Source organism: Peromyscus leucopus, chromosome 10 (assembly GCF_004664715.2).
Source record: "Peromyscus leucopus breed LL Stock chromosome 10, UCI_PerLeu_2.1, whole genome shotgun sequence".
Taxonomy (NCBI): Eukaryota; Metazoa; Chordata; class Mammalia; order Rodentia; family Cricetidae; genus Peromyscus; species Peromyscus leucopus.
The window spans coordinates 54,586,109-54,658,197 of NC_051071.1; the positions used below are offsets into that span (position 1 = coordinate 54,586,109).

The 72,089-nt window shown below is 41.3% G+C and overlaps 1 protein-coding gene across 1 annotated transcript; it reads left to right on the forward strand.

The window, feature by feature from the left end:
- The first annotated feature begins 1,690 nt into the window (after nt 1-1,690).
- Slc30a9 (solute carrier family 30 member 9) lies at nt 1,691-57,543 on the forward strand. The gene is made up of 18 exons (XM_028882273.2): nt 1,691-1,953; nt 10,920-11,084; nt 21,955-22,014; nt 24,339-24,438; nt 25,285-25,377; nt 25,710-25,792; nt 27,355-27,413; nt 34,666-34,733; nt 36,354-36,456; nt 38,475-38,530; nt 41,119-41,254; nt 43,639-43,678; nt 44,897-44,968; nt 45,396-45,503; nt 47,791-47,956; nt 51,807-51,936; nt 54,454-54,567; nt 56,266-57,543. Exons 1-18 carry the CDS (start codon nt 1,848-1,850, stop codon nt 56,308-56,310), a joined length of 1,704 nt encoding a protein of 567 aa, XP_028738106.1. The 5' UTR covers nt 1,691-1,847; the 3' UTR covers nt 56,311-57,543.
- Nucleotides 57,544-72,089: the final 14,546 nt, after the last annotated feature.

Consider the following 72,089-nt stretch of genomic DNA (forward strand, 5'->3'; position numbering starts at 1 on the left):
AAGTTGTCCTCTGACCACCCCATGTGTGAAATGGCACATGCTTCCCCCATAATGAACACACACATGCAAACACGCACAATAATAAAATTTAAAAATACATCAGAGGGGCTGACAAGATGGTTCAGCAGATAAAGGCACTTGTCACCACACCTGATGAATGAAATGACCTGAGTTCAATCCCTGGGACCCACATGGTGGAAAGAGAACTGACATACCACGTGCTCACCATGCAGTGCACCCACAAATAAATTTGATTTTAAGGAAAGGTAGAGCTAGAGGAAGACACCTGGTACCAATGTCTAGCCTCTGCATACAGTACACACATGCATATAACACACACAGAACAACACACCTTTTGCATTTCCTCTTACATCATGGTTTTCAGCACACATATTTGGAGTGAGAGAGGGCCTGAGTGATTTCATGTTGTACCACATTCATGCTGAATGGAGGCAAATGTCTCAACATCTCTGAAAAATGGAGGTGGGAATTAACTACATGGTTTGAAACAATATGAACAGTTTTGCATATGCACTACATGCAAAAAGTGTCTACAGATCCACTTTCTCTCTGGTTGTGTAGTGGAAACGAATAACCCCAGTTGTGGTCTGATGGTCCCTTTATGTGTAAACCTCTAAAAAAAAATGTTCAGGTGGGTAAGCTCCTTCCCCACCAATCCTGAAGAGGAAAAGGAAACATTCAAGCAGATCTGTACTCAAAATTAAATGTGTATTCTTAGCCTCAGCATGGAACCATTCCCATTATTTTGTAATGAATCATCTAAGTCCATTTTCCAGATAGCCAGCCAGGGTTGTCTCATGACGAGAATCATCATTGTTCCAGAACTAAACAGGATGAAACCAAGGACAGCCAGCAGGATCTTAGAGTGTCTGATAAATGCTGGAACTTCAATGGAAAAACCTCGCAGAAATTATGGTGTATGGGAATCATGAAATGCCGCCTCATCATTTTCCACTTCTTTTTTTAATTAGTCAGCACCAGCCCGGTCTACAAAGTGAGTTCCAGGACAAGCCAGGGCTGTTACACAGAGAAACCCTGGCTCCGAACTTAGATCTGCCTGCCTCTGCCTCCCGGGTGCTGGAATTAAAAGGCGTGACCACCACGCCCGGCTTCAGTAGTGTTATTTTGAAGAAAAGCATACGGGACAACGACGTAGAGAATAATAACCACGTTAATTATAGTTTACGATGGTCAAAGAAGGTCTCTCAGGCTTAAGCCAAGACCCAAATGAACCTGACATGGGAACAGTTGAAACATGCGAAGGGTGTTCTAGTTTCTCTCCGGGACTAGGCGGTTTCAAAACTGTTCCATCTTCGTGTACACATAGTATCACCAACATGTAAAAACCTTTCACTTCACGGACGCCTCTAGCTTTGTTATGCCACCACCGAGAATCTGAGGTTGAGAAACGGGAGCAAGGCGACCGCGGTGCCGAGGGTTCAAAGCCCTCCCTCGTCCCACCCCGCGGAGTCGGGCCGCGCTTCGGCAGACGGTTTATCCCTCAAACAACGCGACACGGACTTCCAAATGCCAACCACAGCTGGGATCGCACACGGTGGAAACCCAGTCCCCACCGCGGGCCGCCCCTCGCCCCGCCCCGCCCCCTCTCCGGGACGCCCCGCCCCCGCCCCGCCCCGTCCCCCAGCTCGGCGTTTCCCGTCACTTCCGCCGCCGCGCCACAGCGCCACGACTTCCGGGTCGCCGAGGCCGCCGCCGGCGGCGCGCTGAGTCGTGTCCGCTGGGGTCCAGTCTATGGAGTCCGTTGGCGCGGCCGGCGGCTCGGAGGCAGGAGGCGGTGTCCGAGTGGGGGCCTCTGCCCCGCCAGCATGTTTCCGGGCTTGGCCGCCGCCGTCGCGGCGCACCGGTGCAGCTGGGCGACGCTGTGCAGGCTCGGTGGCGGCCGGGCAGTGGCCGGCGGCGGCCGCAGCCGGGGTGAGTGACCGGCCGAGGCCGCTCCTGGCCTCGGCAGTTGACCAGCTTGCCCTTCCCCAGTCTAGAGCCTGCCGGTCTCGCTCGGTCCCCACAGGTGTCCCCGCGAGCCGAGTCGCCGCGGGGGCCAGCGGGCCTGGGGACATCCCCGAGGCGGCGGGCCCCCAGACCAGACCCGAGGGCTCGGCGCGGATCGCAGTGACCCACGGCGACCCAAACCGGCCGTGGGAAATGGCGGATCCCACCAGCTTGGAGGGTCCCTTGAGTTTTGAGTTTTACCTGCCGCTTAGGTTGAGTTGAGATCACTCCTGCGCTGTTGTTTTTCCTTACAGTGCCAGCCCCTTCTTCTTAAATGTCCCCAGATCAAAGTGGATGTCCCGTGTGGATCTTAAGGTGTGAGCTTCTCACAGTTGTCTGAATGAGCCTAGTTTGGGGACCGGGCACCCAAAGAACTGTGCAGTTTCGTTGGTGAAAATGTCTCCTGAAGCTGTATATAAGCCATCCCCCCCGCCTCGGGTGGCGGGCAGGGGGGGGATTGAGTTTTGATCTTCAGCATTTCTTTCGCAGTCAAACTTAAGTTGTTCGAGAATTTCTAAAATAGCCTTAAACCTGTAAGTTCTTTTCCTGCTCACCTCCCTTGTTGCCACAGCTTGACATGTCGCAGCTTGATATAGCGGGCTCATAGCAGAGCCCAGGACCAAATCCTCTGCCCACCGGATCCTCCAGATCTTTGGGAGTTGCAAAGAGTGTTTACAGAAACGTTTCTCAAACATTCAGGCTTCAAACACTGAGTGGAAGTCGAAAGCTGTTGCTGTTCATGCTCTTGAGTGGTAAAAGCGCTAACAGATTCCTGTGCTGTGCAAATAAGGCAGAATACATTCATATCTTATTTGTAATAAATCTAAAAGCTGGCTCCTAAGACTGCAGATTAATTTATTACATTAACACTGGCTTTTAGAGTTTTTTTTTTTTTTGACAGAAAACTGTAGCTATGGAGTTTTCCCCTATTGGCAATATGCCTGATCGTCTTAAGGACAGAATGAATCGTCTGTATATCCTCTATTCTAAAACTCCAAATAAACTTTGGTATATTACACTGAAATTCATATAGTGACTGCTACTTTCAGTGTTAGTGAAATGAGTTGAGATAGTGTAATTTGTCGTTCTTACTCCGTGGCTGTCACCAGGCCTCATCTGTGCAACACAGATAAGAATTGCCTATCTCATCCATTTGAGGGTGACTTGGCATAGTTCATTAGGATGTTTACTACTACAAAATATTTGCATGCTTTTACACTTAAAACCCTTTTAGATTAAAATGTCACCTTTGTGGAAGTTTTGTTACAGTTTTTTTGGTTTTTCGAGACAGAGTTTCTCTGTGTAGCTTTGCGCCTTTCCTGGATCTTGCTCTGTAGACCAGGCTGGCCTGGAACTCATAAAGATCCGCCTGCCTCTGCCTCCCGAGTGCTGGGATTAAAGGCGTGCGCCACCACCGCCCGGCCTTTGTTACAGTATTTGAGAGAACAAGCATAACTGTGGTTAAATTTAAATATCATGTGGAGAAAGTGCTGTTTAAGTTGGATGCGTGCTACAAGAAAAACTATTTGAAGCTCAAGCTTTTGTTTGGTTTTAGGAGGGGGGAGCCGGTATCCAAAACCAGATGATTTCCTTTCAGAAGAAATAAATTTTAGTTTCTGCTTCTAGAGTGCTTACCTGTCTAGTTAAGGCTTCTAAAGGATAAACAGAGGACAGACCAGGCATGGTGGTACATGCCTTTAGTCCCGGCAGAGGCAGGCAGATCTCTGAGTTTAAGGCCAGCCTGGTCTACAGAGTGAGTTTCAGGATAGCCAAGGGTACACAGAGAACCCCTGTCTTTAAAAACAGCACAACAAAAAAAGAACAGAGGAGGAAACCACTGACTGATGAAGTTGAGAAACCTCTGTGAAGGCAAAGAAGACAGGCAGTATTCAAGAGTTGAGCCACATGACGTATTTTTGCATGTTTGCTAGCCATATTTTTAAAAATAAATTTATTTTATGTGCATTAATATTTTGCCTATATGTATGTGTGTGTGAGGGTGCCAGATCCCCAGGAACTGGAATTACAGACAGGTGTGAGCTGCCATGTGGGTGCTGGGAATTGAACCTAGATCCTCTGGAAGAGCAGTCAGTGCTCTTAATCCCTGAGCCATCCCTTCAGCCCCTGGTAGCCATATTATAAAAAATAAAATGAGATTAATATACTAGCATATTAAAATATTCTGACATATAATTAAAAAAAACCTTGAGCTGTTTTCTAGTTTGTGTTGTCTTCAGAATCCAGTGTGTATTCCACACTTACAGCCCATCAGTTTGGACTAACCACACTCAGTGTGTCTATTGGACGGTATAGTTAGTATCTCTAATTTATAAAGAATTTTTACAGACTACTATACAAAACAATATAAAAATGGTCAAAGGGAATGAATGAAACATATAGAATATACATATAGAAGTGCAGATATGTTCTACAGACATAAAAATTATAGGTATGTATGTTTAAAGGATTTTACTGATCACTGCCTATCCTGCATTGGCTAAAATTTTTTTTTTCTTTTTTCTTTTTAAAGGCCTATGAGAACCAGTCATACAAGCAGAGGGCATTTCTTTCTTTTTTTAAGGATTTATTTTATTTATCATATACACAGGCCAGAAGAGGGTGCCAGATCTCACTACAGATGGTTGTGAGCCACCATGTGGTTGCTGGGAATTAAACTCAGGCCCTCTCAAAGAACAACAGCCAGTGCTCTTAACCACTGAGCCATCTCTCCAGCCCCACATTAGCTAAATTTTCTCTTTTTCTGTCTAAAGATTTTAGTGTGTGTGTGTGTGTGTGTGTGTGAGTATATGTGTGGGTATGTGTACTTGAGTTCACATGGAAGGCAACAGAGGGCGTTGAATCACTTGGAGCTTGAATTACTGGCATTTACAGTACTTAGCTGCTGAGCCATTTTTTCAGCCCCTTCAGATTTTCTTACTGATGATATGATATCCTTTATGGGAGATGCAGGAACTCTCTTGTACTAATTGGCAGCGGAAGTGAACATTGTTCAATAAATACATATTGAAATTCATATTCAGTTCATTACTGTATTAATAAATTAGAAATTTATTTGTAGTTACAGTATTTATATTATATTAGATGTTTTTATTGATTTTACTCCCTACCCCATCTTTTTGAGACAGGGTCTCAACGTTTAGCCTAGGCTGACTTGGAACTTACGATCTTCCTGTCTCTGTCCCCACATCTTGAGATTGCAGGCAGTTTCTACTTTTTCTTAACAAATGTAGAAGTAATTAAGCAAGACAGTAGAGATATAATCCAAGATGTAGTGCAGGGAGTTGTCAGTAGGTGCTCTTACTGCCTTGAGAAAACAAAAGGGTGGGGGAGGGGTGGCTTTTTTCATCCTGAGTGTTCACATTGTATCAGTCATATTCTCCTGGGCTGGGCTACTCTGTCTTGCTCACACCTTTGCTAGATGAGTAGGCAGGGTTTTCCTGCCGTGTTGGCTACCAGAAAGGATGTGAGTCAACAGGCTACTGAGTGTTGCTGTTACACAGACTGTCACATATCGTGACAGTGCTGTCAATAAGGTCTTTTTAAAAATAAATTGACTTAAAATGTTTATGTGTGTGAGTGTTTGGCCTACATGTTTGTCTGTGTATCACATGTGTGCAGTGCTCATGGAAGCCAGAAGAGGGTATTGGATCCCCTGGAATTGGAATTGTGGAAGATTATTAGCTGCCATGTGAATACTGGGAATTGAACCTGGGTACTCTGGAAGTGCTCTTAGTCACTGCGTCTTCTATCTAGATCTTAATGAAGCTCCAGATAGCTTATTGATACTTATACTTTTAATTTCTCTTTATTGTACACTGGTTTTTGTTTGCTTGCTTGAGATAGGGACTCTGTATGGCTCTGGCTGTCCTGGAACTTACTATGTAGACCAAGCTAGAACTCACAGAGACCCTACTGCCTCTACCTTTACAAGTGCTGGGATTAAAGGTGTATACCACCACGCCTGGCTATCAAGTACATTTTTAATGATTGAAACCATGTTGAGTTAGTCTCCCTTTTCACACACATTGTAAGATGGGATTTTTTTATTATTAAGAATTTCTAATGAGCTGGGCATGGTGGCGTATGCCTTTATTTCCAGCACTCAGGAGGCAGAAGTAGGTGGATCTCTGTGAGTTCCAGGCCAGCCTGGTCTACAAAGAAAGTACCAGGATAGCTAGGGCTTTTACACAGAGAAACTCTGTCTCAGAAAAAAACAAAAACAAAAAACAAAAAACCCTCATGAGTTTGGTAGTGTGTGTGTATTCACACTTGCATGCACTTGGATGAACACGTACAGGTGTGGAGGCCAGAGGACAACCTTGGTTATCATTCTTCAGTTACCATCCACCTTGGTTTTGTTGTTGTTGTTTGTTTGTTTTAGAAAGGATCTCCTGGAGTGGAGCTCCCCCCCCCCCATGTGAGTAGACTGGCAGACAGTCCTGGGGATCCTCGTATATCTGCCTCTCCAGCGGGTGTCCCACTTTTATGTGTGTACTGGTGATTGAATTCAGGTCCTCATGCTTGTAAGCAAACGCTTTATTGATTAAACTGTCAGCCAGCCCAACTGCTTCTTGTTTAAAAAGTTATTATTTTATGTGTGTGCATGTGTGTATGTCTGTGTACTACCTCATCCCTGAGGATGCCAGAGAAAGATGTTGGATCCTCTGGGTCTGGAGTTACAGTTGGTTGTGAGCTACCATGTAGGTACTAGGAATTGAACCTAGATCCTTTGGGAGAACAGCTAGTGTTCTTAACCATTGAGCCATCTCTCCAGCCATGCTACTAATTAGTTTTTGATGTCAGTGCTTTAGAATTTGGAAGGAAGAAACTACCGAAATAGTCTCTTAGGTAAGGAGACTGACTGAAGCCCTAAAATTAGCTAGGAACAAATCCAAACTACAAGACGTCCTTTTGTTGGTTTTTATTGCAGATGTGACATACATAACTGAATTGTCAGTTTGTGGGGAAGAAAATAGGTTGGTTATTATTATTATTATTATTCTCAAAGTGAAAGCCAAGAAAATCAGTAGGTGACAAACTAGATGGAGACGAGCAAGCAGTGGACACTAGCAGTGGCTATCAGGAGCCACAGAGGCACTAACAGTAAAATAAAAGCCGAGACTTGTCACTAGGTCCAGTTGTTGTGACTAAACCAGTTAGATCCCAGGAGTTCTACAACTTAGATGAAAACAGCCCTTAGGTATGCAGCAATGAGAAAACCTGGAGCACGAATCTTAAAAAGCCTTATTAATAAAATCAAACCTGAAGCTGGTATTTGGGTGAACGCTGGAAGATCAGAGAAACAGATCCAGCCACAGCTTCCTCACCTCACCAATTCCTCAGCTGATCCTGTTTCCTCAGACTAGAAGCCTCTGAGTCCTCATCGAAATGGATCTCAGCTGAACTGCTGCTCAAAAGCCTAAAAGCTTAACCAGGCTCTAGTTCCTGGTCCTCACACCTTATATACCTTTCTGCTTTCTGCCATCACTTCCTGGGATTAAAGGCGTGTGTCACCATGCCTGGCTGTTTCCAGTGTGGCTTTGAACTCACAGAGAGGATCCAGATGGATCTCTGTCTCCAGAATGCTAGGATTAAAGGTGTGAGTGTCACCATTTTCTGGCCTCTATGTCTGTCTAGTGGCTGTTCTGTCCTCTGACCCCAGATAAGTTTATTATGGTGCACACTATATTGGGGAATACAATATCACCTGTTCAAGTAGAGCAGTAAGTGTCAGACTAAAGACTGATGTTCCATATGTAACTAATCTTAGATATCACCTTGAAGAAAGGTGTTAAGATTGGAAATATGTTTTACTAGAATTCTGCCAGCAGGAATTAATATGTTCAGCACTTCGTCCCACAGTGATTGATTACATTTTCTGCTGCTGTGTTAGGTGTTACATTGGTTTTATTGAGTCAGATGTGGACCTGTGTAGTTTTGCCCTGTAAGCAGTTTTCAGTTGTGTATCAGTGTCAAAGATATACCGGAAGCTGTTAATGCCTGGCATTCTATTGAAATTAAAACTTAAGGTTGTTTCCAAACAGCTAGCAGGGGAGCTAAGATAACTGTATTTTAGAAGGACTTGAGGAGACCTCTACTGGCCAAAATAAGACCATCTGAGCATTACTTAAGACAGTGACTGAGATGAATCAAAATATACAGCAAATCCTGTTGAAATCTGGAATTATAATGAAATGTGCAAGCTAAAACTATGCCACCTCTGCAGCATGCTAGGCAATGCACTTACTGTTCTGAGAATTGGTTCATAAAAGGGAAGAATTAAACACTGAGCCAGACTTAAGCTGTACTACTGAATAACCACAGAGTGGGAATTTTCTGTGTAAAGGTATTCTGACTGAGTGGAGAAGTAATAAAATTGTAATACTACAATTTTAAAGCTGCCTAATGAATAAATGGATCTAGCATTGAATAGCAGTAGACATTGTCTTAAATAAAGGGACAACTAGATATTAAGTGAGTTTTTCCTTTTACTGTGCTGGTCAAGGTCCAGCGCTCTGCCACTGAGGAACAGTTCTCAGCCCACAACAGCCAGGCTGCAAAGAGGTTTCATCACCACTTACTTCCAAGGTGTTCTGCACATACAGCTGAATTCAGAAAAGGCCATCTCACACACCCTGACTTGTGGGACATAAGATAGGTTAAATACCACCATGGGAGTTCAGTCAGTAAAGCCCAGACTGGAAAACTGCCAGGCAGAAATTCAGACAAACAACTTAGTTTATTCAGTATTTAAAGAATGCAAATTGAAAAAAAAAAGGCATTGTATAGCTTTAAAATGCTTAAAAGAGATCTCAGGCACAGTATGGATCTGATCACATAGAAATGAAAAATCATGTTTATGACAACTGGTCATAGACTTTTTTTAAAGAGAATTATTTATTGTTGTGTGGCTGTGTCTGATGTGCATTTGGAGGTATAAGAGCACACATGTTGGGGCTGGAGAGATGGCTCAGAAGTTAAGGGCACTGACTGCTCTTCCAGAGGTCCTGAGTTCAATTCCCGCCAACCACATGATGGCTCCCAACCATCTGTAATGAGATCTGGTGCCCTGTTCTGGCCTGAAGGCATACATGCAGGCAGAACACTGTATACATGATAATAAATTAAAAACAGAAGAGCACACATGTCATGGCACACTTGTGGAGGTCAGAAGACAACACTCTGGGGTTGGTTCTCAGTGCTTTGCTCCACTGAGCCCTCTCATCTACTTGGACCCTCCCCGCCACCCCTACCCTCCCAGATTTGCTGTTTTAGGGATAAGAAGTATGCTAAAATTTAATAAGCTTAGGCAGTTTGTTTTAACATATTTGAGATGTTTTTTAGGAAAACACAGATTATCACTATAGGCAATTTTGACTTTACCGGTTGTGCTGAAATTTATTTTTGGATTCTCAGTCAGCAGGAAAGGCAAACTAGATCCCAGGGTACAGGATTTCTCCCCACTCCCCCCCTTTCTCATTATCCCTTAACCATGCAGCCTTGGCTGGCCTGGAATTTGGTATGTAGACCAGGCTGGCCTCTGCCTCCCCAAGTGTTGGGATAGGTGGCATGCTCTCTCTCATATGTCCTTCATTCCCCTTCCTATTTCCTTAGTCTTCTTACTCTGCCGTAAGAATACCCACCAGGGGCCACAGTGAAGATGTGTTTGGTAGGTTATGTGTCTCAATGTGCAGGAATCCTCTACTGTTATTTTCTCGGCTTTTAGAAGTAGATGCTTATAACCAAAACCATGTTGGACTCTTAGTGATTCACCAGATAGACAAAGGAATAAATTGGCATCAGGGTTTTTCCCCCAAAATCATTGTTTTGGAAGTTCAGTTTTCAGCAATTAGATATCGTACCCCTCCAGCACCATGGTGCTGAGGATGGAAGGTAAGGTCCTGTCTCTGAGCTATGTCCTCCACCCAAGTGTTGGCTCTTCAGTGCCCACTCAGTGCTCACCACCTGTGTGAAAACTGGCTTTTCTCTGATGACACGCTTGGTTTCATATAAAACCTTAGAAATGATAAATTTTATCGAAATGTTCTTGAGTTCTTTGGAAAGCTGGCCTTGTGAGTTAGAGGAGATAGAGGTTCATTTTTCTGTCCTTCAGTGCAGTGGGGAGTCTCTTTAAAGCCACTGTCAACCAGGATGCAGCAGCTCACAGGCTTTGTGCCTCCTGTTCTTCTCTCAGAGTTCTCATGTGCTGGGCATTCACCAAACGGTGATCGAATTGTCTGATGAAAAATCAGATAACAGGGCTCTCTACTAATAGGATTCATTTATTGATCATGACACGAGAGGACTACATTCCAGCTCACAGAAAGAAGACATGGAATAATTCTGAGCAGGAAGCCCTTATGACCACCCCTTACCCAGAGTCTGCCATCTATACATTATGCCAGCATACAAAATAAGAGAGTAGCTGTGGCCGGGCGCCTGTGGTGCACACCTTTGATCCCATCACTCAAGAGGCAGAGCCAGGTGGATCTCTGTGAGTTTGAGGCCAGCCTGGTCTACAGAGCAAGATCCAGGACAGGCACCAAAACCACACAGAGAAACCCTGTCTCAAAACCAAAAAGAAAAGAGAGAGAGAGTATCTACTGTATACAATGTACCACCTTTTGGAATAATTGAATGAGCGGTGTGTGTGTGTGTGTGTGTGTGTGTGTGTGTGTGTGTGTGTATACACACACATTTGGAAACTATATGTATATGCATATAGTTTCCATATCAATATAAATTAGGTAAATGTTGAAATATTTGATTCTTATATCACTAAGGAAATGTCTCAAGTCAAGCATTTGGTTTGTTAACTGTATATTTGAGAGTTATTTTGAAATTAAAGTGCTTTTTTTTTTTCCTCTTAGGAAAAAATTTAATGACATTTGGAAGCTTTACATACATGGTTCCCAACAGTCACCCACATGTCTGTACTCTAAATAGAGTCAAGTTGTACTCTACAGATGTCCTCAAAGGAGGGCAGGGATCACAGACTCCAAGAGCTGAGAAAGTCCCAACACTCAAGGAAACAGGTATGTGTAAACAGAACACTTCTTAAAATTTCCTGTGTAGTGGAAGAGTATAAAATTATTTGCTTCTTGAATAATAGAACTTGCTTCTAAAACTGTCTGGACTGGTGTGTGTGTGTGTGTGTGTGTGTGTGTGTGTGTGTGTGTGTGTGTGTGTGTACGTACGCATGCACGTGCACATGCATGTGTGTGCACATGTGGAGCGAGGAGGACAACTTTGTGAGGTTGTACTTCTTCCCTCTTTCTATGGGTGTGAAGGAGCAAACGTGGCTCACCCGATGCGTAAAAAGTGCTGTTATTCACTGAGTGTTTCATAAACCCATCAGCTCTTTTTTAAAATACACTTTATTTTGAGACAAGATTACGTTTCCCAGGCTGGCCTTGAGCTCACAGCAAGAGTCTGCAGCCAGGCTCTCTGCTTCCCAGACAGGAGGAAGAGCTGGGTGGGGAACAAGATGTGGCACCTGTTTGATGTAAACTCATTTGCCAGGTGAGATGTCATGCCACTGGCAAATGCTCAGGGTGGGGGTGAGGGTCTCACAGAGCTTGTCCCAGTAGGGTGTCTGTTAGTATCTATGAGGAGGCCTGAGCAGAGGCTGGATTTGTTTTTAAAATTTTGGAGGCTGGCTTGTTGCAAAATGGCAAACAGGTTGCAAAGGAGGGAACCTGAAAGCAGTAATGCCAGTAAGTATTTAGCTATGTGAATGACAGGGCTTTTTTCTGTTTGTTATTTTATGAGCATTGGTTGGTGTTTTGCCTGCATGTATGTCTGTGTGAGGGTGTCAGATCCCTGCGAACTTGAGTTACAGACAGGTAAGCTGTCATGTGGGTGCTAGGAGTTGTACCTGGGTCTTTTGGAAGAGAGCCAATGCTCTTGACCACTGAGCCATCTCTCCAGCCCCATTGTTTGTTTTTAATCCAGGGCCGTGCACATCATAGGCAGTTGCTAATATCTGAGCTACGTCTTCTAGTATCAACAACACTTTTTTTTTTTTTGTGATTTATATTTTTTATTTTACAATATCATTCAGTTCTACATATCAGCCATGGGTTCCCCTATTCTCCCCCCTCCCACGCCCTCCTCTTACCCCCAGCCTACCCTCCATTCCCACCTCCTCCAGGACAAGTCCTCCCCCGAGGACTGTGATCAACTTGGTAGACTCAGTCCACGGAGGTCCAGTCCCTTCCTCCCAGACTAAGCCAAGTGTCCCTGCATAAGTTCCAGGTTTCAGACAGCCAACTCATGCAATGAGCACAGGACTCAACAACACTTTTTAAAAGGAGTACGTGAACTAATTAGAGCTTGGTAATCGAGTTAATAAAGGAGAGGGTCATATACAGAACAATGCCAATTGTGTAAATGATTTCATTGATTTCTAAAATTGCAAATATCAGGCCAGCAAGATGGCTCAGTAGGTAAAGATACTTGCTCCATGAACCTGAGTTCAGTCCCCATAATCCAGGCAGAGTTAGAAGGAAAGATCCAAGTACAAAGTCGTTCTTTGACTTCTACACATGTGCTGTGGCATGTGCCCCTCCTGTCTCTCATACATACATGCAAACACAAATAATAAAATGAAGTTTTAGAAATTCCAAAGTGAGAGGATATATAAGATTATTTGGTTTTGGACATCTGACCCTTAGGTAGCCATTGGATATCTTAACAGACACAGTGACTAGTTAAGTGGTTGACTATGCCATGAATCTGCAAGCCCACTGGTTCGTAACTGCTAGTCTGCTTTGAGACATCCTCTTTCCTTAGCTGGATTATGGCAGCAGTTGTCTCCCTGGGAGCCCTGGGTCTTAGTTACTGTTCTCTTGCTATGAAGAGACCATGACCAAGGTAACTCATAAAAGAAAGCATTTAATTGGGAGCTTACTTACAGTTTCAGAGGGTGGAGAGTGTGGTGGCAGGCAGGCATGGTGCTAGAGAAGTTGCTGAGAGCTGCATTCTGATGAGTAGGGGGAGAGAGAGAGACAGAGAGACAGAGACACTGACTGGGCCTTTGAAACCTCAAAGCCAACCCTTCCAACCTTCTCCAAAAAGGCCATACCTAATCCTTCCTAAACAGTTCATCAGTTGGAAAGGGGGGGCAAGCATTCAAATATGTAAGCCTGTGGGGGGTATTTTTATTCAAACCACAACAACCTGCTTCTACTCTTTGCTTCTGTACCTGTTTTCCAGATAGCCAAAATGGTCTTTAAAAACCAGATTATAGGGCTGGAGAGATGGCTCAGAGATTAAGAGCACTGACTGCTCTTCCAGAGGTCCTGAGTTCAATTCCCAGCACCCACATGGTGACTCACAACCATCTGTAATGAGATCTGGCACCCTCTCCTGTGTACATAATAAATAAATAAATCTAAAAAAAAAAAAAAAGAATTTAAAAAAAAAAAACAGATTATATCACTTCCTTTTAGAGCTTCCCCTTGACTTCCATTTATCCACAGAACAAAATTTACTCAAATAAAAAATTCAGTATCTTCCCTCTCAAAGTCTGCCATTGTGATGTCTATTCTTGGTTGTCAACTTGATTACATTTGGAATTAACTAAAACCCAAATGACTGGGCATACCTGTGAGGGACTTTTTCATAATTAGATCATTTGCAGTGGGAAGACCCACTTCTAATTAGGATCTTTGAGGTGGGAAGATACATCTTTATTCATGCATGTATATATGTGTGTATGTGTTGTTGTTGTTGTTGTTTTTTTTTTTTTTTTTTTTTTTTTTTGAGACAAGGTTTTACTCTGTAGACCAGGCTGGCCTGGAACTTGGATATCTGCCTGCCTCTGCCTCCCAAGTGCTGGGATTAAAGGCCTGTGCCACCACTGCCTGACATTGGAAGATAAACCTTTACTCCAAATCTTTTGAGGTGGGAAGATCCACCTTTAATCTGGGCCACACCTTCTGCTGGCAGCCTATATAAAGGACATGGAAGAGGGAAGCAAGTCCATCCCTTCACAGGCATTAGAGCCTACTTCTTCGGGATTCCAGTGTTTACTGAAGACTAGCTGAGCCTGGTCTTCCAGCTGCATGGACCAAACACTATGGATTCTTGAACCTTCTGGTGGACAGACAGCCAATGTTAGACTAGATGGAACACAGCCTGTAAGCCATTCTAGTAAATCCTCTGACCTCCACACACGTCATAGCACACATGTGTACATTCACATATATACACACAAAATTAATTGGTTGATTGAAAATTTTAAGGAATTGGATATTAATAGTTGAAGGAATAAAAAGTGTAATGAGTCTCTTAAGTTCCAGAATTCAGCATGCTTATTATTAAAACACAGTAAAGGAAGAAACAGTTGATAAGATGACATAATTAAGGGCAAAATATATTGTATAGTGGTTTTCTTAGGTAAACATAAACTCAGACAAAAATATTGAATGTTGGTTCCACTATACAATATCTTTAAAATTGACATCGGTGAGTTTGTTTCCTTTTTCTCTGAGGACTGTAATAAAACTTTGAGTTTAATTATCTTATAATAGAAATACATTGTTTATTGACAGTTTTATTTTGGGCTCTTTTTCAAGATTTGCCTAGGCCAAATTAGACCTTGTTAGCTATCAGATAGACACCAAGTAATTGCTTGATTGAAAGATAATTTATATACTTAAGAATTTGAGATTGACTTTTGAATAATTCAAATCACATGGTGAAGCCAGGAGCAGCTCATTAAGGAGCAGAGGCTTGCTAAGACGTCCTTAAATTTTTAAGGAGCATTCAGATGGTTTGAATTTTAGTAAAATTAGTTTTAATTTTACTAATGACAGCAGATGTGTGGCAAACAGCCAGGATTTGAGCTTAAAACAAATGTCTAGAGATATTCATGGATGGAATATCTGATTATTTGTGGAAATTATGAAGATTCTATACTAGCAAGTAGTGTGAGTTTATTAAGATGGTTGTGGTTTGTAAAATAAGTATTCATGCATGTGTGTGAGCCATTTACTAACCTCCTTGTTTGTGCTTCATACCATTATATATATAGTAACATCTAGACAGTTCATAATGAGAATATTCACAAGTGTTCATCTGAGAGCAACTTCTTTTATGTGCTTTGGTTAAATGATTGTTGTGGGAGTAGAGTGGTGTTTCTGAAGCTTTTGACAAATTTTTGTTTAGACAGAATTGCTGTAGTCTGAGACCAGCCTGTATTGTACCAGATCAGAAGCTGTCTCAAACAAAACAGATTGAAGCTCTAGCTTATATTCCATAGGCATTCAAGAGAGAGAAGACAGAAAAATAATAGGTAATTCATAGAGAGAATGGAGGGCTGAGGAAATTGATCAGAGGATACAGTTTCCCATCAAGTGTTAGGACTGGAGTACAGATCCCCAGAATCCCATAAAGATAGATGCAGTAGAGCACCTTTGATCCCAGCATGCCTGCAGCACAATGGGAGGAAGAGATGGGTGAATCCAGAAGCTCATGGGCAGCTTGCAGTAGCAAACAGCAAGAGGGTAGAAGTTGTCCTCTGACCTTCACATGATGCATGTCTATTCTTGTCCTACAGTAACATTGAAATGTGCATATACACCACACAGAGACATCCCACACCTACAATTTTTTTTGAGAGAAAATGGCCTTCAGAATTTGAGAAAAACAAGATTCCTTAATTAGAAGTATACTTTGTATCAGTTGGGAATGTTGGCATATGTGTTACATGGATATAATATTACCCAAGTAAGCAGGAAGTGCAGAGCAAGGAATTTCCAAAACTACAGAAATGACAGAGACAGGTGGCTGCCTGGGTAGTCCCACAAGGTTCCTCTGCAACATTGGGACATCCATCTTTGACCTATGGGCCTAGAATACCTGACAGACTTTTCTTTGAAGCAGGAATTTTGAAAGATTGTCCTACCCTGTCTTGACAAAGTTCAGCAGTCACCTTCTTTTGTGTCCTGTTTGTCCAATTTGGACAGCATGCTGTCAGGAGTTAAGGCAAGCATAGTTTCTTGCCTAGTGACTAACTGCCACAATGAAGGTAAACTCCATATGGAGTTTCTTCAGTGTCCATCATCTTCTTTGAAGTAGATTGGTGCTGCCAGGAGTAGACATATTTCACTATCATAAAAAGCCTTATGTTATTAAAATATCTTAAATGTCATATTCTGTAAGTATCTAAAGTATGTCTGTTTGACTTTGAAAACATACCTAACATGACTACAAGTTTGATTGTTATAGATGACTAACTACTAACCTGCATTTAATTGTCCTAAATAGTTTGTAATAATAGCTTTCAAAGACTAGAACTTTACATTTTTTATCAGTATACAAAAATCCATACCAATGTAAATGAGACTAGTAGTTGCTTTTTAATTTAGATTCTACCCTTTTTATCCTATCATTCCTAAATCCCCCGTTTTTTCTTTTCAGAAAGAGATCCTTGACTCTAACCTCCTTTGCTTATTTTTTTCCCTGACCATGACCAATAACAACTTTCAACCAACCTCACCCCAAGCAATGATAAACATCCATAACCCACCAGATGACCAAAACCACCCACCCTACCTCTCGAGATGTGGACGTCATGTTCTTAAAATTACTTCCTGTTGTTTGGGAGCAACAGCATCTTTAGGGACCCTCTGAGAAAACTGGGATAATGGTCAAGTCCTGAGAGAGCTATTTGTAGGTTTTTTGTTGTTGTTGTTGTTGTTCAGTCTTTGTGCAATGGTAAAGTGCAGAGCTTATCTGAAGTCCTGCCTGGAGTAGTCTGTGAGGTAGGACCATCAGACTAGCCACTTTGAAGTTGTTCAGGATGCAGATTTTTGAAGAAACTGCAACAGAGGCATTCTGAGAGGCTGGATGGATCACCTGGGCTGCTTGTCTTCATTGGTGTCTGGCTTTTTGTTTTTTGTTTTTCCTGGAAACACATAAACTTCTTTGTATAAAGGTAACATACATATCTGTATTAACACAAGTCTGGAATGTGCAGTATGCACAAATTAGCTAAAGATGATTTTCTGTTTTCTGTTTGAGCAGGTAAAAGACACCTGTCAACTTGGATTGTATACCCAAACTGTAATATAAATCTTCATTGATGCCATATGAAAGGATGGCATGTAATAATAAGTCATGAGGACTCTGTAGCCAACAAAATTTATCGTATCTCATTCAATTCAGAGCTGTTCCCATAGTAGAGGGGTAAACTTAAGTGTCACCTGTCTTGGAGTTTTTCTTAGTTTCTTCCTTCATGTCTGCAGCCACGATTTTCAGGTGGTCTCCTCCAGTCAAATTTGATCTTTTTTAATTTTGAAGAAATCCATAGCCTTTCATTTCCTGTGGAAAAAGGACACAACCTCTACCCCAACACAACACATTTCCTGACTTCCACTCTGAAGTTAAGACATCCTTAAAAATATATAGGCTGGTTTAATTTAGCAGTTTTTTTCTACAATCCAGTGTCTTTCAGCAGTGTTTGTCCTTTGCTCATCAGCATTCAAAAAATTCAAAGTCAACAAAGCACCATACAGGATCCAGACACCCAGTGTATTTCCCATCCTTACATGGCTTATTTTTATATCACTTTACTCATTTCTTTAAAGACTTTACTGTATTATTTTTAAACTTTTTTTATTTCTGTGACTGTCTATACCTATTTTCTTTTCTTCAGCGTCTAAGCACATTTTAAGCCTATATTGTACCTGTCTTTTCCATCTGGACCTAACTCTTTGCATGCTTGCAGCGTTTCTCTGCGAGTCAAGCCATCCATGGCTGGCTCTACCCTCCTCAGGTTGGTCCAGCAAACTACCTGACTGGTTCTGGGCTGCAGCTACTGTTTGCCCTTCCATGAGAGCCAAGCCTCACAGCCACAGGCATTGGCTGAGCCACGTTTACCAGCCCCAGCTCCCATACTGCAGCAGACTTTCTACCTAGTGCCAAGCAGCTTGCCAGCAACTGCACAGCAGGGCCTCTTAAAGGAGCCACTCCTGCCTCTACACCACAAGCACTGTGACTGCCTAGAGACTGCATTTACCAGGAAGCCACGTCTAGCTCTGTGTTGGGGACTTTTTTTCCCCGGCTTTCTCAGGCCCTATGTGGATATACATGGTCTCCACATTGGGCACCAAGTGATGTTTGTCAGTTAGCAGCTGTACTTGGGTCTACTTAATTACTATCTGCTGTCCCACAGCCCTGCAGTCAGGGACCCACTTGTCACTCGGGCCACAGCCTGGAGGGACTTCTGGTCCCACAACCCTTGCTCTGCCATGGCTATGATGGGTAGATTTTAATAAATCTCTATTCTATTTATCAACAAAGACTTGGGAGTCAGATCTTGGGATGAAAACCTGCTAGATCAGAGAGGCCAAGAAGCAATCAGCTGACCTTCCTTTTTGGCCAGAGACCCAGCAAGAGACAAGTCTCTCTGCTCTTCTGAAACTAAAAAGAAGTTCTGAACTCCAAGTCCCACCCTTTAATCCTGTGCATCTCTCCATATTCCTGGCTCCTCCAGACTTTCTGTAGCTATTTCTGGCTTCACCCCCTGAACCAAGGTTGATATATTTAATTAACACAAATGCAAACTTGGGGTTTACAGTGTGATCGAATATCCCACAACAAGTACATTTGAACTATTGAGCAGGATAAGAAAGAGAATCCATCTAGACATCTAGAGAAACCAGAGTGGAAAACCAGACCAAGCAACAGTTCTACTTAAAAGCTGCCCGACAGAGAAACCAGAATGCTGTGAGTCTAGTTGTTGCTCATTTGAAATAAACATTTTATATCAGCAGTATGCAGAAAACCATGGGAATGCTCCTTGGGAATGATAGCTTTGAAATCATGAGAGGAAAACTGAACATTACTCTGTAATTTCATGCTGATTTAAAGGTGAAAATAAGCGTGTTATTATGCATAAAAGTGGATGTTACAAACCAGCCCACTCAGACTTAAGAACATTGTTAAATTAGACATTTCCTTAAGTTGCAAAATAAACTCAGGGGAATCAGAATATGATAGATAAGATAGTGAAGAACAAGAAATGGATAAATCATGTTGATAAAATTAAGTATTAATAATAGAAATAATAAATGTTCTTTTGGTATTTAATATTAAAACTTTAATCTAGAGTGGTATGCAAGATTTTTCTTGTTATAGAGTAGAGTGGAGATACTGACTATTCTTTGCAGAGGCTGAAAGATTTACAGGAAATATTCTATGTATATTAAATTAAAGAATATAAATAAAAGTTTATAAATTCCAAACCAGCAGTTGGAGGGTGGGATGGGAGGAACATATGGAAAATCGATGGTCTCTAAGAACAGGTGGCAGGAAATGTGAAATACAAATAAAAGCAAAGAAAAAGGACAGTAACCTGGGAACAAACACCACAATCAAATGGTTGCATTTAATGCTGTGCGCGCATGTTGCAAAGAGGTGGAAACACAGACTTCTTTGTGTTCTGGTCCTCTCCTTGTCAGCTGCCCCAAGACTTGTTCTTGTGCTTTATCTTCTAACTGTACCATGGTTTTCCCTTCCTTGAAATACAGTCAGCCCTTCCTTGATTCTGTTCTCTCTCAGCTTCTGCTGAGAACCGATGGTATTCTTTCTCTGTGCTTGCCTCTTCCATTGCCCCCTCCTCATTTTTCCACAGAAAGGATTCATCAGGAGGTTCCCATGGCTTTCATGTTGCTAATTACTCAGTATTTGCTGTGAGCTCCTTCGTTTTGCCTCACTGTAAAATACACAGCTGCCTATTTATGAATCAGATATCATTGTAAAAATGAAGGCAGTACAGGAAACGATTAACAGAGCACATCGGACCAATAGAAATGTCTTAGGTTTCCATCCTGACTGTTTCCAGGTCTAAGATATCAGCTGTGCAGTTATAGGACCTCTTTACCTGTTTGCTCATAAAAAGGAAATATAGTTTCTCTCTGCTTCAGTTTCTGTGTAATAATCCCTATGCCAAAGTGATTTTGTGGGAACTAAATATAGTAGGCCACTTAAGTACGTTGGATAATGCACAGCACCAATTAAATGCTGAGTAGATATTGTCTACGATCAAGCTATGATTAAAATATGGAATCCTCTTACTGAATGAAGTCATAGTAAAGAAAATGTTTTAAGGGTGAATGAAGTTTTTATTGCAAAATATATTTTATATTTATGCATTTATATTTATATATTTTATGTATCTTTAATAATTTAAATTATTAACTTTAAATACATATATTAATATATGTGTTATATATTTATACATTGTAATATTATTTTAAAGTTAAAAGTAAAATTAGAATCTTGGAATTCACTAACTGGCCAAAGAACTTTTTGATAGCATCCGTCTCTGATTAGCGTTTACCATGTGTATCCAAGTCATTATCTTGGAGTTTGCTGCTTTAGTGTCATGGTTTAAAAACACAAACGAGGGGTTGGGGATTTAGCTTAGTGGTAGAGCGCTTGCCTAGCAAGTGCAAGGCCCTGGGTTCGGCCCTCAGCTCCAGGGTGGGAGGGGGGAGAAAAAATAAAAACACAAACAAGCTAGCTGAGGTATCAGGTGGCTTCACAGCCTTACCTCCAGTTCCGGGGGATCTGATGCCCTCTACTGGCTTCCACAGGCTCCTGCATGCGTGTGGTGTTTATGAACTCAGGTAGGCATACACATCACATAACTAACAAATACATCTTGCAAAAGGGAGGTGAAGGGAATAGCTTAGCATATTTGTGTATTCTAAATTGCTTAGTCTGTTTTTTGAACTTTGTTGCGATAGCTTTACGTGTATTCTTTGAGATTTTGTTTGTTTGTATTTTCATTAAGGTTTTTTGCTAGATTTATCCTGACTATTGGTGTATTGGTGTGGTTGGTATTTTCAAAGAGATAATTATAGCAATACTGTGAGGGATGTTTGTTGCATGAATTAAAGAAGTTGACACAACAGTAGTATTTGGCTCACAGTGAGCGCTTAAAGAAAGATAGCCGTTACTATGTTTCTCACCACTGTGTATAAGATGACCAGTGAATGTAACATTCATAGTCTGTCCTTTTGCTGCTGGGCATTTTGTTGTTTGCAGTTTTTGAAGCAGCAGAGTATTGCCGGGAATACCACACTCCTCTCTTCTGCTGCTCTTGTGCAAGGATTTTTTAGCTCTGCTGATCTGGAAGAATGACTGGGTCATAATTTTGATAGTTGCTGGTGCCTGTTGCCACCAGCAGCCATATCCCCATCCTTCCACACCTTTACCTAAATTGGGTGTTGTGGTTTTTCGTTTTCCCTCGTGTAATGGTTGTAAATTGGAATTCTTTGGTTTCATTTGAATTCAGTTAATGAAAAAATCACCTTTTCATACATCTAATGGTAATGCATAATTGTTTTTCTATGCGTGTTTGTTCTAAAGCTTATTTTAATGAATTTTTTTTCTCTTTTTGGTTTTTCGAGACAGGGTTTCTCTGTGTAGTTTTGGTGCCTGTCCTGGATCTCGCTCTGTAGACCAAGCTGGCCTCGAACTCATAGAGATCCGCCTGCCTCTGCCTCCCAAGTGCTGGGATTAAAGGTGTGTGCTACCACCTCCCAGCCCTTGTTTTCCTATTTTAAATGCACCTACACTATCAGTATTAGATGGAACACATTAATGCTTGTTAAAACAAGTCCTTGACAGTTTTCTGAAAGGCTTTGGCATGTGTGCGGATGCTGAGTTTACTGAATGCTTTGTGTCTAGTTCTTGACATGATTCCATGCCTTTTCTCCTGTAGTTCATTAATGAGGGGATAAATAGCTTATATGAAGTTTTATACCTTTATATTTTATAGAGTGAATTCAAATAGTTTGTGATAATATGATTATTGTTACACATTGTAGTAAGTTACAGTTTTATTGGAAAACTTCAATGTAAACTTGTTTTTAATAAACTTTGCAGCAGAAAATATAGGCGCAGAACTCAAAGCTCCACTTAAACAAGATCCTCTCCAAGTAAGAGGTAAATATATTTTATTTGATGTTTTAGTGTGTGGGTATATATAAACATACAGAATTTATGTGGAGGTCTTTAATGTTATTCTAAGAACATAGAATAGTTTGCTTTTATTTAAATAGATTGGCCATAAATTTTTATCCTATTTGTATGCTACTTTACGCTGAAGTTTATTTTTCATTTTGATGACAAATATTTTAAAAGTGTAAGGAACCAAAATCTTCAGTTTGTTTTACTATTTTTAGAAAAGTAATGTCGTTAAAGAACAAGAGGCCAATACCTTCAGCTGTAGTGTGTTTAAATTCTGGTGGAGTCTGGCTGTTAGTTCATGAAGTCAGGAGGTCTGTGCAGTCTGCCGCACTGGTGTCAGACAAAACAGGCTCCATTTCGGCTCTCACACTTACCAACTGTCTAATCCAAGGCAACTTATTTAACCCTCTGACATTTCGCTTACTTCTCCATAAGATGGTAAAAAATAAAACTTACTCATCAGGGGGTCTTTGAAGATTACACGTGCAAATAGTTAAGTAATCAAGAGTCATCAGCATTTGGACTGTGTGCGTGTGATTTGCCTGTGATTGCAGCCTGTCAGAGGCTAGGGCAGGGTCCCAAGTTACATGGTGAAACCTTCTTTCCATTAAAAAAAATAGCGCTGGGATAGCAGTGGCCACTGCCACCATCATCCATAATCTGAACTGGGATAGGCCAGCAGGAATTACTAGCTGTCTTGAAGGATTTTTTTTTTTTAAAGAATGAATCCTTTTAAGGAAAGATATAATTTTCTTTTTAGTACTAGGATAGCTCATAGCCAGCTTTTTGGTTTTAGAATGATGGAAATAAAGTTCCTTAGAGATTTGAAATTCAGGCAGAAAGTAACCTGAATGCCTTCATATATTTCTTCAAATAAAGTTTTGGCTTTTGTATTAAACTTCATTCTTGAATTGTTCTTAGTAAGATGTATTGTGCATTTAATTTTAGTGCTGATGTATTATTGTTTTCAGAGGGTATTTATTTATTTATTTATTTATTTATTTATTTCTTACGGACACAGTGTTCAGTCTGCACATATCCCTGTAGGCCAGAAGAGGGCACCAGATCTCATTCTAGATGGTTGTGAGGCACCATGTGGTTGCTGGGAATTGAACTCAGGACCTTTGGAAGAGCAAGCAGTGCTCTTAACTTCTGAGCCATCTCTCCAGCCCCCCCCCCCCTTTTTAACCCACAGAAATGAGTCATTTTAGATTTAATTTTGCTCTTTCAATTCGGAAGTAAATAGAAAACTAGGATTGAGAGGTAGCATCTGATATGGAGAGAATAGGTGACAATTTAATGCAGAACACAAGCTTCTGTTGTCTTAATCTTGTTCAGATGTTTGTATAGTTAGTTATATACGTCATGTAACAGAAAGTCTTACTCTGTATGCTTTATTTTTTTGTTGTGGTTGTTTTTGGAATTTTTGTTTGTTTGTTTGTTTGTTTTGAGATGAGGTTTCTCTGGGTAACAGTCCTGGCTGTCCTGGAATTTGCTTTGTAGACCAGACTGGCCTCAGATCCATCTGCCTCTGCCTCCCAAGTGCTGGGATTAAAGGCATGTGCCACCCTGCTTACATGCTTTATTGATATAGAGAGGTAGTATATAATTTTATAACTCACAAACTATAATCTGTATCATATTTTTGTGTCTGGCAGTTTGATACCCAACAGTTAGACAGTAGTTTAGTAGAAGGTAATATTTTCCTATAATTTGTAAACTTTCTGCCATTTTTGATTGATAGAAATATTTCTTAGTTCTCTTCAGTCTTCTTGTGTGAAATTATCCATTGGCCTTAAGTTTTTTTTTAACAAGAAATGTTACTTAATGACCTAGAAAACATATAGATTATTATATATAAGGGAATCAAAACATTTTATTAAAGTTCCTATTCTCTATTCAGTATCCTTTATTACTTTCTGTCTTGACTGTCATTGAATGCTGGTTCCACTCCACAGTTGATAAAACACTGAACTATTCTGTAATTTTTATTGAAATCTCATTTGTACACAGACCCAAAGCAACTTAAATTGTTTTAATGCATTAGACAGAATGGTGCTGATACAAGGTGTCTACTAGATAAAGGTTGGTGTTTTAGCATCAATTAGAGATGAACTGTAGATATAAAAGCTAGATTTATGATTCATCCTAGTTTTCTATACTGGAGGAGACATTTCTTTTTTCTCAATACCATCTTATACATCAAGAAAAAATAACAACTGTGAAATTCAACAAGTATTCACTTTCCAGTAAGACTTTCAGTGTGCATACTTATGTATTTCTTTATGTTTCTGGTTTAGTCAAAGCGGTCCTTAAGAAAAGTGAGTATGGATCAAAATACACTAAGAATAATTTCATCACTGGAGTAAGAGCAATAAATGAGTTCTGTCTTAAATCCAGGTACAGTAATTTCTTTCAATGTAGTACTCTGTGCAAATAATGTGGCCCTTTGTCTTTTTATTTAATTTTCAAAATTAGCATGAAAATAATTGTTTATTGCTGTCACAAAATTTCTATAAGACAACCAGTGACTAAATACAAAATAATGATCTAATATGTTTAGTGATCTAAATATAAAATAACTCTAATAGTGACTTGATGAATATAGAAACCTTACAGAATTTAAGAGAAAGAAAAGTGATTACAAATGTGACTTAGACATTTCTAACTTGTGGAAATTTAATTAATTGTGCTTGTGTGTGCATGTGGGTGCATGCAATGGTGCATGTGTGGAGGTCAGAGGAAAACTTGTGGGTCTGAGGGACCCAACTCAGGCCATTAGGTTTGCCAGCAAAGACCTTTACCTGCTGAGCCATCCTGCTGACACTTAGTTTAGATTCTTAAATAGAAAAGCGGTACTCGTGTATATTCTAATTTTTACGTCTCTTAGAAGTGCCAGTCATTATGCCCACAGTACAAGTCTCAGTGTGGGCACTGCAGCTGCCAGCCAAGCAGTGATGAGGCCTGACTGTGAGGTTTCTGATGAGATCCCATGCGCTCAGGGTCACAGGTGTGGGAGTGGAGTCGATGTGGTATTCTTCTATGTAATCTATAGTGTTCTTCATCAGCGAGTATCTTTTTTACTGTGTCCGGACTATTTTTATATTAAAAATGCCATCTTTAGACTGATGTTTAGAACTGTACAGGTCCTTTCTTTCAAGATGAGGGCCACTGTAATTGTTTACTGTCTTTAACCTATAAGCTATAGGCATTATCTGAATCGTTTCAACACGTTTCTTTCTCCAGTGATTTAGAACAACTTCGAAAAATCAGACGACGAAGTCCCCACAATGATACCGAGTCCTTTACCGTGTTCTTGAGGTCAGACGTGGAAGCAAAGTAAGAGCGCAATTCCTTCCCGGCTCAGTGCGTGCTGCGTTTGGGGCTATAATAGCGTTCTCAACAGTCTTCCAGATGACGTGTTTCTAAAATGATGTTTGCTTTTTATCTGCACCTTGTTCTTCTGTATGTACTAGCTAAGGAAATATGTCCTCGTTTGGAAGAACATTGCATATGAGTTTATTTGAATTGCTTAGCTTTGACTCAGAAGTTTAAGTGCTTTTTTAAAATAAGCTTCTTATATAGTTACAATTCATTTATATTTAAATACAATTATAATAAAGTACTTTCAAATGCTTCTTGGTGTTAACCATGCGTGTTTGTATACACAGAGCTTTGGAAGTTTGGGGAAGCCCTGAAGCTCTTGCCAGAGAGAAAAAATTGCGTAAAGAAGCAGAAATAGAATACAGAGAACGTAAGTAGTTTCAATTTAAGGCTGGGTTTGTAACATCGAGGAAAGAACTGTGCCCCGTAGCCGGGTAGTCTCTAGTGCTTGCTTGCGCATCAGGGTTTGACTCGATCGCTCCAGCAAGTGCCAGTTTTCACTGTGGGAATTATTTTAAAACACGGACTCAGTTTGGTTTTTCTTGATAACTTTCTAAGCTGATAAGAGGAAGTGAAAAAACACTTTTTGTAGTTTCTGCTGAACAGTACTGGAAACACTTTGGATCTGATTTAAAGATTACCATTATGAAAGTGATAGTTACTACTTTGTTATAGAAAGTATTGATTCAACCACCACATTCATTCATTCATTCAGCAAGTATTTATCAAAGTCAGGCATGAATAAGAAACTATCTTTCAACTACAGACACAGTGAGGCTCTCAGAGAGCTGAGTTTAGTGGTTTGGAGTTTAGGTTTAGGGCACTGGAAGATTTATTTTTTTACATGGTTTCAATTATATAAATGTATTTATTGATGCCAAAAGTATATGTATTTATGACTCAAAAAGAATGCAGTTTGATTTCCCAATACTCCCAAACAAACACAGAAATATAGAGTGCTTTCTTTCTTTTTCTGTAATACTTTTATATTCCTTCCTAGAGATAACAGTTATTGATAGATATTCCTTTCAGAATATTCCCAATACATTTTAAAATTTACATATATACTTTTTTTTTTTTTTTTTTTTTTTTTTTTTGGTTTTTCGAGACAGGGTTTCTCTGTGTAGCTTTGCGCCTTTCCTGGAACTTGCTTTGGAGACCAGACTGGCCTCGAACTCACAGAGATCCGCCTGGCTCTGCCTCCGAGTGCTGGGATTAAAGGCGTGCGCCACCACCGCCCGGCATACATATATACTCTTTAAAAGATTATTTTATGTATTTGTATGTGTGCATGTCTTTGTTAGTATATGCATATGTGTGTGCAGGTGCCCCCAGAGTCCTGAAGAAGGCATCCAGTCCCTTGGTGTTGGAATTATAGGCATTTGTGAGCTCCCCGACATGGGTGATAGTGCTGGGATCCAAACTCTGGTTCTCATCATTGAGCAGCAAGCTCTTTTAACTGCTGGGCCATCTCCCCAGCAGCCGGTACACACACGTTTTAACATAATATAAATGGGAAGGTACCGTGCGTATACATATACTTGTACATCTTGTTCTTCCTACATACCAGTGTAATCCTGCTTTTCTATGTCTGTGGAAAGAAACCTCCTGAATACATTCCTTCAGATGAGGGGTGGGGTGGGGTGGTCAGGGTCTCACATAACTCAAGTCAGCCTCAAATTTGCTATGTAGCCAAGGTTAATTTAGAATTTCTGATTCTCCTGTTTACACCCCTGAATGCTAGGATTACAGGAGTGTGCTACACCTGGCGTACATGGTTCTGGGTAATGAACTCTGTACATGGTAACCAAGCACTCTAGTTACTGAGCTACACCCTTAACCATTTAACACAGTTTTAAAAAAATAGTTATATTAATATAAACTGATTAGTAAGAATATATATGACCTAAACTTATCTTCTGATTCCTATAGGGCTGTTTAGAAACCAAAGAATATTAAGAGAATATGGTGATTTCTTGGGAAACACAAAGGTGAGGATATCATTTTAATTATGCGTACATGTTATTTGACAAACTGAATACAATGTTAAATGTCTATGATCATAATCCAAGAAATTATAGCAAGTCTTTGATCATAGGCCAACATTTTTCTTGAGCACACTGTAATTAACTAAATTAATGTCTATTCATTTCTGTTTAGAGTTCTTGAAATTAAAATTGTGACATTGCTTTCCTAGGATTCTTAAGCATATATAGATAAAGGAGATTGTTTGCTTACTTTTTAGAAGGGTTTTCTGTCTTTCATATCTTATATCTCTCATGCATATGCATATACATCCATACATACACAGACTTATGGATGAATATAAAAGCTCCTTCATTGCCTTTGTCTGCATCTTCTACTCCAGTTCTGAGTCCACACTGAGGCTGCCAGCTCTGCTTTTGTACATGAAGGCATCTCTTGAAAGAGAATCACACAGCCAGTTTGATTGTTCTTTATTCTTTGGCTGTATGTACATCGTCAGTGAACATTCCATGTGACTTCCTTAGTATATTCTCTCGCTGTGAAATAGCTTAGTGTATGCCTTTCCCTCCAGTCCCAAACTTCCTGCAGCCTTACCTTTTGCCTCTCAGCTACCAACTCTGCTTCATACTTCACGGAAAAACAAAACAGATGTACAAGTGGCTCCTGACATAAAGTGGTTCACTTTGTAATTTATTGACTTGATGGTGTGGAATCAAAAGCATATGGCTATTTTGTTTTTAATTTCTATGTAGTATTCAGTTAGTTATAGTCAATATTTCATTCAAATAGGCTTTGTACTAGATGATTTTACTCAGTCCTTGGCAGATGTAAGACTTTTGAACACATTTGAGGCAGGCTAGGTATGCTATGATCAGGTTAGATGGATTAGATGCATTTTCAGTGTTCGGTATTTTAAATTTGCGATGGTTTATAGAGAACTAGTCCTGTAAGTCAAAGACCATTTTTAATTTGTTGAAAGTACCTCATTCTTTCTTTTCTTTTTTTTAACTTTTATTTTTCTCTCATATGCTACATCCCAATTGCAGTTTCCCCTTCCTTCACTCCTCTCAGTCCCTCCCCCTACCTCTCCTTCCCCCCAGATCCACTCCTCCTCTGTTTCCCTTCAGAAAAAGAGCAGGTCCGTGTCGTCATCCCCCACTCCCCCCCCCACCCCCCGGGATATCTCCCAAACATGGTGTAACAAGATACAGTAAGACTGGGCGTAAGCCCTCATAGTAAAGCTGGACAAGGCAACCCAGTAGGAGGAAAAGGGTCCCATGTGCAGGTAAAAGAGTCAGAGACATCCTCTCTCCACCCCCACCCCCGACTCCCATTGTTGGGAGTCCCACAAGAACACTAAACTACACAACTGTAAGGTACCAGCAGAGGGCCTCGCTCATACCATACAGGCTCCCTGTTTGCCACTTCAGTCTCTATGAGCTTTTATGAGCCTCCGTTGATTCTGTGGGCCATGTTCTCATGGCGTCCTCAAACCCTCTGTCTCCTATAGTCCTTCCTCACCATCTTCTCCTAGTGTTTGGCTGTGGATCTCTGCATCTGCTCCCATCAGTTGCCGGATGATGCCCCTCTGATGACAGTTTGGCTAGGCAGCAATCTGTGAGCATAACAATATCATTAGGAATCCTTTCATTGACTTTCTTTTCTTTTGGCCAGTCGTGTTTGGTTCTAGCCTGGGTTTCTGGGCTGTCTTGCCTCTGGTTCCTAGCTACCCAGGCAGTGTCAGACTTGGGGCTCGTGGTGTAGGCCTTAAGTTGGACCAGTCATTGAGTACCTCTTTTTCCATCATCAGATAATAGACTTTTCTCTACACATGCTCCTAAATGCTTTCCTTTCCACAAGAAAGAATTAGTATTAGGAGAAATAAAGAAAGTTTTCATTGAGTATCTCACCTCCTCTTGTCTTTTAAATTCAGTCCAATTGGGTTTTCAACTCATGATTCTTTCCAAAGTCACAAACAACATTCAAGATACAAAGCCATCCATGTCCAGGTAGACTTTCCATTTCTACTTGACTGGGAGGGATCTCCCATCAAGAACTTAATAGCGGGTATCTCTGATGGTTTGTGGCATATAATTCCAGTACTCAGGAGGCAGAAGGATCTCCTTATGTTCCAGGACAGCCAGGGCTACATAGTGAGGTCACGCTCAAAGGAAACACACACACACTCTCTCTCACAAGAAGAGAAAAAAGGAGTTAAATACTGTAGCTGGGTATCATAACTCATGCTTGTGATACCAGCACTTGGAAGGCTAAGGCAGGAAGATTGCCACAAATTAGAGCTAGCAGCAACTAAAGAGTGAGACTTTTTCAAAAACCAAACCAAGTTAATGCATAACTGGGCCAAAGGCTGCCTGTGCAAATTGTTGTTTCTCTGGGTAACATTTGAGACTTGACCCCCTTCCATACAGCTCAGAACTGGACACAGCTGACCCCTGTAGTTGGCTCTTACCTCTCTCCATTCATTTGGATTCTGGTTTCTCTCTGAGCCCTTTCTGGACGCAGCACTGAAGATGTGCTGTGAAGGTCGTAGTCTTCTCATGTCTTGGGAGCTAGAATTTCTCCTGTTACAAGGTGACTTCCTTATAGTGTAGAATAACTTAGGCCAGTGACATCTGCCCCTTGTGTCTGTTCATATGGACAGTCCTGCTTGCTAGAATTACATGCCATCTATATTTTTTACTTTGGATGCAGACTCTTTTCCTGTTACACTTCTTTGGTCTCACGGGAACTCTTAACAGCAAGAGAAAAAGTCACAGTGTCCTTGCTTTACCAAAAGCATTCTCTCATCAGCAGTAGCTCACCCTCTGATAATCTAATTTTGCAATGTCCCTTTAAGTCATTTCCCCTTTAATTGGTTCTCCTTTCTTATGCCTTTCCTTAGGATCTTGACTTTGAATTTCTTAGGCTAGTCCTTCACAACCTTGCAAGTACCCTTGTCTCCTGAGTAAGTTTAGCTCCACAGCTACAGTATTGCTTTGAGTAGTGTATGCAGCTTGCCCCAGAGTCCTCGCTCACATCTGAGGTGTCTTTAAACATAGGCTATGGTGCTTCTGTGGAGGTCAGGACAGTTTACAGAGTCTGTTCTTCCTTCTACTGTCTGGGGAACTCAGGTCATCAGACGTGGTGGCAATACTTTGTAACAACATAAAACAAACTTAATTGTGAAAATTCCAAATATATAAAAAATTGATACAGAGATCCAGCTTCAGTAATTATCATTGTTTTGTCATTCTGATCTTTAAAAAGATGGGATTCTCTAGCTTTTGTTTTTTTTTTTAAGGTGGATTTTTATTGTGGAATTTATAAACAGTTTCTTCTAAGCTGTTTGCCAAAAGGGCTGCGGATCCTAGCTCTCTGTGGTTTCGTATTCTCCAGATTTTTATTCTCCTGGTAGATCCTTTGGGGCCTTGTCATTATTTCTGATCTGGTTAATGCTGACATGTTTTCCTTTTTCCTCTCCATCCTTTAGCAGTGTGGTTTGAGTTTGGTGAATAGTTTTCCTTAGAACATTCTGTCTGGTTTTAAAGGTCTTATTTCTCTCCCTTTATCTCAACCTTCCCATTAAAAAAATCTTTGTTTTCTACTTTAAGCAATATTTTTTCACTATTTGTATTTTTTTTATTGTTTCCATCTCTTCACAAAGAACTTGACATGTTTCCAGTACAATAAAAATATACACACTCCAGTTTTCAGTGAACAAGAGGTAGTGGAAATCTAGACCCATGTTGGAGTTTCTGTCGTATAAGTCGGAGTGAAGTTGAAGCCACGTGCACAAGATTTACCCTGCGCAGTTCCTTCACTTGCCCCAAAGGCAGTTCAGCACAAAACCAGGGGCAGCTGGCTTTGGGGTGTGTTTTAAGGCCTGACCTTTAAGGTGGACGCTCCTGTTTTTGCTGTTACCCATGTGGCACTTACGTGTTCTTTACATTCTAGGCTCCAGAGCTAGCTCACGACAAAGCAGAGCACAGCAGCAGGCACGTACAAACGCAGAACTGCAGAGACAACACAATTGCAGTTTGCCTTCCTACCGCTAAAACAGAAGTCTCACTCCTTGCCCAATTGCATGTATAAAATCCACGTTTGAGTTACAGTTGTTGTCCTGGAAATTATTGTACTTATAGTAAGGAACATCCTGGCACTTCACGACCTGCTGTAGCCAGCAAGAGGGACCGAGTTGCCATCAGCTATGTGATTTACCAAGAATGAAGTCCCAGGAAAACCTCCAACTGTACTACAGATTGTTCTCACCTATGGCTCAAGAGTCTAAACCCTGTGTTATTAGGTTCCAGGACTTGGGAGGTGGAGACAGAGGGATGGCACGTTCAAGGCCAGCCTGAGCCACATAGCAAGATCCAATCTCAACTCCTGTCACATCCCTGCCCCACGTCCTTATTGTTGTAGCCAACTCTAGGAGACATACCAGGCATCCTCCCTAGATTTTGTTTAGCTCCATTACTAAGTCAACCTCCAGGGAGCAGTAGAGAGAGGGAAGGATGTGTACAGAGGCCAGCAGTCGGGAGAAGGAGGGAATCCTCCTCTGGCAGCCTGAGATGGGAGGGAGGGTTGAAGCCACCAGCAGCAGCTTCCTTGCTCACTAGGATCCCCAAACCATCTTTGCTCTTCATTAATTTCTCTTGCTCAGTCCTCTTTGCAGAGGGCTCCACTTAGTTTTCTGATCTTCAAACATTAGAGACTAGTTTGGGAGTGAAGAGGTGGCATGTACATGTGTGTACTCATGGAGAGGCCAGAGACTGACATCAAGTCTGTCTCTATTGCTCTCCCACCATAGTTTTTGAGACAGGGTCTTCCACTGAACTCAGAGCTCACTGATTAGGCCAGACTAATTTGTCAGCAAGTTCTCAGGATCCCCTTGTATCTCTGCTTCCCAATGTTTGTATCACAGATGCACATTGTATGAACATGGATTATTAGAGGTCCAAATTGAGGTCTTCATGCTGCATAGTGTCTTAGTCAGTGTTAAACAGTGACAGAACACCATAACCAACAAGCAAGTTGGGGAGGAAAAGGTTTATTTGGCTTACACTTCCATACCATAGTCCATTACTGAAGGCAGCCAGAGCAGAAACAGGGCAGGAACCTGGAGGCAGGATCTGATGCAGAGGCCATGGAGGGGTGCTGCTTACTGGCTTGCTCCTCATGGCTTGCTCAGCCTGCTTTTATTTCCTTTTTTGTTTTTTGAGACATGGTTTCTCTGTGTATCCCTGGCTGTCTTGACTTGGATCTCACTCTGTAGACCAGGCTGGCCTATTTTTCAGAGATCTACCTGCCTCTGCCTCCCAAGTGCTGGGATCAAAGGCATGTACCACCACTATCCGGCAGCCTGCTTTTTTTATAGAAGCCAGGACCACCAGCCTAGGGATGGTACTTCCTACAATGAGCTTCTCTCCACCCATCAGTCACTAATTAAGAAGATGCCCTACAGTCTTGCCTGCAGCCCAATCTTATGGAGACATTTTCTTAATTGAGTTTCCCTCATCTCTGATAGTTGTAGCAGACATAAAACTAGCCAGCATACATAGTGAGACTTTTAACAATGAGCCATCTTCTCAGCTCCCATTAGATTCTTTACAAGCCCTTTTATACTTTAAATTCATTAGTATGGCCCACTGTCATCTGCTCCAAAATAGATTCCTAATATGGCTGCCTATTCCCTTGTCCCTATTGAAAACTTAGCCTAACCTAAATTCTTAGCATCTCCTACATGGTTACCCTTCTAGTTAGTTTCTCCACCTACTGCCTTTTCTCTACATCATAAACTGTATCTTCTGAAAGCATAAATTAGACTGTGTTATCTCTACTTAGAATTGTCCAATGGTTTCTTTTTGCCAGTAGCATCAAATTCAAAATGTATTCTCCCGAGTTTTGTGGTGTATGGCCCTATGTGCGCTCTCTTACTGCCCCCTCCCTTTCTGCCTCCTCCCTTTCCTTCTTCCTCTATTCCTGCCATTTCTCTTGCTTCCTGGGCTTCAGCACAGTGGCCCTACGTGCCTTACTTTGTCCTTGATTTCAGCTAAGCTCATTTCTATTCCAGTGTCTTTGGACTTGCTACAAACTTCCTCACACGTGCGTCTAGATTTTTCATGATTGCTTCCTTGTCATCCAGCCTCTTTTCCTGACTATTGTAGATAAATAAATAACACTCCCCCACTAGCACTCTGTTTTCTTTTCTCTGTGATCTCCTCACTCTCTGATGTTAGGTATTTCTTTGCAGACTGACCTCATCTACTAGAGTAAAGGATCCTAGCACCTAGAACTGTGCCAGATATACAGCAGCTACACAATAAGCATCGTGAATAAATGACATTTAGATAACTCTCTATAAGTTTAATAGAGATGTAAAGTACAATAATGAATTTATAGTAGCTTGACTCTGGGTGGTCAAGAAAGCTTTGTGTAGAAAAGGTGATGCTTGGCCAGGTATGGAAAAGAACGGGCTAGACTGAGATTGCATTAGACAGTGGTAGCATTCCTGGGGAGAAGAAACGAGAAGGAAGTATATATTTCAGTAACAACAAGAACTATTTCTCCTCAATGCTTCTCCACTTGTCGGTCTCTTAGGCAATTAAACAATTTTCACTGGAGGTCTTTGGTGTTGGAAGGACACTCAGTTAAGCCAGAGCAGCAGACCTGTTACCCTTTGCTGTTCCTTTAAAGTGAAGGAGCTGTTCAAGAAATGGAAAATTTTAGAGTGTGTGAATTTCAGGTCAAAACATTTGATCACTTCAGTGCTAGTTTCTCTGTAGCCATTTCAGGTCTTTCTTAGAAGCGGGCAGGCTGGGAACTCTAGGAACAGAATAAGCATCTGAGAGTTTGCAAAAGTACCCAAATGCTACATACTCTTAACTATATCTTCTTTAATTGCACGTATGTGTATGTCAGGTGTGTGTGTGGTGGGGGCGACTGTCAGGTATGTACATGTGATGCGGTGCCCTCAGAGGACAGAAGTTGTCAAATCATCTGGAGCTAGAGTTACAGGCTGTTGTGATCCATCCACATGGGTGCTGGGAACCAAACTTGCTTTCTCTGCAAGGAGAGTGCATGCTCTCTAACACCCATCTCTCAAAGCCCAGACTGTACACTCCTTTTAAAGACAATTCGGATGAACAGAATTGGAAAGATGCCTCGTTCAGAGGTGGGAGAGGGGACTAAGTGTTGTGCCCGTCAGAGCCCTTCCTGCTGTGCGTCTCTGAGAGACTGTGTGCTCCTGCCCTACAGCCTCGCTCCAGGACCATGTCAGTGTTCTTCAAGGGACCCGGAAAAGTGGTGATGGTTGCCATCTGCATGTGAGTTTTGGAAAACACGGCTTTTGAAGTAGAAATATATGCCTTTTAATATGTGTGTCCTTGAATATATAGATGTCCTACCTGGTGGCCAGCAGCGCAGAGCCTTTGTTATTCTAGGAGGAAGTGGAGCTATGTCATGGCCAGTGAAGTGATAGGGAAGTGTATGGACATTTGTACTGGGGTTTTCATATTTTTTGATGTAGATCTGAGTTTCTCCCTGAAAATACTAAATGGAGTTTGTCAGAGTCATTTTTTAAGTTACATTGGCCAATGTTGCCCCAGGCCAGGTCAGGTCACAGCTAAAGAGTATATCTGTGTTTGGATTTTCTCCCACTTAACTTGGAAGAAACAATGTTCTTATTAAATGTTTTTATAAATTCCTTCTTTCCTCTGGCTTTTTGATTCTTGTTTTGTTGACCTTTTATCCATTGTGCTAGTTAATTTTAGGCTATATACTGGCTGGTTTTGTGTGTCAACTTGTACAAACTGGAGTCGTCAGAGAGGAAGGACCCTCCATTGAGGAAAAGTCTCCATGAGATCAGCTGAAAGGCATTTTCTCAATTAGTGATCAATGGGGGAGGGCCCAGCCCATGGTGGGTGGTACCATCCATGGGCTGGTGGTCCTGGGTTCTATAAGAAAGCAGGCTGAGCAAGCCAGGGGAAACAAGCCAGTAAGCTGCACCCTCCATGGCCTCTGTATCAGCTCCTGCCTCCAGGTTCCTGCCCTGTTGGAGTTCCTGTCCTGACTTCCTTTGATGATAACAATGATGTGGAAGTGTTTCTCCCCAACGGGCTCTTTGGCCATGGTGTTTCATTGCAGCAATTGAACCCCTAACTAAGACAACCTATAAAAAAGGCCTATAAAAGCATTAATTTTGTAAATCAGTAGTCTTTTTTTTAACATCTTAAAAATACAGTTTGGAAATTATGAGGGGATTGGAAATGTATTATATATGATCCTTGGAGGATTGGAGGGCCCTAGACTGGAGGAAAGAATTTCCACTAAGGACTAAGGATGATGATATCTAATTAGAATACTTAGAATTGTTGTCAGGAATGATGTCTAGGTTTCTGCTTGGACAATGGGTAAATATTGCTCTACCAGTAAGTACATCAGAATCAGGGGAAGGACAGGAGGAAAAAATGATTTTTGGCTTTTAGTCTGAGGTGTCTGTAAGGGTGTCTATGAGGCGAGTTAGCAGGATCAGTTTTCTGTCAGTAGAGTAGGGATAATAATCATAGCCTTCCTTGTGAGGAATGTATGTAACATATAAACTAATTAGCATAGTACCCAATCCTTAATATGTACTTGATAAGATTATTGCTACTGTATAATATTGGTCTCAAGCTTGGGGAAGATCTAGGCTAGAGATTTAGAGTTGTGAATTGTTAGTCTACAGATGATACTTAAAATCCTAGCAGTACTTAAGATGACCTGGGGAATAATGTATACAGTATTAGGAAGACAAAGTCCTCCACATATGGCATTGCCTCTTACATACTTCCTGGTTTCATATTCCATACCTTTATATCTATACCTGAACTGTGGGGAGTTCTTTTTAACTTTTAATAGAATCTAGTATAAATAAACATTTGCTGAATTATTTTCTTTCTCTCTAGTAATGGCTTAAACTGCTTCTTTAAATTCCTTGCCTGGATTTATACGGGTTCAGCAAGTATGTTCTCAGAAGCTATACATTCATTATCTGATACTTGTAACCAGGTAAGGAGGAAATGCTTCATTAACTGATTTCCTTCTAGGCTTTAGTCAGAAAGTGATTTGTTAGAAAATACTCGGGGGGCAGTTGGTGTTGGGGGAAATGCAGCTTTTTTCATTTGAGTATTTAAGAACAGTGGCTTTGTATATGTGGGTTCTGCATCTGTGCTTCCATAGCCTCACAACCAGCTGTGGATTAAAAACACGAAAAAGGAATGGGCATACAATAGGGAGTCGGGGGGGGGGGAGCTCTATACTGTACAGACTTTGGTCCTTATCACTATTCTTTTTTTTTCTTTCTATTTTTAAAATTTGCTCATTTTATGTGTATGGATGTTGTGTCTGCATGTATGTCTGTGCACCCTATGGATGTCTAATGCCACAAGAGGGCATCAGATCCCTTGGGCCTAGAGTTACAGAGCCACCGTGTTCCTGCTGGGAATGGAAGCTGGAGCCTCTGCAAGAGCATGGCCGAACCATTTCTCCAGCCCACCCCCACCCCTGTTCCTATTCTTAACAACAGACTTTAACGTTAATGTCTATACTATTTATATTGTATTAGGCATGAGAAGTAATAGAGATGTGGTTTCAAATATAAGAGGATACTTGTAGGTTATTTGAAAATACTGTCTATTTTATATGAGAAACGTGAGGATTGTGGTGCTTGCCCCTTTATTCCCAGCACTCAGGAAGCAGAAGCAGGCAAACTCTGTGAGTTTGAGGCCAGCCTGGTCTACAGAGTGAGTTCCAGGACAGCCAGGGCTACATAGTGAGACCCTGTCTCAAAAAAAGAAAAAAAGAAAGAAAGAAAATTTAGGTTTCCCTAAGTGGTTCTGAAACTAATTTTTGAATAATAATGAAGGATAGCAGTATACAGAAATAGGCTGGCTGTGGAGTACATGCCTGTTACTCCAGCAGGTGGAGGTGGATGGATCAGGAACTATACCATAATCTTTAAAATGTGATACAGGTCACTATGAATATATAAGTAAATTTTTTTTGCAGTAAGTTTTTATGCTTTAAGAACTACCAACAATGAGATAGGAAGTGTAAATTTATCATTTACTACATGTTTGATTATAGTCTTTTATAGAAGAGATTCTTTTTATTTGTTTATTTTAGATTTATTTTTATTATTTTATGTTTATGAGTGTCCTGCCTCCATGTACATCTGTGTTCCACATGTGTATATATTAGTATCACAAAACATTAAGAATAAATCTAGCAAAAGATGCACAAAACTTGGACACTGAAAACTGTAAACTATTGCTGAGAGTTTTAGAAAGATCTACAGGAGGGCCGGGACACAGCTCAGTTGTGAGTGCTTCCTTGGACTATGTAAGGCCGAGGTTTGATCCCCAGGACCACAAAGGAGAGAGGAGTGGACTGGGGGAGACTTCGCTGCAGATGAGAGAGCAATCTATAGATTGAATGCAACTCTAACCATAATGCCAGTGGAGTTCTTCCTGTTCTGTCTGTGACAGAGCCTTGAAACATAGTAGCTCAGACTGGCCCACAGTCAAGACCCTTCACCGAACAGGACGTCTGGGAGCTTTTCCCATGTCAGTACAGAAACCTAGCTTGCTATTTTAAACTGCTATAGAAGTCATTTATTATGGTGGATCATTTGCACTGCATTTCCCTACTGATGGAATGTTAGGTTCCTTTGTGGTTATTGTCTTGATGTAGTTTGGTATGGTTTCGTTTTTTGAGATGGGTCTCAGTTTGCAGCCCAAGATAGACTCAAAATTGATTCTCCTGCTTCACGTACTAGGAGTTTAAGCATATGCCTCCATGCCCAGCTATCTTTCAAATTTTTCATCCTTATAAACAATGTTGTTTTGAATCCCCTTGGGTTTGTCTTTACTTTTCTATACTAGGATTTATTTTTCATACTATGATTGCTTAGCCATTGATGTGCATATATGATTTCTTTATTGTTATTCTTTACGTCTTCCATATTGGCTTAATCATTGTATTCTCCACCTTGGTAATCACTGCTTACTGTTTGTTCTTTTCCATAGGGTTTGCTAGCACTGGGCATCAGCAAGTCTGTCCAAACACCTGACCCTTCTCACCCGTAAGGACATTACCTCTGATTTGCATTTGCTATAAGTCATTGAGATAAGAACCAAGGAATTTGAGAAGTCCGAACTTTATATAGCATCAGATTGAAATTGGGTCATTTCCTTTGTGTTGTCTAAAGTGTGAAGGTCAAAATAAAGTCAAGGCATAATTTGAAAATGGAGTTGAAATCGTTTTTTATGCTTTCTAATCCAGCCTGGAGATCTTCTCCATACTTGATAATAACAAAACTTAGAGTTCTATTTTATTTTGTTTCAAGGAAGTATATTTCATTTTGAACTTAATTGGCTATGTAATCTAAAGTTTTGATATTAACCTTTTAAAAATGCACACTTCATACTTTTATTTTAATGCTTTTATTATGATTGAGAAATATTTTGATGACATTTCAAAATTAGATATTTGTGAAGTGAGTGTTTTTTTTTAAAATATATTACTTTGAGTATGGCAGTGACTTGATGTGGATATTTATTTTTGTTACATATATTAACAGCCACCCCCCAAATGTTTGAGCTCCATATTCATTGTTATTTAAACTACCTTCATTAATACAGTTTAATCAATGTTAAGAAAGTGCACCTTTATCTGTGAAGGTGTCCATCGTAGTGCTTTGTAAATACCTATCCTTACTTGAAAGCAGGGCACTACTGTTTTAATAATAACAATACATTTTTAATATTCTGGAATTATGAGTTTTCTAGTGTAGAGAGCAAATGTTAATTGCACATCTACTGTGTTTTACTATCTCTTGAAAAAATGCTTTCCTTACTGATTTTCCACACCAAGAAAATTTAACTAAGAGGGTAAACGTTTTAAAGTTTATGTTCTGAAGATTGCGTCTTAAGTTATTTCTAATAGCTCATTTTAACAGTGCCCAGCACTGTAACTAAATTTTGGATAGTATTTAGTTTAAGGACATTTATACATGACCAGCCACACAGGACTAGTGACGTACTGTAGTAGACAGTGCAGATCTGCATAGCACAATTTGAGCCTGCGGCGCAAGCCAGGAGTGGGGGCCCAGGGCTTTAATCCAGCACTCGGGAGGCAGAGCCAGGCGGATCTCTGTGAGTTCGAGGCCAGCCTGGTCTATAGAGTGAGATCCAGGACAGCCAGGGCTGTTACACAGAAACCCTGTCTCAAAAACAAAACAAAGGAGGGGAAAAAAAAAAAAGTAAAACCAGAATCTACAGTGCTTTGACAATACATGGAATTAAAGCAGTGTAACTTAATCATTGGTTTAAACTGGCGTATAGTTGGTGTTACTTTGGAGAAAACTTTAGATAAAAATTAAGTTTTCTAAGTCAAATTTGTAAAACATTGTCACATCAATAAACTAGGATTCTCTGTGGCTAGACTACATCTTTGCACAAAGAGAATTCCACTAACTCTTTCAAGTTAAGATTCGTTGTTTAAAAGTGTATCTACCAGAGAGTGCAGTACTGTTTAAGCTTAAGAGTACATTTCTCAGGAAACATTTTTATGAATGAGTCTACTTCTCATAGTATGTCATAGTTTCCAAGTGTCCTAATAGTGCTGTATTGGTACTTAAAATAGTACAAATTAATGGTTCATTTTGACCGAAGATGATTAGAAGAATAATTAGTATCTTCAAAAATTACCCATGAAAACATGCAGAAAACTGAAGTTATTGGTTCAGCTGTTTATTAAACTGTTCAGAACCAGCAGTGAGTTTCATGTTAAATTGTTCATTATTAAGCAGTGAAATTACAGGTAACACACATCATAGACTAACCACAGGACCACAATATTCAATTAGAAGCTGCAATCCAAGGAAATTGAAGTATTGCCCTATTTGTTAAATATCTTAATGTATTTTTTAAAACATTAATTTTGGTGCTGGAGAGATGGCTCGATGGTTGGGAGCACTGACTATTCTTCCAGAGGACTTGGGTTCAATTCCCAGCACTCACATGGCAACTCACAACTGTCTATACCTCCTATTCCAGGGAATCTGACACCCCTACAGATATACATGCAGGCAAAACACGAATATAATTAAAATACACATAATGAAGTATAAGAAAAGATTAATTATAAAGTAGTTCTGGTAAATCAAAGTAGACTATATGAAATAGAGATGAGAAAATGCCTGAACTAAGTAATATTACTTTATTTTTATAAAAATTTTATATTTTCAAAGATCTTGCATTCCCCCCCCACACACACTTTGTATACTGTGGGTTTTTTTTGTTTGTTTGTTTTATGAAATTTGAACTCTGTGCTTACAGTGTTTATTATACAAAACTACACCATTTTAATAGTCTAAGAATGTTTTTTCAGGCTGGAGAGATGGCTCAGTGGTTAGGAGCACTGACTCCTCTTCCAAAGGTCCTGAGTTCAATTCCCAGCAACCACATGGTGGCTCACAACCACTGTAGTGAGATCTGGTGCCCTCTTCTGGCCTGCAGGGACACATGCAGGCAGAATACTGTATACATGATAAAGAAATACATCTTTATTTTTAAAAAAAGAATGGTTTTTCATTCTCATTGACTTATTAAACACATTTTGAAAGTTAGTGTACAGTTTTCCACACTATATGTTCTTTTTATCTTCCAGGTACGGCTTTTCAAATATGCGCTATATTTCTTCATTGATTAGTGGTGTTGGTATTTTCATGATGGGCGCAGGACTCTCTTGGTACCATGGAATCATGGGATTGCTTCATCCTCAACCAATGGAATCCCTTCTTTGGGTAATCCTCTTTCCCCCCACTTTCATATATGAAGTACTATGACTTTCTTGTGTTATATTAGAGAATAGGAATAATGTGCCTCTTGGCGGTGTCACACAGGTTATTTATATATGGTTCTGTTTTACACGTACGTATTTATGACTTCTGAATCCATGGGTTGGGTGATTTTAAACAATTTTTACTAATTTTATGTGTTTGCCTACGTGTATGACTGTGCAGCACATGTATGTCTGATGCAGGCAAAGGCCAAAAGAGGATTCTGGCTCTTGGGACTGGAGTTAAAAAGCTGTGAGCTGCCTTGGGGTGCTGGGAATCCAACCGGGTCCAGTGTTCTTAACTGCTGAGCTATTTCTCTAGCCCCTAATTCGGTGATGTTAAACAGTAGAATCTCTAGAGGTATAATTAGTAAGCATGTCCTCTTTGATTAAAATCTTGAGCAATTCTACAAATTTTTTAAAGATGCTATTGAAGAACAAAAAGAACTCTATTCACCTTTAGCGCCAGGAATAGCCTCGTATCAGTAATTACAATTTGCAGTCACTTGTCAAAAGATGGAACTGCATTTAATGTTCAAGCAAAATGAAAAAGAGCTTTGTTTGTTTGTTTTGTGTTTCCCCTGAGGCCTCCATCAGGCTGGGGGTGGGGTGGGGCAGGGGTGGCTGCCCTGAGGAACTCGGAAAGGAAGATGGTCGCTGTCAGTTTTGTTACACCAAAGCTCTCTGCTCAGTAGGCGGCGCCCAACACTGGGTAGGTAACAGGAAGTACTAACACTGGTCTGCTCTGGCCTTTCTGGTCTTTAAACTACCTTCCTTTCATGGGCATGTCTTAGAGAATAGGCTGCTTTGATGCTCTGACTCCTTGGATAGACATACTGGTTGTCTACTGCCCCTCTCAGCTTCCGATAGACACAGACTGGTCCTGTACTCCCTCTCGGCTTCCGATAGACACAGACTGGTCCTGTACTCCCTCTCGGCTTCCGATAGACACAGAGTACTCATATACTCAGCTTCCAGGCATTTGGCAAAAATGCCTTTTAGATATTTCTAAGACTCCAGCTCGGCCCCTTGGCTAAGACTGTACACGAGACATGTTACTCTCTGTGGGGCTCTGTGGTTTGTTTGTTTTTCCCTCTCCTTCCGGCCCCCATCAGTAGCCTTGCCTGCAGATTATTGTTCCTGGGTGCATCAGACACAGTTGGCTCTAATCTCCAAACTCCCTGGGGCAGGCACTTAGGAAGCCTGTTGAGCAATCTCAGCAGCTCAGCACATTCATCACAGAAATGTTCACCTTTGGTCTCCTTACTCTCCAGCTTGTCTTCAGCAGTGCTAGGTGTAACACCAAGGTGTGGTCTGGTGGTTAGAAAGAGGCCTCTGAAGATTATAGAGTTCATTCTGGTGTTAGAATATTCTGGAGTGTGAGTGAACTTATAACAGTTTGTTGTTGTTGTTTTGGTCCTAGAATAGCACATAATTAGTCTTATTTTAACTTTCTGTTATCCCATACATATCTATATAACAACAAGCCAGTTAAACTCGGCTTATTTTTATTTTTGTTGTTTGGTTATTAAGACATAGTGTTTTGCTTTGACACTCAGACTGGCCTTGAACTTTAGAACTCAGGCCTCATTCTTTTCCTCCACTCCCTGTCCTGGGATTGCAGGCAAATGCCACCATGTCTAGCCCTCTGATTACGTTTTTTGAGGCTAGTCTCTTACTTTGTTTTTAACCGTAGTACATTTTGTGTAGTTGAGTGGACCAACCTTGCCTCCCCCACTCTGACCGTGTTTAGCCACACCTCGCAGTCCTAGTGTCATCTAGTGTGAATAGCATCACTTGACGGGGGTGAAGCAGTCTCTCAAGCTAGAAAGTGATGGGGGTGTGTTTTTAATTGTGTTTAAATCTTCACGTTTCTAACACATCTTGTCTTTGAGTAACTGAGTAGGATTCCGTTGGAATGGGGCACTTTATAAATAATGGATTCAATAGACTAAAACTTGCTTTAATAGACATTACTTCAGAATCCTTGACTTTGGGTATTTTAAGTTAAAACATTTTTCAGGAGTGGAGGGAGCATTGAAACAGGGTTTCTCTTTGTCCCTGGCTTTCCTAGAACTCACTCTGTAGACCAGACTGGCTTCACACTTAGAGATCTGCCTGCCTCTGCCTCCTGAGTGCTGGGATTAAAAGCGTACATGACTCTACCTGGCTTCTGTCCATATTTTATTCTCCTCCTCTGAGTTGTTTCCCAACAAGATCCTTGGTATCTAGCTTGAATTAGAACTTATATTTCAGGGTTATTGAAGATGACAAATTTTACATATGAGCAGCTGTAATTCTTTAGTGGAATACTTGGTTCATTTTTTTGTCTTAATTCTTATTTTCCAGGCATATTGTATTTTAGCAGGATCTTTGGTGTCCGAAGGAGGTATGTACTGTCAAAAGTGTTTTATTTTCAGTTTAGTATGTTTGATGACCCATTCATTAGAGTTTGCCAAGTTGTATTAGTACCGTGGAGTTAGGAACCTGAGCTTTGTCTGCCTTTCAAGGTAGAAAGGAACTGTAACGTTCTGTAGTTGTTGCTGTGTGGGTGAGGGCAATGGGAGTAGGCTGTGTTCATGAGACCATTGGAAATATAAAAACATAATGGTACTGACTTTTTAAATTGGTTTTTAGCAGTGTTAATCAGAAAAAAGCTGTCTCTTTAAAAATAAGAATAGTTTCTGAAATGCAGCTTCAAAATATTGTAACATAGTTTCTAATATCAACATAAACTACCTAATTTATTTATCTCTGAAAGATTATTATTTTCTGTACTGGGCATTCCCTTCATCCATCTTTTTAAAAGATCTATTTATTCATATGTAGGTATATGTGCATGTGTATGTGTGTGGGTGCCCATGTCTATGAGCATGCAAAGGCCAGAATAGGGCACCAGATCCCTCAGAGCTGGAGTTACAGGTGTTTGCCAGATGCCTGATATGAGGACTGAGATCCGAACTCCAGTCTTAAGATTATAGTGGTCTTGGGCTGGAGAGATGGCTCAGAGGTTAAGAGCACTGACTGCTCCTCCAAAGGTCCTGAGTTCAATTCCCAGCAACCACATGGTGGCTCACAACCACCTGTAATGAGATCTGGTGCCCTCTTCTGGCCTGCAGTCATACATTCTGGATACATAAATAAGTAAATCTTAAAAAAAAAAAAAAAAATATTTAAAAAAAAAAAAAAAAGATTACAGTGGTCTTACCCCCAAACCATCTCCTTAGTTCTTCATCCATTTTTAAAATTAATATGATTTCTGATTGGCAGATTATAACTGAACATGTATAGGGTTTTCCTTAAATGATAGACCTCCAAAGGTTGGAAGGATCAGAAGTGATGATCCTTAGTGAGTGCCATCCAACAGTGGCTCCTCAGTTGGCAAAGGCTATTGCTGTAGTAATTCTGGTTAGCTAGTATGGTTTGAAATAGATTCATTGTCTGAGAATGGGTAATTAGAGTCTTGATGGTGACTGTTAACAGAGCCTTTCTTATTGCCAACTCTGGTGTTCACATGCTGTGCTTATTTATTTACCTTTTGAAATGTCATCTTTAAAGTTTGGAGACATGAAGTTTCTTCCTTGCTGATAGGATGTTTCTCTTTCAGCAACACTTCTTGTTGCCATAAATGAACTTCGCAGGAGCGCTCAGGCCAAAGGAACATCATTTTATAAGTATGGTATGTAGTTTAGAACCAGGTATTTATTTTTTTCTTTTTATCCTGCTTAACATATTCAGTACTGTTACTCGGTCGCTAACAAGTGATATAAAAACTGTCTCACTGTCTTCTGTATGTGGCTCTCAGAAGACAAATCAGCTCTGTTAAAAAGAATTTCTGAGCATGGGGATATTTTCTATCTGGACTTGATTTAGGTGAGCTGTTACATTTCTGCATATACCTGTACAATTTGGAAAGGTAATTTTACTATCTAAGTTATTCTTAACATTTAAGATAATAAATAGGGTTTTTAAAACTACAGTCTCTCATACATTCTTGTGTTAATTAACAGATTGATTTTAAATGAGTACTTATTGAAATGGCTTCTGATAGTGTCAAATAAGATTTCAGAAGTTTTCTTTTCTTGTCTGTTTCCGCAATGATTAAGTCATGGAAAGTCGGGATCCCAGTACAAATGTTATACTATTGGAGGACACGGCAGCTGTCTTAGGAGTGATAATAGCAGCCACCTGCATGGGCCTTACCTCTATAACAGGTAAACTACTCGTGATTTTTTTCTACTAATTAATTCTCGAATATATGGGGAGTTGGTTGTATCATTGAACAATTTTAAGCCAATAGATTATTATCTATTAATTCCATACTAAATTTTTTATTTGTGTTTTTATATGGACCTGGCTATCATGTTTAGTGAAATAAGCCCAGTTCAGACAAATGCTGCACATTTTCTCTCATCCACAGAATCTAGGCACTTGTGTGTGTGTGTGTGTGTGTGTGTGTGTGTGTGTGTGTGTGTGTGTATTGTTGTTGTTGTTGTTGAAAGCAGAAAGAAAGCCATTAGCTGAGAGGAAGAGCTATTTAGGAAGGAGGAAGAGGAGAGCAAGAAGGTAATCGAACTCCTGTGACATGAGAGCAAAGGGAACTTTGCTCAGCAGGAAGGAGGGACCAGCAGGCAGGCTGGGTGGGTTAATAAAGAATAATGGAATAACATGGATATGAAAATCCCACAGTGAAACGCATCACTTTGTCTTTAAAGTGATATGATAAAAGTCACTTTAAAGTCTAATGATAAAATAATTTGGTCAGGAAAGTGTGCAGATTTCTCTGAGTTAGATTTCTTATCTCCAGATGTGAAATAAAGGCATTAATAGTAGATTATTAGAAGCCTTAGTAGCGGGGAGTCAAAGTTGTGGTCCCTCTGAACTCTAACCCCCTCCCCTGTGACAGTGCTGCTGGCATGTAGTAATGTCATGGGTCATTAAGATAGTGCAGAGACTTCAGTAGGGACGTATGCACAGGAGCTCTTGTTCACATGTCTCCTTGCTCCTAGTTCAGGAATGACCTCTTGCTGCATTCATAGGCCTAATTTTCTTCAGGTTCTTCCCTGCTCATTTTGGTAGCTGGCTAAGTCTTGACTGCTAAAAGGTAAATTGGAACAGAAAGTTTGTTTTGTTTTCTAAAACAAGAACCGTTCGAGTGTTCGCTCAGCTTGTGAGGTCAGATTCTCTTGGGGTTAACTTCTTCCATGCTTTCTCGTTTATTGAAAATCACGTCAGATGGTGAGCTGCTGCTGCATTCTCTGGTGTGAACTGCCACCTGAAGTGTTCAGAAAGTATCAGCTGATGATCGACTGGCCTCCACCCTGCTTTTGGTCATAAGTCATTAATGAACACCCCCTCCAGAGGGGTGCACTGTGTGACCTAACTGACCTGGCCATGTAGACCAGGCTGGCCTTGAACTCAGAAGAGATCTGTCTGCCTCTCCCTCCTAAGTGCTGGAATCAAAGGCTATGCTAATGATCAGTTCTTTTAACTTTGTATTTCTAAAGAGCACTATTTAATTTTGAATTCCAAAATTGGAACTCTTATAATGGATTGTGCTTTACAAGTAGATCAATTAGGAGAGATATATTTGCTTTTTGTGTTATATATCCGACTACATGTTAATAAAACGAGTACATAACTGATATTTTTAATAAAATAAAAGTTTATTAAAAATTTTAAAAGGGGGCTGGAGAGATGGCTCAGAGGTTAAGAGCACCGACTGCTCTTCCAGAGGTCCTGAGTTCAATTCCCAGCAACCACATGGTGGCTCACAACCATCTGTAATGAGATCTGGTGCCCTCTTCTGTATACATAATAAATAAATAAATCTAAAAAAAAATTATAAGAAAAAAATTTTAAAGTTAAATAAGGGCCATTGAGATAGCTCAGCAGATAAAGGCACTCAGGGCCTGAGTTCATTTTCTGGGACCTACATAGTGGAAGAAAAGAACCAGGTCCTCCCTGACAGTTTCCTGACCTCCAGACACATGCCGCAACAACACTAAAGTGTTTGTTTGTTTGTTTTGTTTTTGAGACAGGTTCTCACTATGTATCCCTTCCTGGCCTAAAATACTCTATATCAGCAGTTCTCAACCTATGGGTCACGACTCCTCAGGGTTACATATCAGATATTCTACATAACAGATATTTACATAACAGTTCATAACAGTAGCAAAATTACAGTTATGAAGTAACAATGAAATAATTTTATGGCTGGGGGTCATCAAAACAAGAGGAACTATATTAAAGGATCACAGCATTAGGAAGGTTGAGAACCACTGCTCTATGTAGACCCAGCTGGCCTCAAACTCACTCTCCTAAGTGCAGAGGTTAAAGGCATACACCACCCTGCCCCAGCTAATAGTAAGACTATTAGTAGCCATTAAAGGAAGTGGTAAATAATGGACCAGGAGTGAATTTCAGGTATCTTGGATGTCTGCTCTCTCAAGCTCACTGGAATGATAGAAAATGTGGTGGTTTCTTCTGTGACTCTTTCAGGCAATCCGTTGTATGACAGCCTTGGTTCCTTGGGTGTGGGCACCTTACTAGGTGTGGTCTCAGCATTCCTCATCTACACTAACACAGAAGCACTCCTAGGACGATCCATCCAACCAGAGCAAGTACAGCGGCTTACTGAACTCCTGGAGAACGACCCCTCTGTAAGGTCAGCCTTGTCTAGTGATGCTCTTTGAATGTCTCACACAAGCACAAATACTTCTTACCTTGGTGGTGGTGGTGGTGGTGGTGGTGGTGGTGGTGGTGGTGGTGGTGAACCCAGGACTTTACACGTGAGAGGCAAGGGCTGCACTGATGGGCTGTACCCCCAGACCTCTTTTTGTTTGTTGGTTTTCGAGACAGGGTTTCTCCATGCAATTTTGGTTCCTGTCCTGGATCTTGCTCTGTAGACCGTGCTGGCCTTGAACTCACAGAGATCCACCTGCCTCTGCCTCCTGAGTGCTGGGATTAAAGGTGTGTGCCACCACCCGGCGTAGCCAGTGTTCTTAACCACTGAGCCATCTCTCCAGCCCCCGTCAGCAATTTCTTTTAAAAATCTTTGATAAAATGTGTCCATAAAAACCATCTGGACATGAGCTATTCTGTATGAATCAGGTTTTGTTTTTTATAAATTCCCTTACTTGTTATAGACTGTTACACATTTTTTTCCTGTTACAAACCTTGGGCCTGGCATCTGTGGGACAAGTGACTTCAGGTGATGTTTTTTACTGAGCTTCTTCAGAAGTTTGAGTTTTCTAGAAACCTTTCCTTTACATGTATAACATGTGGGGTTTTGTACATGATTCCTTTGAAATGTTTTTTCCTTAAGGTTGATAATGCCATATCTTGTTTCTGATTATATTAACAAGTCTCCAACCCACACATGCACACACTATTTAAAAATAACTGTTTGTCAATTTGGTTTTCAAACTGGATTTTGGTGTAACTGACTTTGTTTTCCCATCTCCCCTTTCATTCATTTCTTCTTCAATCATTATTATTCCCTTCCTTCTGGTTGCCTTATGTTTAGTTTGCTCTGTTCCCGTTGTCTTCAGGGAATAGGGTAACTTTTCCTCTGCTTTCTCTACACCCAGGCATTGTTCTCCTGTAGTATTTTTCTCTCTTCTCAAAGCATTTTCTCATTTTGCATGTTTAAAATTTCATGTTTATTTTTATTTTTAATTAACATATAATGATTGTATATATTTATGATATTTCACTAAATTTTTGTAGCATGTGATGGTCAGATCTGGGAGTTGATACATTCATTGCCTTAAACATTTATTTCTTTGGATTGAGAGCATTTGAAATCCCAAAATAGTGTTTGTTTTTTCAAGTATACAATTATGTATCGCCACTTTTAAGTACTGTGCATACACTGCTATAGAATACTGGGAGTTAATTTTTCCATTCCACTTATTCGTGTAGTCATTTACCACAGTCTCTCTCCATCTCCCCGCTCCTCCCCTCCTTCTCAGCCTGCTATTCTTACCAATACTTATGAAATTAGCATTTTTAACTTCCACACATAAGTGAGAACATGGAATATTTGTCTTTCCACGTCCAGCTTATTTTACTTAACATAATATCCTCCAAGTTCATTCATGATTCAAGTGATTTCTTTTGTAAAATAATATCCCGTTGTTTATATATACTACCATTTCTTTATTCACCTATTTATAAATTCCTAGGTTGATTCCGTGTCTTCATAGTGTAATCAGCATGGCAGTACAGTTGTCTCTCTAACATACTGATTTCCCTTTTGGTGTGTGTGTGTGTGTGTGTGTGTGTGTGTGTGTGTGTGTGTGTGTGTGTATTTAGGGGCATGTCTAAGGTTTGGCTCCTCACCTAGCATAGATTCTGTCTGTGTTGGTATTCTGTGTGCATTTGAAATACTCTGCTAGGCAGGGAGTATTTTGTAGATGTTAGTAGAGTTAGTTGGTTTATAACCTTTAAAACTTTCAGTCTTCCTACTGATGATCTCACCTTTTTCTGGAAGGAAGATATTGAAGTCTTCAGCTGTTACTGACTTATCTGTTTCGACTTTATTTCTGTCCGTTTTTGTTTATTTGGGTGCACTTTTGCATTATTCTATGTGAAAGCTAGTGAAAGAACTCAAGCAATACGGCTTGTCTGCAAGAATGAAGATACGTGGATTGTAGCATTGGAAACTACATGGTAGTCAGCAAAGCCCCTCAGTTGTTGTTTTTAACAGTATGTTAGTACCTATTGCAGTTTGACATTTAGCCCCAAACTTAGGCACAACATTTATTATCTGATAGTAGCTGTGGTCAGGGATTCAGGCCCGGCTTATGTGGCTCCCCTGCTGTAGTCAAGGTGTTGATTGACTTGTGTCCTGGGAAAGGAGCTGCTTTTGAGCTTTTTGATGTTGGCAAGACTGTACATCCTTTGCCACCTGAGCCTCTCCCACATGGCAGTGTGCTTAGTCAAAACGTGTAAGCTGATGGGCGCTCAGTGATGTGAACAAGAAGATCGCAGCAGACAGCCTGCCTGATCAGGGACATGACATTTCATCACTCTGCTGTGTTCTCTTGGCCAGAAGTGGGTTGCATTTGAGGAGAGGGGATCACAAGGATAGAGGAGCCATTGATCAGCAGGAACATCTCAGGGCCGCTTGACACGAAGAGCTTTCTATCTGCAGTTAGCGGCAAGGACATAAGGAACAGCTACATCCGAATAGAATTAGCCTTTCCCTGAGTATTAAACAAAGAAAGACACATCACAGCGTGCTGTGAGGACAGAATGCAAACAAATGAGTAAATGAGATCACATCTGCCAATCTGGACAGATTTTATTTTTAACTTGAGTGTCTGTAACTTTGTAGCCATTGAGTCGTTTATTCTCATGTCATCCCGGGGAGTTGATAAAGCTTCTCTGTGTGGGTTAGGAATCTTGGACTCAGGAAGTTCGAGATCATTCAGAAATTAGAATCCAGTGTTGTGATAGCACGTAGGGTTTTTCTTATGGTGGCATTCTAGCACAACTCTGGTTTCAGGATGGAGGCTTTATTTCTTACGAATTCTATAAAGAAAGCAGATTGGACTGATCACAGGTGGATCGCAGGTAGAGGCTTTCTCAACAATTCCCTAGGGAAGATTTGCTCCCTGGGGTTAGGGTTGGAAGGAAGCGAATCAGTTGCTCCTTCATCTGCATTCCCTTCTGGGTGGCTGAACTGTGCAGTAGACTCCTGGAGGGTGGGGAGCCCTGGTCTGCTGGTGCACTGGCTGAGTGACCTTGAGAAAACCCTTGAGTAAGTACAGACGCCACCTTGTGTTGGGTTTTAATCGGAGCCAGTCATTCAGCATCTGTCTTCCAGGCTCTGCTGCAGTGAGCCTGAGTCTGTGCTCGCTCGTCATTGCCCTCAGCAGTCAGCGCAGTAGTTCGTCACCTGTTCTAACAGTAACTACGGGACCGTAGTTAGCAGACCATGCATGCCAGCCAGCGCACAGGCCACTAGCACACTTGTGCTGTAGCTCGCTTGCACTGCTGAACCTCATGGTCACAGGAAAGGAAAGGAGAGGATAGGAGGGGAGGGGAGGGGAGGGGAGGAGAGGAGACGAGAGGAGAGGAGAGGAGAGGAGAGGAGAGGAGAGGAGAGGAGAGGAGAGGAGAGGAGGGAGGGAGGGAGGGAGGTGGTTTGCACACTCAAAGATACTGTTACCAACAAAGCTTCTGCTTTGGTTTTTGCTTTTTGTTAGGAAATTGGTAAGTGGATAGACTATGGGAAGGTTTATAAGATTAACTTGATAATATTAGAAAAGCACTTTAGAATTAGTAATTTTTTAATATACAAACATAGCTTATGTATGTAAATTATTATAAAACGGTATTTATTACACTTACACTTTTGTGTGGCATTATGCACAGAAACCAAACTAGATGGGCGGTCTTAGAAAACAATGAGCTTGGTGGTAAGTGGTCTGCAGTGTTCTGGGGAAGCCGGAATGAGAGTATGGAGGTGTTACACTCAGACTTACCTGCATTGTTATTCATCACAGGGCAATCCATGATGTTAAAGCCACAGATATGGGCTTAGGGAAAGTCAGATTTAAGGCAGAAGTTGATTTTGATGGACGAGTTGTTACACGATCATACTTGGAAAAGCAAGATTTTGACCACATGCTGCAAGTAAGTTTGTGTATTCATCCTTTTCTTCTGTAGCCCACCGTTTTAATGTCACTCTTTGTCTGTATAGTCTTAGAGTCTCTTCAGCTATGAACTTCTTAGTTCCCATGACTGATAGAGAGCTTTTTATTTACAGTGGGTCCGAGGAGACAGCCAAAAGAACAGACTTAATCCTTAAATGTTAATACTTGTTACATGTTTTATGTAAGCCACTCAACAACCCTGTAGGGTGATGAAATAACAGATGCTAACATACGGACGAACTTCATAGACTGATTGGCTTGTCTAAGGTTTCAGAACCATAGATAGGAAGTCCCATGAATCTGATCTTTGACTCCAGATCTTTGCTTTTTATTAAGGATCCAATAGCACACCTGCCCACTTTGCTGTTTTCTTTTCTGTAGATTAAGTTATCAGACTCCAAAACTGATAAGTAGAAAATTCCAGAAATAAGAATAAGCTTTAAGTTGCCTTTCTGAGCAACTTGTTTGTTCCCAGCATATCCAGTCTGTATGTGCCACTCAAGCTGAGCTGGTGCGGAGAGAGGAAAGGTGTGTTCACATAACTTGTATATTGTTGCCGTTGTATTTTATTATTATTGTTAATCTACTATGCCTAATTAATTGATTCAACTTTATCATCGTATGTTTTTGGTATATGAAAAAACGTAAGATATTTAGGGTCTTCACTGTGTGGTTTCAGCAAACTTCTGGACTGTTGGAACAAAACCTCAGAGATAAAAGGGTAATGCTATAATTCAAGAGACAATTTATAGAAGCCAACAGTAATCAGACAAATATTACTACTTGGTTTTGTCAGGTCTTAACATTTGCTGTGTAGGTTGAGTATTCTTTATAGAAATACTAGGGAACTGAATGTTTCCCATTTCATTTTTTTTTTTTTTAATATTTGCATACGTTGAGTGTCCTTAATCCAGAGTCAAAAGCCTGGTGTTTGGGCTTTGTTATTGTCATTTTGTTTGTTTCAGACATGGTTGGTCTGGTGTAGCCTAGGCTGGCCTTGAACTCGCTGTGTACCACAGGATAACGGGACTTCTGCAGCTCCTGCTCCTCTTCCTTAGTGCTAGGAGTGCAGGCATGTGCCATCATGCCTGGTTCATGTGTGCTGGGGCCTGAGCCCAGGGCTTCATGCAGACACCACCACGGAAGCTCCACCCCTGCCCAAGGTCTTTTGATGTCATGGTAGTGCTCACAGAGTTGCAGACTTCAGCACAGTGTGGATTTTCAGTTAGTGGCATCCAGCATGTATCATGCTCGTGTAAGGTCTTGGAAGAAATCATTACAAAAACAGTTTAAGCCTAATTTTTTGCTAAATCTCATTTTTCATCCCAAGAGTTAACTAATATGCTAAATTTGATACCTGTCAATTTCCAGTCTGAGTTTTAGACTACATGTTTTTAATGTAATATATTACATGTTGAATGTTCCACAGTGTATGGTGTAAATGTATAATATAAATGGTTTTATATGGTATGACTATACAGTTGCATAACAGCATGTCTGAGACTCCTTGTTAGTTTATATGGCTTGGGATCATTTCCAGTCACTGCTGTTGCATTCTATGAATATGATATGATACGGTTTGCATATCCTGTTTTCCATGTTAAACTGTTAGAAACGATGCTACACTCTAGGTGTGGTAGCACAAAACTAGAATCCCAGCACTTGGGAGGCTTGGAGGAAGGTCAGGAGGGTCACAATTTTGAGGCCTCCTGAGCTAAATAGATCCTATCTCAGAGAGAAAAAGAGGTGATGCCTGGTGGCGTTTTCATAGGTGTGTCCTAGGTCATGTGTGTAAGTCTCCTTAGGGTAGGTATGGACAGCTAAACTTAAGGTAGGTGAAGACTACCAAATACATTCTTTAGCGTCCATAGACAACTCCAGTTAACTTCCAAAGTATGCCCATTTCTCTTTCATATCCAGGATAACAAAGTTTCTATTGCATCTTTTTCTTTCCTTGTCTCTCTCTTGTTTTTTCTTAAGGACAGAGTCTCACCATGTAGGGCTGGATGGCCTGGAACTAGCTATGTAGACCAGGATGGCCTCCAATTGAGAGATTGTGGTGTGCTTCACCACACCCAGAGACCTTGAGTTCTCTCCCTGTTTCTTACCTCCAGAGCTCAGATCCCCTAGGACTGTGCCAGGTTCTCCTATGCTGTTCATCCTGTGTAAAAGTCCTTCTCTTATCACTTTATCATAAAAGCACTTTCTGAAAATTTTGTGGCTTAATCGACTTTGAATTGTTTACTTACTAGACTGAAGTAGAGGTTATTTTTACTGTTACAAAAGGTCATTGTCCTAGCAGTACTTGATGAACAGCCTTTCCCTTTAGTTTGTGGTACTCACTCTGCATAGCATTCTTTCTGAGCCGTTTTAGAAACAAGGGATTCATTGCCTTGGCCTAAAGTTCTTATTTTTCATTAAGCTTAATGGTGCTACAAATTGTACATGTACCACTGTAATTTTAAATTTCTGTTTTCCGCTTTCATTTTCTTTATAGGAAATTCAAGAAGTAAAAACTCCTGAACAGTTAGAGGCCTTTATGCTAAAGCATGGAGAAAATATTATTGATACTCTAGGAGCTGAGGTAGACAGGCTTGAGAAGGAGCTGAAGGTAAGCCACAGTCAAAAATGCTCTTGTGATAGAGAGCGCTGCTTCGGGAGTCCTTCTTCTGTGTGGACACCATGCTGAGTGTGTCTCGTGTGTGCGTGTGGACTCGTCTCACCCTGTTAGTGTGCAGGCAAGGGTTTGATGAGTTCATGAAGTTAGGTGACGTAGTCAGTGAAGTCGAGATTCATGGTGTGAACCTCTTATTCAACTCCAAATTCAGTATTTTTATCACTGTTCTTCCCACTCTGCATCTAAGATAGTAAAAGATATTTTGTCTTTAAATAGAAAATATTTTGAAAAGTTTTAGAGAAAAATAAAAGGAAAACTTCAGACTTAAGTCACAAAGTAGGAAAACTAGAATATAGCACTAAACCTGCCCTTACATTATTTAGTGCTTTCTTTCTAATTGGAGGGAATTGTACTCTATTAGCTATGTTACTAGTAATGTTGCTTCATAGTTTTTAAAGGCTTACTTATTTTTACTTCATATGTGTGGGTATTTTGCCTACATGTGTGTATATCTGTGTACTACATTTGTATTTAAAAAAAAGTGTCTGCAGAAGTCAGGAGAAGGCATCAGATCCTCTGGAACTTGAGTTACAGACAGTTGTGAGCTTCTTTGTGGTTTCTTGGGACGGAACCCAGGTCCTCTGTAAGAGCAACAAGTGCTCTTACCTACTGAGCCATCTCCAGTTAACTTCACCTTTTTGCAAAAATCCTTTAGTGGAAAGGATCAGAAGCTAGTAGCTGTCTTAAGAGAAGATAGCTGGGTTTCCTTATCCACCTCTGCAATGAGTCTCTCATGCTTCTTCATAGCTTTGATTAAAGAACATGAAATATTATTCTGCGTGTCTGCTGGCTAACCTGAGTCTAGCCTCCAGGTCAAGGAAAGCCATTTATTGATTTGTTTGTTTGTTTGTTTGTTTGTTTTAATTACGTCATTGTAAAGAACTTTCACATAGTTGGTCATTGTGACATAAGCCTTTATCCCCAGCAGAGACAGGCAGATCTCTGTAAATTTGAGGCCAGGCTCATCTACATAGTAAGTTCAGGATAATCAGAGCTGTGTGGAGAGACCCTGTCTCAAACAAACAAACAAACAAAATCCCACAACAAAAGTCACATGGTTAAATTAGTGTAAGCCACCACTCAGACAAGCACTTGTGCACACCCAGAGTCTGTACATCTCAGTGAACGTCTGTGTGATTACAGTTGCTGTTCCGAAGCTGGGTTGCTCCGCTATCAACTACATCTTTAATTGTGTGTGTGTTGGATAAGGACAGACTTATTTAAAAACCCATCTCCACTTCTTTTTAGCACAGTGCTTGCCCTAGACTATACGGACTCCTAAACTATACCAAACAGTGTTCTAAATGTATTAGTTCTGATTGGTATTGGTATTGTTTTGCAGTGATTTTCTTTTCACTATGAAAAGGGGCATTACGGTTTTTAGTGCTTCCATGATTGGCATATATGAGATCTGTAAAGCATCTTTGTATTAACACATGAACAGACTCAGGGAGGTGGGATTATTTCCTGTAATGTTCATAGTATATTCACATTGATTTTTTTTTTTCTTACGCATAGATTCCACTTGCTAGTATAACAAATGTTTTTAGTTGCTCTGGCAATCAGAAAGAATTAAAAGAAGGGACGGGGGTTGTTTTGCTGTGAGTAATGTGGAGATATTTTTCTTTCTAGAAACGAAATCCTGAAGTTCGGCACGTAGATCTAGAGATCCTATAGATCTGATGAATACGTCACTTGGGACATTGAGACATCTTCCTCCCCACTGTAGGGGAATCCGTGCCGTCCAGAAGCTGTGCTCCTGAAGATAGATGGGCTATTTCATGTGCTGAGCAATTGAAGAGGCCACAGAACTAAAACTCCTTTCTTCTAATCATGTCTTCATGCTTCTGTAGAGACATTGGCTGCTTAGATCACCCACAGTTTCTCATTTTAGCCAGTCTATATTGAACCATGAAATCATGTTTCCTTTCTTAACATGGTAAAATAAGTGTTCCCCGTGGACCTGTAACTTAGGTTACCAGTGAAGATTTTTAGTCCATCCAAGTCTTCTGATCTTGAATATTCTGGCTAAACCTTGTCATGTGATTTTAAACAGTCACTGTGTTTTGAGGTCTGTCTTTGCTGGGAGAGTATTTCTATATACTGTGTGGTTCCGACCTGAGTACTGAGAGGCACGTTCTCCTAACTCCATTATCCGCAGATGGTCATTCCAGAGATGGCGCAGAACTTACTGAATGGAGTGAAGACCTTTCAGCATCTGTAGATCATAGTAGTTGCTATTTTCTAAAATCTCTTCTTTCTCCTTCACTTTTTTCCTTATTTGGTTTAATTTTTGTAATGTTAAAGACATAATCCTACATGTATGACTTTTTTTTAAACTGGCTTCAGTGCCATAGTGTTTATTTACTGGGAAATAATGCATTTGTAAATGTTTTAACATTCTGTAAAATGGACTAGAAATATTTATAATTTTACAGGCAGGATAGCATTTTGTTTTTAATTTATTTAAAAGAAGGCACTACTTATGTAAATCTGAACTGTGGGATCCTTTTTGCTTTGAGAGAGAAGTAAATCTTACACTGAACTTTGTGTTGCGGGTTTGTGTGCTGTCAGAGCCAGCTGGGCATCTGATGTCATGGACTCCAGGCCGGCGAGTGTCTAGCTAGCATATGGGCTGCACCACATTATGTAAGCGAAGAGCTCGCTGATGCCTGGGAGGTATCAAGGGAGAAGTCTTCAGTGCAGTAACTGAAGACTCAGTGGAAAGCTGCAGCCGCCACCGCCCAGACAAGGTCACGTGAGCAGTGGCTGCTCTGTCGGTGAGCGCTGGATGCACAGCACCAACATCCCTGTGAGTGAGTTCAGCGTCTCCAGACTTTCAGAGACGGAAGTTTGTGAATTACAGCAAACTGTAATGTGGAAACAAAAAATAAATCTCTGATTGAAGGATTGGTCGCAGTAGTTTTTGATCCAGAAATGACACTTGGTAGAAAATTGTGAGAATTGTCATGGGCTTTGTGTAACCATAGGGAGCATGCTTATTACCCATTTGTTTTTGTTTCTGAGCTAGAGTCTTCCTGTGGAGGTCAGGCTGGCCTGGAACTCACTACATAGAGCCTAGGCTCTCTGAAGATACCAAGTTGGGGCCAGCAGAGGGTAACTCATGGTAAGAGTACTTGCCACCAACCCTGCCAACCTGAGTTTGTGCTCCAGGACCCACATATGGGTAGAGAGAACTGACCACTCTGTTGTGTGCCGTGGTATGCTCCGCCCCCAAGCATATTTAATAAAATTGATTTTTTTTTTTAAAGAAAAAATGGTTGTGCTGAGGTGGAGCTCACGAGTAGAGTATTTGCCGGGTATGTCCGAAGCCTGGGCTTGGTCCACAGCCCATAACAGTGTCACAGCGTGCATAAGTAATACATATAACTTGCCTCTCTGTTCTTACAGTTTCAGATCTTATTCCCTCACAGTATTTACCTCTCATGACTCTCTGTGGCTTCAGTCCATCACCACACGGGAATGTGCTCAGCTGTATCCAATTTCCTCATAGTAAAATTCTTTTGAAATTTTCAGATAATTGGGCAACAATAATGAACCCTTTCTCAAGCCCCTCAAAATGATGTCTAGAAGTTATTCCAAAGAGCATTTTTTTATATATTCCTTTTTTTTTTTTAAAGATTTTTATTTATTATGTATACAGTGTTCTGTGTGTATGCTTGCACACCAGAAGAGGGCACCGGATCTCATTATGGCTGTGAGCCACCATGTGGTTGCTGGGAATTGAACTCAGGACCTCTGGAAGAACAGCCAGTGCTCTTAACCTCTGAGCCATCTTTCCAGCCCCAAAGAGCATATTTTTAGGCCCTGAAGCAATGCCTGCTGTGACCTTGTGGAAGACTGGGTTGTGGGGTCCCAGGTCTACAGCCCCAGTGCTCCTGTGAGGTGTAAGAGAGTCGAGGGCAGGCTAGCCTAATGTGCACAGAGATCAGAGGTGATCAACAAAGAGACTGTCTCAAGGACCAAGGATGTCCTTTGACCCCTCCCCTTACATATTCATACACTGTCCTCATATGAATAAGTACATATGTACATACATATACAAAAAGACCAGTTGCTCATATTTCTTTGAATTTTCAAATCTGATTTAGATTAAGGATATAACCCTAAATGATAATTTGCAAATATGTCTTTCTAGTTCTGGTATTTTAAAGATTGTTTATATAAATTTGACATAAAAGGATGTAACATGTCTGGAAGTGTATGTGGAACAAGAAAATGTATGATCTCGTTTGTTTTCTTTGACTAAAGCCAATTATGTTGTTAAACCAGGGCCAGTGGGATGGCTTAGTAAAAGCACTTGCTGCTAAGCCGGATGCTCTGTGATGCACGTGTGTGTGTGTGTGTGTGTGTGTGTGTGTGTGTGTGTGTGTGTGTTTAAATGCTATGCACCAAAGCAAGACTTAGATAAGTATTTAATTAGAGGAAAGCAAAAGTGAGAATTTGGAAAAACTAGACCTTAGTTTTAAAGAAAGAGGTACAGACTTCCTGGTTTAAATGTTTTTAAAATGACAATGCAGTTATTCATAGTGTGTATGCGGGTGCATGTGCATTACAGCATGTGTGTGAGGTCGGGGGACTCTCAGCAGTTGGTTCTGCTTCCACCTGAAGCAGGGTTTCTCACTTCTGCCCCTGGGCTGCACAGGCAGCTTTGGCTGACTCCTGCCTCTGCCTCCCGGGGCTCAGTAGTAGGTTGGGATAACACACTCGAGCCAGCAGTTTTACGTGGGTTCCAGGGGTGGAACCCAGATCATAAGGTTTGTGGGGCAAGCACTTCTACCCTGTGGGCAGCCCAAGAAACGTTTTTTAAGTGGAGCATTTTGGTGGCCAGTAATATCCATTGTCCAAGAGGTAGGTTCCTGAATGTATGCTAAGGAGCCCCTGAATTAGAATTACATTGGAAATTTTTCATAATTTCTCAAAAGAAAGTTAATCCTCATCTTCCAGTAGCCAAATATACCCATCCCCTAAATCTTCCAGAGAACAAAAGGTAAGGTTTGGGTTGGGGCTACACAGCTTTTCAGTGCCATTTTAGTTAGCTCATAGCTGGAGGATACTTTTGCTAAAATTATACCATCTAAAGAAAGACCTACAGAAAGCTACAGAGAATGGCACAGGCATTTGGAGTTTATATTATCTTCTCAGATCACATTTGTAAAGCCTTGGTGACATTTCTCTAAAACACGATGACCCCCAATTTGCCAAACTGTCAGAAGTCAGTGAAGCGAAGAATTGAAGGTAGAGTGTTCATTCAGAGATTGTTGCCGCTGAATCCCTCATCCTGCCTCTGAGACAAAACTTTGGAAAGCATATATATTGAAGATTGGTCTGGCTCCTCTATATTTGCAATTTTTAAGTTGCCTCCCTAGGCTTGGTTTTATGGAAAAAGGAAATTTTCATTTCTATTACATTGTGTTTTCTCTGTCTGACTTGACTGACAGATGAAGGTGATCCTGGCCCCTCGGGATTTATTTTCCTTAATGTGATATGGAACTAAGAGCAATTCACCTCTTAATTTGGGATTTTTTTCTCTAATAAATTAATGGTTTTTTTTGAACATGTATGCTCTTTATCTTATATGCTAAACAGCTAAACTCTGTGATGTCACATTTTACCCTAAATAATCACGATCACACCTTCTAACAGAATTTGTCATTCGTTAGCCTTGTTACATTATAAATGTTTTCTTGGTTCTATGGAATTTAATTTAATATTAGTATTTGGTTAGGATATCTTGTGTTTGCTAGAGCAGAAATCCCAAAGTTCTGTCTCTTGGTTAGATGCTGTTGTAGACTCTGGTGAAGCCAGACTTCCTTCCCGTTTAGGTAGGCTGCTGCTGTTGGGGTGTGGTGATGGACTGAACCCAGAGCTCATGCTTGCTAACCTGTGCTCTACCAGAGCTGAACCCTCATGCCCAGGACTCCAATCTAGAGCCAGCCTCTGCTGCTACTCAGGGTGGGTTTTACACTCTCCTGAAGGGATGCCAGCTCTCTATTCTTTTTCATGAACAACTAAGCTAATTACTCAGTGTCATTGGTATTTTGAGAGGGTGTAGTTCTCCCTCCAAATTAAAAACCTGTTGAAAATAGGAGCATTACAGTTTAGAACTTTGGAGAAAAATACAGAATGTGTGCCTGTAAGGGTTTACACGGGGATTCTAAAATAGGGTAAAACACGTCTGTATTGTAATAGTTATTGACTGCCGAGTTTGAGCGCTTCACACCAGGTACTACTCTAGGTGTATAAGTAAAGGAGACTAATGGTCATGTTTTATAGGCGAGGGAACAGGTACAGTCATAGTTGGTGACCACTTTGGGAAGTTTGTGGTGGGGATGATGAGGTAGGATGGGGCAAAACAGTCTACACTGCCATCCTGAGATTTTCGTCATTATTATTACTTGGTGTATGTATGTATGTGTCGGGAGGTTAAAAAAAACAACTGTATGGAGTCAGCTCTGTACTTCAGCGTGGGTGCATTCTGGGAATCACACTGAGGTCATCAGCAAACCCACTGAGCCATCTGCTGACCACTTCTGAGATTTTAGTCTTCTTTAGGCAACAGGAAATAGTATTATATTTAATTCTGGAGTCACTGAGCCATAGGAAAGAAATCTCGAGAAAGTATGAAAGTAAGCATCAATTTAAAAATGTTTCCTTTAGACTGAGCTATAGTTATATCCTCTTCCCAATTTTACAGATTACTATAAAATTGTATTTGAATAGATAAAGCATTCGTGATTGAAATTGTTCTGCATTGATAGGGAATGTCCTTGAGCCCAAATCCTCTCTCCACTCAAGAACAACTGATGTCACAAGCAGTTGGTGTGGCCTGTGAGTATTCACACATGTACTCTGTCTTTCCTTTGGTCTAAAGGACTGTAAAGTTCTGTATACTAGTGAGGTTCTTACACTTACAGAGTCCTCGGCAAGGCGGAGGCGGCTCGGCTTCTTAAGAGCACCTGTTGCTCACAAGCATCTGTAACTCCACTTCAGGGAGATCTGGTGCCCCCTTCTGGCCCCCGAGTGCACTATGCACACACGTATACAGGCACTCAAACACATGAAAGCAAATCTCTTTAAAGTAAAACTAGAATTTAAAAATAAAAAGCGCTCAGCCAGTTCACTGTTTTGTGTTACCGGAGAGTCACTGCATTTCCAGGAGGATGCGTGTTGTGTTCGTCATAGGGTAGCTACTCACAGTAGCGTTCTGTTTAGAGTAGCTCCAACTGGAAGTTGGGTCCTCGGTTGCATTGGTCACATTGTATGTGCTCTGCAGCCAGTGTGATTACCGGCCACTGTGCTGCAGTGCAGATGGAGACCGCTCCTCTTGTCAAGGCAGTTCCTTCCAATGTGGTAAAGTAATCCCTAATGCCTTTACTATCTGGCCATCTCCACTGCACACCAGAATAGAATCTAAGCCGTTTTTAGAGGCCATGACCAAGGCAACTCTTAAACAGTTCACCAACTGAGGACTAAGTGTGCAAATATATCAGCCTATGGGGGCCATTCTCATTCAAACCACACCACCCTTTCCCCTGTGTGTATGTATGTGTGGTGTGCAAGTTTATGTGTGTAGGTGCACATACGTGTGTGTGTGTGTGTGTGTGTAGCCCTGAAAATGACATTGTCTTTCATTGCTCACCAATTGTAGTTAGTCTAGCTCATCGGCTTGTCCCAGGGACCCATGAGTGTTGGGATTACTGGTATTCATTGGGCTGCCCTGATTGTATGAGGCCCTGGAAATCAGATCTCAGGTCCTCCTCACACTTGAAAGACAAGCGAGCGCCTCATTTACAGATCCATCTCCATGGTCCAGCTTGGCTCTGACAAAATTGTATTGCTATAAATAATTAGCTTGTGAGCCATTTAAGGATACCAAGTAGTGTTATTTTGTACAAGTATATTTGTCGTTTTGAAAATGAAGCATTTGAACTCCCATCTCTTGTTCATAATCATGCTAAACATTCAGGAACAAATCGGCCCTAAAATACGTTCTTGAGCCCTCAACACTTCCTGCCCAGCTTGGTAAGTGATGTAATTCTGAGGGTTCATGTGAGTTTACTCAGTGTCTACCTAAGCACTTGGTGAGTATGCAGACGTCACCACAAGCTTTTCACAGGTGAAAACTGAAGCAGATGTGCCCAGCTAATGCAAAGGAGTTTCAGGTTTACAAGAAATGAGCTCTTGAATGTGTAAATTATGTCTATGCCTGGAAGAACTCTCCCTGTAATGAATGGCATGCTACTGTCCAGTGAGTGCTGTCATCTGCCCGGATAACTCCTGGTTAGAAGAAATGGACTTTCAGCCACTCTTGGAACTCTGATGGATCAGGTTGAGGTCCGGAGAGCGTTAACGGGTTGAGTAGTCTCTACCAGTACAAGCATTTGACGAGGCGAGGAATCTCTTGAATACATCCAGCTTTCTTACCACATTTTCTTCATTTTAATTTAGGGGCTGGAGAGATGGCTCAGTGGTTAAGACCCCTAGCTGTACTTCCAGAGGACCCGGGTTTCATTCCCAGCAACCACGTGGCAGCTCACAACCTTCTATAACTCCCAGGGGATCCAATGCCCTCCTCTGGTCTCTCCAGGCACTTCATGCATGTTGTGTACAGACATATGTGCAGGTGGAACACCCATGCGCATAGAATGAAATCACTTTTGTCATTTGTTTTGTGGGGGTGGGGGCACATACTATGGCACACGTGGTGGGCAGAGGACAACTTGCCACCTTGTTGGCAGGGTCTGTGTCTTGTTTCTGATGCTGTACTGGCTAGCTGACCTTTGAGCTCCTGGTCAAGTCTCCTGTCTCCACCTCCAATCTTGCTGTAGAAATGCTGGTATTACAGATGGATGCCACTATGTTTGCCTGTCTCTCTCTCTGTCTCTCTGTCTCTCTGTCTCTCTCTCTCTCTCTCTCTCTCTCTCTCTCTCTCTCTCTCTCTCTCTCTCTCTCTCTCTCTCTCGACAGGATTTCTCTGTGTAGCCCTCCCTGTCCTGGAAATCACTCTATAGATCAGGCTGTCTGGAACTCACAGAGATCCGCCTGCCTCTGCCTCCCGAGTGCTGGAATTAAAGGCGTGGGCCACCGCTGACCATGTTTGGCTTTTTTTGGGCCTTCTAGGGATTGAACTGTCATGTTTGCATGGCTATATTTTTACCTGCTAAGACATCTCACTGGCATATTTTCTGTGTTCATTAAAAACGTATGTCAAAAATGTACTGAACAGCTGTGATGGACAGGTGTCACTTGGACCCTTCTCGAAGGAAAGTGATCATAGTGTTACTGGCTATATTAGCTGGCTCCTTCCCAATAGTCTAGGGCAGTGGATATTGATGCTGGTCAGCCCTTCACCTAGGAACCAGGCCAGTGTGTGGCGGGGCCCTTTGGCTTTCTTGGGCCACTAAGGCCATGTAATTGTTAACTCACCGCAGACCAGTGATGGCCAGGCTAGCTCCACCATAGAAGATGCTAGAATCCTAATCTGAGCCCACTTAAAGAGGAACATCCTGAGCAACATCTATAAAGAATTCACGTGTGTTTGCTTCTCTGCATTCACTTACACTTCCTAAACAAATTCCTGGATTTTCATAAACATAACAGTTCTCACTCATTTTAAGAAAACACACTAGAATAGTGATCCCCAACCCCCAGCAAAAAAAGGAACGGAAAAACGAAACAAAAATATCTTTCAGAGACTGGCCCCTCTGCTTTCCACGGCTGCTCGTGGTTTCTAAGCGTGCCCTTGGCTCACTTGAACTTCCTGAAATGGTCTGCACACACCTGTGCTGCCCGTCTCACTGCATCAAACGTTTGTTCCGGTGAGACCTTGCCCTGTGCCCAGCAGCAAGCCCTCTCCCCGTCCCACTGCCTCCATCTCTCCCTGCTTCGTTTTGGACTGCCGCACCTCCTGGTGTACGTTTGCTGATCTCCACCAGAATGTAAGGTTCTCGAGCGCTGGCTCTCTGGAGATGAGAGGGACTCGATTACTCTGACCAAGATGGAATACTATCTCATGCTCGATGGTTGGTTCTAGAGGGTAGAAGAGGAAACAGACACAAGCTGTAACACTGCTCACGGAGGGGCCCCTGTAGATGGTCATCAAATAGTGTAAAAGTACGCCTACCAAACCACTTTAAGTGAATTCATATTCATTTTCACATGGCGAAACTGTATGAAGACACTCCTCTGACATGCTGAGGATGGGTGTGCAAATCACCATCTGTCTGGAAAATAGTTTTGTAGTAGATATGAAGTACCTAAAAAAAAGCCATGCCCTTTGACCTAGTCTTTCCACTTCTAGAAGCATGGATTTAGAGTGTGAATGCTCCCCAACCCTAGCTCCCCCCCCCAATCTTCTGTATTGAAGGCATGGCCCCCAGTTGGTGTTACTGAGAGTTCTTAGATCATGCGAACTAAGTGGCTGTTAGGAGGTGGGGTCCAGTTGCGGGGAGCAGGTCACCTGTACCATGCCTTTAAAGGGCTTATCTTGTCCAGCCCCTCTTGTGGCACTGCCTCCCATCTGCCATGAGGTCTGCTACCTCACTCCTCCACACCATCACGGTCTACCTCACAACAGACCTGACAGCATGGAGCAAGCCCACATCAGGCGGAAGCCTCTGACCATCAGCTAGAACAAACCTACCTACGGCTGAACGCCACAATCACTAAGCAGCAGGATCCAATGGAGGCTTTTTACCAGCGTGGAAAGAGCAGTTCAGTAAGTCGGCATCTTTATAAGACAGGACACACTTGCTCTCCCTTACTGTAATTTGTTCTCAGTGGTTCTGTTACCTAAAGTAACCAAAAATATTAAATGCGAGCCTCCAGAAGCGGACAGTTCGTGGTTGTAAGTTATCTGCTGTTCTGTGTTTGTGATGACATCAGTGTCCTGCCTCATCCCATCCAGGATGTGGATGTTGCCTTTGACCCCTGTGTCTAAACTCTGCTCTCCGGTCACTGGGTAGCACGTCAGTTATCACATGGCTATGGCACTATGGCAGTTCCGTTCGGTTGCCTGTTTACCTGACAGTGGTCCAAGGTACGAGAGTGAGTGGTGGCTGCAGGCTTACTAAGCTGCAGTGTTGAGGTGGGTGTAGCAGCTCACACCTATAACCCTAATAGCGAGGACACGGAGACAGGGGGAGTGCCGTGAGTTAAAGCCTGCCTGTGCTCCAGTGAGATTCTCTTTCAAATAAATGGAAAAAATTACATTGTAATTCTCTTATTAATTATTGTCATGATCCTGGGCATTAAACCCAGAACCTTGCTTATGCTAGACATGTGCTCTACCAGTGAGCTGTATCTCTGCCCAGTTATTATTTTTAGCCTTTTTTCCTTTTTTATAATAATGCTTTTATTATTTAAAATTATAATTACATCATTCCCCTTCCCTTTCCTCCCTCTAATCCCTTCCATGCATCCTCCCTTGTTCTCTCAAATTCATGACCTTTTTTCTTTGTTGACACACACACACACACACACACATATATGTATTCCTAAATATTTAAATATAACCTGTTCAGTCTATATAATGTTACCTGTATGTAAATAATTTTAGAGCTGGTCTCGTGGTATTGGATAACAAATTTCCCTGATGAGGGGTGATGTCTTAGGGTTTCTGTTGCTGTGAAGAGACACCATGACCACAGCAACTCTTCTTTTATAAAAGAAAATACTTAATTGGGGCTAGCTTACAGTTCAGAGGTTCAGTCCACTATCCTCATGGCCAGAAACATGGCAGCATGCAGGCAGACATGGTGCTGGAGAGGTAGCTGAGAGTTCAACATCTGGATCCACAGGAAGAGAGAGTAGCATACTGGGCCTAGCTTGGGCTTCTGAAACCCCAGAGTCCACGCCTAGTGACAGACTTCCTACCACAAGGCCACACCCACTCCAACAAGGCCACACCTCCTAGTAGTGCCACTCCCTGAGTCTATGGGGGCCATTTTCATTACTATCACAGGGGAGAACTACATTTATCTGTGAGTATAAGGATGCATTTGCTCAGACATGTTCACTGCCACTGTATTCACAATAGCTAGGAAACGGAAACAACCTAAATGTTCTTCAGCTGATGAAATGGATGATGAAAATGTGGTACATCTACATTATGACATACTCTTCAGTTAAAAATGAAGTCATGAAATGTGTATATGCAGAAGGATGGCACTAGGCAAGATCATACTGAGTGAGGTAACTAGACTCAGAAAGAGAGATTTCACATGCTCTTTCTTGTGGTTCCTAGCTCTAAGCCTTTAGATGGGTGTCTATAACCTGGAGTAACTGCAGAAACCAGAAAAGTAGAAGGGGACTTTGAGGTGTGGGGGAGGAGCCACAGAGGAGGATAGCGAGCCACAAGTAATTTGAAGGGAGAGATGATGGGAAAAACAGGCGGGGCCTTGATTGGGGAGGGGGGAGAAAATAAATACAGAATAAGGAGGGAGGTGGGAAAATAACAGCAAGGAAGTCCCAAAAAATCATAAGGGATCATATTATCCATCTCCCTAAAACTACATATAATTTATATGAAACTGTATATACATTTGTAGTGAAATCTTCCTGTCTAATAAAAACCCCCACACCAGGCATGAGAAGACCCCTTCTGGGTTGTTGATCAGCGTTGTCCAGAAGACTCCCCAAACAGACTATTACCCTTGGTTGTCTTCCAGAGGTGGAAGGTAAGTCTGGAAAAAAAAATACATGTACTTCAGACACAGAACCCAAAGGCGCCTAAGTGGGATCTGATCTAAAAGCCTATTCCCTGAGGATTAGCTTTCACGGTACCAGAAGGCACCATGTGAGCTTCCAAAGGAGGGAAGCAATGGATAGTCCTACCCAGCTCTGATGCCTATGAACCACAGTGATGAGCAGTATAGGATGGGAGCCTAAAGGTGCAATAGCGGTACGGTGTTTTTTGTACTTTACTATCCACTCAACAAGACAGAACCCATTCCTGGGGCTGGAAACCTAGCCAATTCCCCAGGGCCATTGAAGTCCTAGATCTTGGAGGAGAAGCTACGGCCATCACTTTACCAAACCGGCATAATTCCTGACTACATCCGAAATATTTCTTCTTGTGTTTTATTAGACAGCTATCATACCCACTCAGGTTGGCCTGAAACTCACCGTCCAATCCTTCACCAGCCTCCCAAGAGCTAGGATTACAGGCACAAAACACCATACCCAGCTTTATTTTTAATCTTGCCCTGTTGGGAGCATGATATTTACACAGGTTGGGATTATTTGAGATGTCGCAAGAGTCTTAGGAGATACTTCCAACAGATAAGGGAGAAGTACCATGTCAGAGTCTTTGCCAGTTTTTTTTTCTTTCCCATGTAATGCATATGTGTGCAGCGTGTTAACATGACGGAGTGGTTATAACAAAGTACAAGGACGCAGTGCACAATGTAGGTTGTTACTGCTGAGTTTTGGAATTGGCATGGGACACCAAGAAATGCTTCATGAACATCTATTAGTCTTTTCAGTTTTACAATGTGCCTAGGATTTGGGACTAGAGAGAGGGTTCAACAGTTCAGAACACTTGCTGCTTTCCAGAGGATCCAGGTTGGGTTCATAGCACCCAAGCTGGGTGAGTTACGATCCTGATAACTGTTCCTCAGAATCCAATGCCATCTTCTGGCCTTCACAGGCCCTCACATATGTGTGTATACACACACACACACACACATACACACACACACACAAACAAACACATAAAATATTTTTCAAAGTGCCTAGGATTCCTTTTTAAAGTACAAAGCCCAGATACATTATTAAAAATTATCTCAATAGAAAAATGATTGAAAAGAAATGTATTGAATATTATTTTTTGCATAGATAATTTCCACTTTCAGATCTATAGATTTCGTAAATGAAATTTTAATAAGAAAAGCAGAGGTTATTTTTTTCATCTTGAGATAATTAAAAACATTGGAGTGTCGTAAAGCTAAGGCGTAAGGAGCCTTCATCTTGAACCCCTTTCCCTGGCAAGCATGGAGCAAATGTTCTAAGAGGGAAGGAGAGACTGAAGGGAAGTTTATTTAAAGTCCTTGAAAATCTGTGTCTAATGCCATCTGACTTGAAAAGTCCCACCCAGCCGTCTCTATCCTGGTAACAGTATTATTGGAACCGGACATGTTTGCTCTTCTCTTGCTGGCCCTGTGTGAGGCTAATGCAACCTTGCTCTATCTAGAGGGAATAGGGGAATGCATTTTCATCCCCCAGGACCTCTTTTCCTTGGTGTTAAATAAAACAAACTGTTCCTCACCTTCGAACAGATGTACACCACTGGCCACCCATCTGCTGGATCTGGAGAATTTCAATGGGTGGAGTCTCAGGCCCATTGTGAAACGTTGACCGTGTCTACCCTAGCTCCGTGTATTTAACTTGTCTCCTTTCCAGTGTAGCTTCAAGATATTGCTTCTTGCTGGCCTTCTGAATTGTGATTCATCCACTCTCAGTAGAGATATTAAATAAATCTGAGAAACCCTAAACCTGTTTTTATTGTCACTTATCTTATTGAATTTTAGATGTAGCTTGAGGGTGATTTGGGAAGGGAAGAAAGGAAGGGGGGCTGTTAAACTCGGGGGGGTGGGGGTGGGGGGAAGCAATTGGAAGCTATGCAGGCAGTCACGTGGGATACAGCTAGGGCTGATTCCTAAGTGGAAAAAGTTTAGACTTCCAGAAGGGAATAGATCCACAGCTGCTTTTCACCTTATTTGCTCCGAGGACCTCCCACACTGCCTTGAGCCTGGCCAGGGTCCTGCGGGAGCTCTCCAACGCCCTTCCCTTCTCCGAGGCTCCTGGGACGTGTGTGTGTGTCCTGAAGCCTGGCCTGGCGTCCCAGCAGAACTGCCCTGAATGACTGGCAGTGTCTTCAGATTAGAGGGTGGTTTACTCAGCCGCCATCTCCAGTCCAACTCACTTCACTGCAGGCTTCTTGGAGGTTTACAGTCTGACATAATTCTGGAATTAACTTTTTCTCCATAAGGACAGTCATTACCATCAGAAAAAAAAAAAATCCTATCCTTATTAACTAGTTCACCGGTATTATAAATTATGTCTTTTCAGGAACCAACTAGCGCCTTGCTTCTCAACTTTACCCTTTTTAGAAACCCCATGGCGATCCTCTTAAAGGGACATGTTCAAGTTTAGTAGGTGCGGAGAGAGTCTATGTTCCCACCGAGCTCTGGGCTCCTGCACTGAGCTTCCGGTACCGAGGCCTAGCTTTCCCATGTCTAGATAATCCAGCCTACAGGTGCAGGAGTAGCTCTCCTCCTACAATAGATCCAAAGAGTCCTCTATAGATCGTGATTGTGGCTGTAAGACTGAAACATTGTTCTAAAGAAAAGCCACTGTGGCTTCTCTTGTTGAGGAGGAATTTGTGTTAGGCGTGTATCACTGCGACAGAATGTGTGGTGTAGACAACCTGAAATGAACATTGGTTTTGATCCACAATTTAAGAGGTAATGAGTCCATGGTCAGCTGGTTCCATTGCTTTGGGGCCTGGGTGGTGGAGAGACCAAGGTGAGCAAGACTGCTTGCTTCTCTTGTTACTGTTAGGAAAAGGGCTCCTCTCCCCAAATCCATTAAGCTGTGAGCCATAAGTGGCCTAACCCGTCAAACACACATGACCCAGTCACATTCCTGAGGGCCCACCTCTGAACACTGATGTAGCGGAGAGCAAGCCTTCAACACGGGAGAGTTTCTTTTGCCGAAAAGAGGCAGTTAAGATCCAAATCCTAATGGGAAGGCGCTCTCACCTTCTTTATTTGGGAGATAAGTCAGGTAGTTTCCAAGGTTTGAGCATAAAAAATATTGGCAGCATTTTTAAAATAAATACCAAATGATTGTCTCTTTGAGACAAGGCCTTGCTACATATCCCATATTGTTTTAGAATTCGCTATATAGCTCATGTTGGCCTCATAGTTGTGACTCCTTGTCCAATCCACCCAAGCAGGAGGGTAGCAATAGTGTATCATGATGGCTGGCTTAAAACTTATGCTAACAATGCTGCCTTTTCACGGTGTGTTTGGAGTACCCGCTTGACACTTGATGGGAGCATCTGGGGTCGTTACTTCTTAAAAAGAGGCTTGATGAAATGATGGGTAGCTTCATCTTCTGAAGATAAACTTGATTTTTTTTGGAAGCAGCCAAAACTAGTGAATCCAAGGCTGATGAATATGGTGGATGAGTAAGCAGGTTATTATTTTGGGTTAAAAAGAAGGAACACTGTGATAAAATGTGTGCTATGTGTGTGGCTCACTAGTTCTTCTCATAGCTGCATCCCCACTCAATCCATGAAGGTTATTAAAATGAATTCATGGGCTGATGGCTTGGTGGGTAAGGGTACTTGCCACCAGACCTGACAACCTGAATCTGATCCCCGGATTCCACTCAGTGTGCAGTGGCACGGAGATGCCCCCCCTAAAAATAAATTAATGTAAAGAAGAAATCAAGTAAGTTCATATTCCTTCAAGGTAATTAAGACTAATTAAGACTACACCTGCCGACAGAAGTTCCAATGTGTTGGTTAAAGATCAATCTCAATATTTTATTATCTTGATTCATTTTGAGTATTCATAGTCAATAAAGATGGACAGTGGGCTGGGCATAGAACTCAGCCGGTAGACTGCTTGCCCAACGTGCACAAAGTCCTGGGTTTTAGCTCTGAACATGAAGCAAGCATGTGGTTCATGCTTGTAAAGCCAGCACTTGGGAGGTAGAGGCAGGAGGACCATAAATTCAAGGTCATCCTCAACTATACAGCGAGTTCAAGGCCAGCCTGGACTACATGGAGACTCTGTCTCAAAAATAAAATGTTACTTCAGCTTATATCATAATACCTTGGAGGCATGTCAGGTGACAGATTCCACCCTGCTACTTAAAGAAAATGTGTGCCCTTGGATGTAGAATGTTGCTTGAAGGCACACTGGGATAAGTTGACGACACACCAGTGTAAACCCATAAACTTTATGAAGCCATTACTAAAAAAAGAAGAAGAAGAAAGAGAAGGGGAAGAGGAAGAGGAAGAAGAAAAGAAAAGAAGAGGAATATCTAATAAGCCTACAAAGGGCATTAAATGAACCATAAGGAAAAATATAATCCAAAACAAAGCACATAGGAAGAAACCTTAAATAAAAAAGGAATTTGAGCTGGGGGTGGTGGTGGTGGCACACGCCTTTAATCCCAGCACTCAGGAGGCAGAGCCAGGCAGATCTCTGTGAGTTCAAGGCCAGCCTGGGCTACAAAGTAAGTTAGAGGACAGCCAGGGCTGTTACACAGTGAAACCCTGTCTCAAAAAACAAAACAAAAAAGAAAGGAAGGAAGGAAGGGAAAGAAAGAAAGAAAGAAAGAAAGAAAGAAAGAAAGAAAGAAAGAAAGGAAGGAAGGAAGGAAGGAAGGAAGGAAGGAAGGAAGGAAGGAAGGAAGGA

Excerpts from the sequence above, each read along its gene's own strand:
- Slc30a9 (XM_028882273.2), top strand. The coding sequence starts at position 1,848 with ATGTTTCCGGGCTTGGCCGCCGCCGTCGCGGCGCACCGGTGCAGCTGG. Across the intron at positions 41,255-43,638 it reads CAATGGAATCCCTTCTTTGG|GCATATTGTATTTTAGCAGG; the intron begins GTAATCCTCTTT and ends CTTATTTTCCAG. Across the intron at positions 54,568-56,265 it reads GGCTTGAGAAGGAGCTGAAG|AAACGAAATCCTGAAGTTCG; the intron begins GTAAGCCACAGT and ends TTTTCTTTCTAG.